General features: G+C 42.7%; 2 protein-coding genes across 2 annotated transcripts; one reads left to right on the forward strand and one right to left on the reverse strand.

Moving 5' to 3' along the window:
* Positions 1–1,991: 1,991 nt before the first annotated feature.
* PLEKHA8 (pleckstrin homology domain containing A8) lies at positions 1,992–30,351 on the reverse strand (the record flags this gene model as incomplete). The annotated part of the gene is made up of 14 exons (XM_081996911.1): positions 1,992–2,736; positions 3,644–3,705; positions 5,989–6,059; positions 6,541–6,671; positions 7,962–8,020; positions 8,675–8,760; positions 9,168–9,327; positions 13,048–13,205; positions 13,933–13,973; positions 14,880–15,038; positions 16,520–16,644; positions 18,608–18,763; positions 19,438–19,554; positions 30,312–30,351. 14 exons carry the CDS (start codon positions 30,349–30,351, stop codon positions 2,539–2,541), a joined length of 1,563 nt encoding a protein of 520 aa, XP_081853037.1. The 3' UTR covers positions 1,992–2,538.
* An 812-nt stretch (positions 30,352–31,163) lies between these two features.
* On the forward strand, positions 31,164–37,413 carry FKBP14 (FKBP prolyl isomerase 14; the record flags this gene model as incomplete). Its single annotated transcript, XM_082014705.1, has 4 exons — positions 31,164–31,360; positions 33,211–33,362; positions 35,760–35,887; positions 37,255–37,413. 4 exons carry the CDS (start codon positions 31,164–31,166, stop codon positions 37,411–37,413), a joined length of 636 nt encoding a protein of 211 aa, XP_081870831.1.
* Positions 37,414–55,185: the final 17,772 nt, after the last annotated feature.

Raw genomic sequence — 55,185 nt, forward strand, 5'->3', positions numbered from 1 at the left:
AAGCCCTGTATTTAACAACAAGCATGCAGTGGTCTCCTAAGAACGTTCTCAGAAAGACCAATCTGAGGCAGGATGCCACGCTGATTAGAGGATACACAGTGTGGACCACTCTCTATTTGTTAGAAGAAAGAAGAATGGTAGAAGTTAGTAATTGCTGAAGGTAATGGCCTATGAAGCTGTTCTCTGCCTATAAAATAAAGCCTCTTTACTTTTTGCATCAAACATTGTGTCTGATGAGTTACTAACTAGTGGGGTTCTCCCACTAGTTAAAAAACAAAATACAACAAACAGAAAAACAAAAAACCTCCAAGACTAAGTGCTGAATAAGCTTTCCTGCTACTGGAAAAGCTTAGAGCAAAATAGAAGCCAGTTTTCATCATGATCCCAGTTAATTTCTAAAGAAAAGGGATCTCTTCCTGCTCTCCCCATACCCCAGCTGAGATTTTGTGGAAATGTGGTCTCCATTACCTTCCCAGAGCATTCAGCTAAGAACTATTACAGCAAAGTTTCCCACGTAATAGCCGAAAACCCTGAGGAAACCATGCAGGGTGGAGAGTTGGTTATTTTGCTGCAGGGGTCGTTTCTTTGCATTCATGCTTAGAAGCAGCAGACAGCTGAATCCCAAAGGCTCTCTGCTTCATTTTTTGCACTGTGACTAGTGAAATAATTGAATGGAGCTTTGGTCAAAAGTTTTGACTTTGTATTCAAACATAAATATATACTACTTAAATTAAGAAAACCCCAAAAACTAGAACACCCACACCCTTCTGATTCCTCCTGGTGTATGTAGGAACTACAGATAGGCACAACTCAGCAAAGATGACAGGAACAAGACAGACACACTGTTTAAATGCCTAATTACAGTTCTGGTATCTTGCTTTATACACCAAGTGTGATGCTTGGTCTTTTCTTCAAGCATCATATGCTCTTCTTAAAGCTCACATCGCTAAGCTCTTTAGAAAGGATCAAGTATTTGGTGTGCAGAGAGGCTCCCGTCACAGAGCGATGCAAGGCAACAGGCCTGCAGTACATTCATTTTACCGACAATGTGGTTTTCAGCCTAGCAAAAGCCAGTACTTCTCCTATGAGTATGGTGACACTGAAACCTATCCTGTATTTACGAACATTTACTAAATCTAAGTACCTCACTAGCACAGTCTTCTCTCCTCCTGCACATGAGTTAAACTCAGCTCTTTGCACAAAGCCATCTGAAGCCCTAGGTCTTCACTGAAAGACCCATTTATGCCTTGAATTGTCAGTCAGTAATTCACAGACAGCATTCTGTGTCATCAACACAACTAGGAATTTTGTCCTTAACCATATCACTAGCTGAAGGGGCTTCTTTATTATTTTTAATAGCAGCAGTGTTAAGGAGCACATTTTTATCTGCATCAGCAAAATGGGAAAAAGGGGAAATCTTATTTTCTTAATTTGCAGTCACTTCTACGTTGTTTCAGATTTTCAGGTTTGTAATTGGCCCAATGTGTAACGGTTCCGTGACAAAGTCTAGCTTCTCCTACACTTTACTCATTTCATGTCCACTTCCATGAAGTCTCTGCCCATAATGGCAGCCTAGGACAGATTTTAATGAAATCTGCTTTTTAAACTGCTATCTCTAATCAATTTAAAAGCAAATACTACATTTTGTGTAGTGTGAATGTAAATCAAATGTGTGAATTTGATTTAAGAAAACCCTAAACCCAAAGTAGAAAAACCCACCAAAACCTTAATAAACCAGGATGACGGACATGATCTTCAATTGCTTGTGTAAAGCACTGTTGCAATTAGCTGGGCTCTGCCAGTCTGTGCCAGCAAATTTCTTGTGGCCCACTGGCAGGAGCTGACAAGGAGAATGTGGCACATACTGGGAGCTGGTGAGGGAACACAACCCCCAGTTTCAAAGGCTGGCTCCTAAGGAAGCTCAGACCACCACCCACATACGCTTGTGGTGAAGATCTCTGTAATATTTGGGGAGATGCTGCATTAAAAAGCTTCAACCCAAATTAAAGGACAAATGCACTGCGTACCTTATAAGGTGGCATTTAACTGACCTTCTCTTCTGCTACCAAAGTAACAATAACTCTCACTACCTCCGTCCTCCTACACCATCGCAGGCAGTGGGCACGGGGCATGGCAGAGCCAGAGCCAGCAGCACCTGCCTGGGCTCCATCTTGACATCCCAACTGCTCCGCTGCACATGCTGCTCTCTCTTAAGGTACGGGAGCAAAGGCCAAATTCTGCTCTTTTATGAGGTGGAGAGAAGAGGGGATGCACAGGCAGGAGAGAAACAGTCAAAAACATTCATCATGGACATAGTTATGACCCGAAGAGAAACAGTACCTCTGCATTTAAACACAAAACAAGTGTTAACAAAAAAATAAAAATCATACATACCCTTCCCCAAAACCACTCACAACACCCTTCCCACCTGAAAAGATACAATGAACAAAAACAATGTCCCAAAAAAAACCCAAAACGAAAAGACATCTTTGTTAACAGACACAGTCCCTGAAGTTTTAAGACACGATCTTCCTGTAGTCATACTACCTCATCTGACTCCAAACCATGTACTTCATAGAGAGTGTCCAAGATATTTAGCTGCTTTTCCATGGCTGGTAAGTAAATGTTGAGGTCCCTCTGCATTCCTTTGTAAAATGTTTCTTCCTGAGGATCACACTCCTCTACAGACAGAGCTGCCACAAAGTCTTCGTACGTTGGAGCTGCCCTTAAAGCTAACTGGGAGAGGAACCAAAGCTTTTAGATTTACGAAACAGGAAAAGAAACCAAACTAAAGCCACAAAAAACTTCTAAGACATCCCTCTTTGCACTTAGACTGCATAGCTTTAATTTATTTATGTGTATGTGTATATTTTAAGACTTTTAACTGACAGGGAGGATAATATATGGAGTTATTATTTTGTATTTATTCTCTCTATGTAGATCCCCAGTTTAAGATGTCTTCAGAGAGGTTTGATTTTTAGGAATTGAATTAAATACAAACCCTAAATAAAGTACAGTGTGTTAGAGGAGCTCCCAACCTAGTGTCACACACTTCAACATTGAAGTCTCATTCTCAAAACACTCTTTAGAAAGCTTTCCCCGACATTTCTGTTTCTCCCAGTCAAAGTCTCTCTCATAATTGCCTGGATGAGGCTCCTCTTCTTCCTTTTATAATTTCAGTGATAATTTCCAGTGACAGGCACGAGGGGGAGCTGCCAGACTGGCCAAAAAACACACCATTTCCTCTAGTCAATATATTGTACTTCAACTCCCCAACACATTCAACACTAACCCTTCTTGAATGCTCACATCCAAAGACAGACCAATCCTCAAAAAAGCAACCTCAAACGCTCATTTCTTTGTTTAGTAGCCCTGAAAGACTGTGCTGAAAAACACATAATGAAAAAAAAATGCGCATGTGCAAGCATGATCTGTCTGGTTTAGCTCTAGAAAGCAGGTTCCACCCTGAAAGCCCAATACTGAACGTAGTGATAGCCACAATCCTCACCCAGAAACTAAGGTCTGACAAGGGAATCTATTCATTTTAATGCTTATAATTTTAACATGGTTTATTAATTACACACAACATAAGATCACATTAACAAAAGTCCCAGCTCTATCAGCAACCAAGATAAATACTTACCGCAAAAACCCCGCGGACAACCCAACCATGGTGCTGCCGTAATGTCTTTCCATAAGCATTGTCTTAAAGGAAGGAAAAAAAAACCGAACGAAAAAAATCAAAACAATCAAGAGCTAGATGTACGACAGTTTTAAGTTTGCATCACAAAGAGAACTTAGAGCTTAGAAACAGCTATTTAAGGATATATTCTTGCCACTGGATGCAGATAAGGCCGTTTCTGAGGACCAAAGTTATGACTGAAAGAAGATGACAGATTCGGGATCTCTGCATTGGGGTCTCAGCTCTGCTGTCAAATCTCCTTCAACTCATCCACAGCAAGTAAGCATTCTAACAGACAGGAAGGCAAATGTAGTTTTTATTTGACTAGCTGTGCTTCACGACTAACACTTCTTCTACTATCTAGTTTTCAGTTCAGTGCAAGTCTGAAAAAATAATACACAGGTGAAACAATCATGCAGCCTCATGGTTAGCCAGCCTCAATCGAGGTGGTTAGCTCAGGCATTAACCACAAACTCTCTCTTTACATCTGAGGGTCAAGTTTTGAGGGTCATTGGAACAGAAAGCACCAGGCCCTTATTATGTTCCTAGACAGCTCCACTTTCATATACAAAGCTTTCCGTATACAAACATCTTTGAGCCATATTTTCCCAGTCTTAGTTTGTCACTGTTGTCATTTCATATCCTTGTCCTTCAGGTGAATTTTTAAGTATCTGACTTTGTACTATACTTTCCTTACTGTTCACCTTGAAGAAAGAGACCCTCTATGTTTTACTGCTTTAGGATATTTGCTCAAAGACTGCAGACAGTTATTATTTGGCAGAGTGTAAGAAGTCAGTAAAACACAGCCACAAGTTTTGCTGTAATATGAAGTACTCTTCATCTATCAGTTTTATAACTGGGGAATGTGGGTTTTCTATCTTTACAGTAGGAGGGAGAATCTATGAGAAAAGCATATGGTAATAAGAGCAATGAAATAGGAGAAAAAGAGTATTGTGTAGCAAACTGGACTGAGAAGTCTATTCTCTGCCTTACGAGCAAATATAGGGGACATTAAAAACACCACAAGTTGAAAAGTTTCCTTGGGATTTAAATCTAAGCAAAGACAAATAACTTTAGAAAGCTGTTTGTTCCTCAGAAGATCCTAAGAGCTGGTGGGTATTCCATTTTTTATTTTAATTTCATTAGCTTGATATTTGAGGTTGTAGAAAGAGAACATATACCCCATCTTTACTTGAGATTCAAATAGCACAGTAACTCCTAAATAAGAAACTGTAACACTACACCAAAGCTGCACTGACGATACAGATATGGAAGAGCTTTTTAGGGGAAGAAAGGGAAGGAAAAGGTGAGGAAAAAACCAGCAGCATGGCTCTGCTGTGGACCCAGAGCAATTCAAGAAGTAATTTGGTGCTGAAGCCTTCAGACTCAGAAGGTCAAATAAGTGCCTTGACTTTCTGTGGTGTTTAACATCCACATCTGGTAGCAGTGTATTTACAGTCCCACTTCCAAGAGCTGCTTACATACTTCAGTGTAGTAGCTGTTTTTACTAACCCTATAGGAAGACTGCTTAGCTGTTTAAAAGAAGCTTAAAAAAAAAAACCCACAACACTTTAAAAAAAGCTGGTTTAAAGCTGTTTTAAAGGATTATCATAACATTAGGCTGCATGTATATAGAGAGGGTCTTACTCAGGAGTAACCAAGTCACGTCTTAAGAGCGGTTTGTGTTTTATTTTATACATGCTGTGGGCACTAGCCTGACTACGTGTCAGAAACTGTTTACTTGAAAAAAATTCCTTTTCTGCTACAAACTTCTTTCTAACTGATACAGGCAATTCACAGCCATACTGGCAAAGAATCACAGAATTACAGAATCATTAAGGTTGGAAAAGACCTTTAAGATCAAGTCCAACCTTCAACCCAACACCACCAAGCCCACTAAACCATGTCCTGAGAGGTGATTTCAAAGAGTCACAGCTAATCTCACAAGGAACTAAAAAAAAAAAAAAAAACAACAGCAACTATAAATTTGGGAGCACTCTTGCTGCAAACCAGTAGAGAAAATGGAATGAGACAAAGCACTTTCTTCCCTAAGATATGACTGTCTCCCCTGCCAAAAGTATGCTAATTAAAGCAATCTTCATCTGCTATTAAATCAACATTGACCAGTTATCTAGTGATTTGCCTGAAAACTGCCATTTTCAGAAACTGCGATTTTCAAAAAAGTTATGTCTTGGAGATTACTTGCATCATTAGTCACTGAAGAAAACAGGGGTTCTAAATGAGGAGGAAAATAGTCAAATACGTAAATTCAGAAGCACATGAAGAATAAAGCAATTGGCACTTACTCAGAGCTATTTGGATATTCTTTTCCCCATTCTTCACTTCTGTCAAAAACCCTTTCAAGAACTTCAAGCCTCTGTCAGGACAAATCCACGAAATAAAAAGAAACCACGTTTAAAACAAAGCCCCCAAAGTTGCAATACAACTCAGAAGTGCAATAAACTCAGAATTAAGGCACCATTTTCAATCTGAATTAAAAAAAAAATGCAGCCACCTCCTCCAGCCTCTCTCCTAACCCAAGGAAAAACAACTTCACTAAAACGTTTCTGCTGCAGCCTGAAATCATCTGCCTGATGTTCTGGCCCAACAGGATCAGTCACTCACTGTAACTTCACTTTTATGGGAAAAAAGGTTGCCTGCGATCACTTTTTCAGGCTGTTTGGCAAAGTTACAGTGATGCAACCACAGACAACACATTATTTTTGAACCTAGCCAATTCTGCTTGATGGAGCCTGTGGAAAGTAACCAGTTTGCTCCATGTACAGAAGCTTGCACTGGTGAAAGGCCCCTCACTCCACCTTAGCAGTTCGCAGTGTAAGTAGATACGAGGCCGTTACCTTTTTAGCCACAGGAGAGCCTCCGTAGCAGAGTTTCTAACTTGTGCTACACCGGCATTCACTTCATGGAGCACTATCTTCTGAAGGGTATCAAACTCTTCTTTGTTGGTTATAAATTTCTGGTTTATTTTCTGGAGAAAAAACAAGAGGCAAAGCTTTAGGCTTTTAAGACCAAACAGTGGCCTGTCCTATAAATACCACCCATCTACCAGGACTCTTCCCTGCAAAGGGATATCACAGATCCCCAACCACATCACACTCCCCATGGCATGGCTGGCCTGCCACGCTGGGCACACCTTCCCAGGGCACAACCCCAGGCAGATATCTGGCTAACGCAACCAAAAAAAAGCATCTCAGTCAAAGCTCTACATGAAACCTACCATTTCCGTCTGACAAAATGCTTTAGGTTCACATGGCATCCTTGACACCAGTGGAATGGAGTTAAACCAACCTGCTCTCCAAGCAAAGTCCCATTTGCCCCAACCTTCAAGTACAAGCAAGATTACCTTCTGACAACTGCGAAGCTGCAAATTCTCAATTACACTTAGCAGTCATTGGCATGCTTAAGTTTTTTAATTTATTCCAAAATTTGTTATACACAACTATTCACAAAAATAAAGGGGAAAATCTACGAGGCAGTTAAACAGAGTCATCTTCTACATTAAAGGAGCAGCTGCCTATCACTTAACATACATACTCAATTTTTTAAATTTAAATAATAGTCTTCACCCTTGCTATTTTCAGTCTTTCAATGGCTACCTTCAGCAAGATAAGTACATATCTGCCTTACTTTGCACGAAACAAATCTGAACGTATGCAATGTTCCTTATCATATACTCAGGAGATATGTCTTGCTTTTCTTCTTTTTCCTTGAAAGAAAAGCTATGAAAAGTTTCACTATGAATACATCTCGTCTCACAAGTAGCACTTCAAACTTTTTCAGACTTGGAGCTGGAAGGACTGTCGGAACAAGAACTGAAGCTGCAGGGTCTGTCCCAACCTGCTGTGAAGCTCCTTCTTAACACACTAATTTGCCCCTAGTTCTTTGAGGAAAGTGTCTTGTGTGTGTCCCCAGTTTATTTTACAGTCTAAAGTCAATATTGGTACCGCCGCATCATGACTTACAACCTATTCAGCTCAGAATCAAAGTCATATTCATTAGATATAAAATACTTGATTGACTGCCACGTGAAACAGCTGTTACAAGTTTATGCACAACGGTTGGATCTATTAAACACAGCATGTACTGTAAGAACAGAATTAGGGGCATTTCGGCATTCTGATCTGACAGATGGTAACATTATCAAATATTAAATAGCCTTCCAGTATTGACTCCTACAACAAGGATTCTTGAGCTTTAGTACCTAAAATAGATTAAAAATAAAAAAATAATTAAATCGGTGTTTGAAATAAGCCATTACCTTGATGTTACCTACAAAATCCATTTTAACAGGAGCAAAAACAGTTGGTCCCAGCTTGTCTAGGAAAAAAAAAAAAGCAGCCATATTTTAAAATTGTGTCTTTTTCCAGTCTTTATATCTTAGTAACAATTAATTTCATTTACTCTGTTAACCAACCTTCTAAATGACAGAAGAATACTAAATGAATGACATAAACCAAAGTCTGCCTTTGGTGTAGAACTTGTACCATTCCAGTTGGTACAAGTGTTAAAATACAGCGACCTACAATTTGGAAGTCTTCAAATGGGTGCATGCTTACAGGGTCTTCACATCTACTGTTAGATTCAGGGACCAAGCAGGCTGGAGACAGAAGTCTTTGGAAAAAAACAAGTATTAGCAATAGCCAGTACAGCTGATGGTGTACTGTCTGATACAGCTGACATGCAAGGCATTCCACGCTGTTCTTTTGAGGGCAAGAAGCTGCTGTTCCAGATATACCCATAGATTTCCAGACAGCTTATACATGGGTCCCACCTAAACAAGAGTGGATCCTCTACAAAGCAAAAGAGTAAGAAACATCTTCTGGTACCAATCAAATTGATTCTGCTGATAGGAACTATTTCTATACCACTTTAGCAAAGAAACGAGTTCTCCAAACCAACTGCTCCACCTTTTTTCACAGCTTGGCAGCAGTCAAAAAGAGTTAGACGCACCCACAAGAGCGAGCTGCTTACCCAGAACGGGCACAATTGCATAACATGACTCCAGAAATTCTTCTGTTGGTATGCCCTCCTCCTCCCGAAGTTCAATATCACTGAACCTAGCGTGCAGGACAAGCAGAAAAGATTGTTACCTTAACAACTCATTTTGTGCAACTTCTGAAAGACAAAATTACATTTCACACCCACTCCACTTGCATAGAGGTAAAATTTATAGACATGGAACCACCAACATGGCTTTTGTTTCACTAGGTTAAAGTAAATGACTGCAGAAAATACACATTTGGTGGTGTGCAAGCAAGTAATTATAACCAAGGAAAAAACCTCCCACTCCACTCTGTACAGCCAATTCTACAAAGGGTATCTTCTTCAATTACTGTACTGTATGCAGTCTTGTTAAATAATCTCAGCAAATACAGCTTTACAGACAGAACAGACTTAGAAATGAGTCAATTAAGGGCTAAAAATTTCAATAATCCTTCTAATTTACATCTGCAACATATACTACCTATTGCTCATGACACTGAAGAAGGTAGGAGAATCATTTTCATTCCTGTCCTCCTCACACAGAGTCAATCCACTTAAAGAATTTGTTTCCGACTGCAGCAGCTTGTGGGCACCAAAGCTTTCTACAGCTTGCAGCTTGTTCTCTCCATCTTCTTTAATGCCTTACATTTATAGGAAACACAAGAAAAACACAAATAGAAAAAGAAAACAGCCACGCACCCATATTGTTATTCCTGTTCCTTAAGACAGGTCCTATTTGAAGGAAGGCACTTGGACATCTGGATCATACAGATTTAAAAGCTTTCCCTGCCAATACCATGACTCTCACCACAATTCCACCAGTCCCCTCCCCATTTCTTTTAATCAGACCGACCAAGCACCAGGCTCCACTGCAGGTGAACCCACACATCCTCAGCGAGGACAGCGATATGAGAGAAGAGCGTTGAAGAAGTGATTGGGTACAGCAGGGAGCAGACTCATCTCCTTGAAAGAAAGATTACTTCTCACATGCTGTAACTTCACCAGTGCTGATAAAAGTGGCACAGCGCATCTTCAAACACAAAAGAATAACAGTAACTTGTTTGCTCCTTCTGCTAAGTAAACTGGCTTCTTAGATGCGTACTGCTATGTATACATGGCAGTGGAACTGCTGGGGAGCTACAGGCCTGTCAGCCTGACCTCAGTACTGGGGAAGATCATGGAGCAGTTCATCTTGAAGGTGCTCACAAGGCACGTGCAGGACAACCAGGGGATGGCCGAGCCCAGAGAGTTGTGGTGAACAGAGTTAAATCCAGTTGGCGTCCGGTCACAAGCGGTGTTCCCCAGGGCTCGGTTTTGGGGCTGGTCTTGTTTAACATCTTTATCAATGATCTGGATGAAGGGATCGAGTGCTCCCTCAGTTAAGTTTGCAGATGACACCAAGTTGGGTGGGAGTGTTGATCTGCTGAAGGGCAGGAAGGCTCTACAGAGGGATCTGGACAGGCTGGATCATTGGGCCGAGGTCAACTGCATGAGGTTTAACAAGGCCAAGTGCTGGGTCCTGCACTTCAGCCACAACAACCCCATGCAACGCTACAGGCTGGAGAGCTGCTCGACAGAAAAGGACCTGGGGGTGCTGGCTGACAGCCAGGTGAATATGAGCCAGCAGTGTGCCCAGGTGGCCAAGAAAACCAACAGCATCCTGGCCTGTATCAGAAATAGTGTGGCCAGCAGGAGTAGGGAAGTGATTGTGCCCCTGTACTTGGCACTGGTGAGGCCACACTTCAAACATGGTGTTCAGTTTTGGGCCCCTCACTACAAGAAGGACGTTGAGGTGCTGGAGCGTATCCAGAGAAGGGCAAGGAAGCTGGTGAGGGGTCTGGAGAACAAGTCTTACGAGGAGCGGCTGAGGGAACTGGGGTTGTTGAGTCTGGAGAAGAAGAGGCTGAGGGGAGACCTTATCACTCTCTACAACTACCTGAAAGGAGGTTGTAGTGAGGTGAGTGTTGGTCTCTTCTCCCAAGTAACTGGTGATAGGACAAGAGGAAACGGCCTCAGGTGGCACCAGGGGAGGTTTAGATTGGATATTGGGAAAAATTTCTTTACTGAGGGAGTGGTCAAGCATTGGAACAGGCTGCCCAGGGAAGTGGTAAAGTTTAAAATTTTAAACATCATTGGAGATGTTTAAAAAACGTGTACATGTGGCACTTTGGGACATGGTTTAGTGGGCATGGTGGTGTTGGATTGACAGGTGGACTTCATCTTGGAGGTGTTTTCCAACCTTAATTATTCTATGATTCTACGACATCAAAGGCTGCTATGTTGTCCCCGATTTGTATGAGTATCTTTAAAGTTTCCCAGAAGAAGATTCAGTTGCCTCTTCCTCACTGTGGTCTGTTTTATTTCAGCTTTGGGGTCAAATTTGTTTCAAATAAACAGAGCACTACACGAGCACCTCTGGAAGAAGATAAAGTCCCAAAGAAAGGTCACATCCCATGCATGGTAAGACCTTCTGACCTCCTGGAGAAGTGCAGAGAACAAGTCAAGATGCAAAGGTGATACATTCACAGCATCTGCAGCACACAGGCCACGGCCACAGCATGTTTTGCTGCCACATCGTCACACTGACATCCAAAATTCCTCAGGGAACAGGTCTCCAGGATCAGGTCTCTCAAGGCCAGTGAGGATACACAGACCTGAAGTGGAACCGAACTTCTGGCTGAAGGGATCCAACTGCAAGGAACTATCTTCCTCTGAGCAAAGCCTGAAAACAAACTTGCAGCTTTCCCTATTACTTGCAGAACCACTAAATAAGCCTGGTGCTGGGTGAAAAAAAATCACTTGCACCTGGTAACAACAACGAGACTTTAACCGTGCTCCTCAGGGCAGAAAAAAATGGCTTCAGCCATCACTGACCATGCCTTACTCACAAGCAAAGTGACTCTGCTAAGGAACTAGAGTTTGAGGGATGTCGCTGATCTGTCCTTCATCAAAACACATGGGCTGGTGAGTAGATAAACAGCCCGAGTCCACAGTGACTCCACAGGAGTGCCATGCATAAAGCCTGGGGTCCTCTGAAACTTCAAACTCAAAAACTGTAAGCACTAAATGACAAAGAGAAATTTCTTACAGGACTTAAATGCTTGAGTGTTTTTAAAGATTGACTGCTTTAATAGAGGGGAGAGGGAGGGAAGAGTACCTGAGACAGGGCAGAGCTCCTGGGCTCACAGGAAGCACCCAAATACAGCCATCAGCGAGATGGAGCCCCAGGCTGGCTGGGTCAGCCCATCCCAGACGGATGGCACTGCACATCCTGGCCCACCCCATATTGCCAGCAAAACTCTGCAACTCAGATGTGTGTACCCAAGAGGGGGTAGGCTTTTCTCTTTTTTTGTACAGGAACAACGTCAGTAGCTAAATGATACCAACAACCTGACTGGAATTAGTTTCATGTCCTTGTTTTAGCACTGTATTCTTGAGGTACTACACTAAATGGTGACTCATGCATGTTATTCTGCAGTGACTTACCACACTACACAACACCAGTTACAGAAATGGGAAAAATTCCAAAGAGAACCCATGTAAGAGTAAAATCACGATGTTCATTAATTTGGGCTTAAAAATTTCAGCTGATTCACTGACTGCATACGTATGTTTTGGAATAATGGCCAGGCAGAGAAACCTACTGTTCAAGAACGATACAGTCCGTTCAACAGAACAAACAGAAATCTTCAGTTACTTGTATAGACTTACACTAAATTTAAGTTCAGCAGCCCTTAACAATATAGCTATGTTGGATGGAATTTTATACTGAATTAGTTCAACAGTGTTTTACTGAAGTCACACACAAATCTAAGTTTCATGCTATTACTAAGGCAGTGGAAGAAATAAGGTGCTTTCTAGTATACTCTTAGTTGCAGAAAAAGGGTTAATTTTCTGTAAAGATTTGTCAGAGCAATCAAAAGCAACTACAAGGTCAATCCCTCAGAGACAGGCACACAAAGCTTCAATGCCCCCTTTCTGACAGTGCAGCCCTACATACTAGCAGAGGTGCCGGCATTCCCAGTGGAGGGCCTCTGGGAATAACACGTCTGTCCACAGCGCAAGAAAAGCCCAAGCTCTGCCAGGCTGTATTGTTACGCATGTCAATCAACATCTAGAGGCACCTCCACATGTCCAAAAAAGAATTTTTAATTTCCTTCCCCTTCAGTTCCAAGTTATCTATCAACAAGGGCAGGAGCTACGCTGGGAAGACTTGACAGCAGGCAGATATCAGACTAAAATACGCTGACATTCCCTCTCCTGGGAAGCGAGGTATCAGCACTCTCACAGGCAGTCTACAACTCCCTCCATTTACACTTAGAGAGTAACGATTCTGGATAAAAAACAGTGCATGTATTTACCTGCCAAATGCTCTGCTATGTGATCTTCAACAGAAACATCGCTGCTCCCCTCATTTGTTTCCAGGTTTAAACATTCCAGACTTTTAATGAGGCTTTGCTCTTGATGGTTAATTTCTGCTTTTACAGAGCCATTTTCACAGGGGTTCAATTCCATCTGCCTGAAGAAAGGGAAAGAATAATGGTTAGTGGATAAAACATTGCTTGGTAAGCTTCTTCCTGTGAAAACACACAAATAGCAGTAACAGAAAAATAGCTGACAGAAATTATAGGCTGTCACAGGCTGCTCTGAGCAAAAGAACTTCTCTAAAGTGGTAAAAAGGAACCAGGCAGCTCTTGGCAACAAGTAGGATTAATGATTCAACGTCAGTTTACAGAGTTTGAATATATTTACAATGACCTTTACTAAAAAGAGACATGATCAAAAAAATACAATCAACTACAAAAAAGAAAATCACAGACAGGTATCGTAGCTAAAAGAATATCCCCTCATTAGTATTTCAAAATGTATACCCTGCCACCTACTCCACAAATCATAGCCTGCTCTCCATCAACGATTTTATGAGCTTATGGAGTGGAACCTAAGATGCAGGAAAGAGCACTGAAGTGGGAGAGAGCTGGCTGGTGACTAACCAGTAAGTCATCAAGTGGATGGCTGAGAAAAATAAAAGGGAAAAGGCTGATAAAGAAGAGACATAGATAGAAGTCACACACAAGAAGTGGGGTGAGCCAGCTCCCTTTTGTTGCGTCTGCTTCCAAGTATGCAGCTCAGAGATGTAAAATTCTGCCTCCATCCAGTACTAGTAATATTAGAGTAAAAATACGGAAAGAACAGACACTACCAAAAACAGAGTAGAAAGAGATTGACAGTAAAGACTTTTATTTTACCTTTCTGTTGAGGTGTGACTGGACAAGACAGAGTGCTTGATCTGTAAGATAAGTGGGGAGGGAGAATATTCTTTAAAGCAACAAGACTGTATCATGCTTCTCAAACTTCATATTTTATTAAACACAGGTTGGAGTCAGCAAAAAAGCTGAAAAGCTAAGCATATGCTCACTAATTCTTTGTCCTGGAGGCAGTTAACAGACAAACATGAAAAAGATGCTACATTATTACATCATTAAAATATTGAAAAGAAAAAAAACGAAAACCAGGTGACTTCTTTCAGAAGCTAGCTAGCAAGTGCCAAGTGAGACACCATACAGCATATGGAAAAGAAACAAGGCAGTGAGTTTTCTTTGCAATGATGTTTTCTTCACTTAAGAAAAAAATTATGGAAAAACAGAAGAAACATGAGGTCAGATACCAGGTATAATGAAGTAATCTCACTTCCCAGATGCAGTGACACATCTACCTTCCTACATACACCTTCATCTGCTGTTTGCGAGAGATGCTCCAGTTTCACTTATGTAGTTGTGGATCCAGGATTCAAGAAAGTGCCCTTGTCATTAAAAAGATAAGCTCATCACTCCTGCTGGTGTATTACCATAGGTCCAACGCTGCAGTAGCTTAGAAGAGTAATAATTGCTAGGAGCTCCCACAATGGACCAACTTGCCATACAGCCGAAGTTATTTTGTCTGCGGCTGGAGCAGGCCCTGAAAGTTAATACTAATAACTTTCACTTATCATTAGAAGTTAAGAGATTAGTCGCTGCTTATGAAAAAATGGCCCTACCTCACTTGCAAACCACAAGAAATAGCAGAGTATGTCCAGTGGAAGACTATTAGCTATAATATGGGTAAAAATGTATTCCCTACTCCTACAAATGCTGCTTTACAAAAAGGCTCCTTAGCATCCACGCCAAGACTGAGAGAAGAGGATAGTGGCCACTACCTTGCTCGTCCTGAGAACTGCTAAGTGTGGGGATCCTGGCGGGGTCTGATGCAGTAACTCAGAAGTGAAGGCAGTATTTGCAATCTGCATACATTCTTCAAGCGTCTTCAGGAAGGTGTCACAGGTTGATTTCAACAGAGCTCCCATATCAATCTCGCTCTGTGGGAAGAAACCAGTTCAGAAGAAATGGACTCACCACAGATCAATTCAGAGTAACTAATGCCTACAAAGCCCACAGCTGCTACAGTCATGATTTCTGTTTAACATGAATTAAAACGCAATGCGTTAACTGCTCAGAGAACTGGCATCACATATTACTGGGGCTATGTTCCCTCACAGCATTACCACTCTTGTGAGCATCTCACTACAACAAGCTCAGTATGCTTGCATTTTAAAAGCAATGCCTCTTAGTTACTTATCTCTGTTAGTAGTTAAAAGTTAGTTAGTAGTGTTAACAAGTAGTTAGTAGTGTTAAAAGTGTATTAAATACTAAGCCATCATGTGTTCAACAATGGCATTCCAGAATACACCACTGACAGGAGAAATTAAAAGTAAGCAAATTAAATAGATACAGCATGTTCTGTAGACAATAATTTCAAAAATCTCATGAACAAATAATGACTGCAATTGAAAAACAGGCAGAATGAAGTATCACATTGCCACAATACACTTCATCTCTGCAAAGTGCAGTTATTGATGCTGAAATGCTTTTAGCAATGTATCTTCCCAGTTAAATACCATTGAGATGAGGGAAAGCCAGTTTTCCCCCAGAAACGAGAACTACAAGCTGGAAAAACACCACATTACTTTTTTGTTGTCAACACCTGTGAGCTGCACATTCTAACAGTGCCTTTCAGTCATTTATACACCACATCATGCTTCTGCACTGCCAGTTAATTCACCATAAACAGTTTATCAGGTATCTTTACAGAGATAGTTTGGACATGCAAATGATTAACCTTCAGGTGTTTTCCCTGCCTGTCCTGCACCTGAGGACCCATCTCTCCAGCGGGAGGCATCCTGGAACTCCACACCAGCTTCTCTAGCAAGGTGACATCACATGTTTTTCTCTCAAAGCAAGAGGCGGATCACTGTCATTACGAGACCCCTCTTAAATGAGGCTTCTTTGGTCAGGAAGATTTGCAAAGTTTGAAACTTAAACTGAAGTGAGGCTAATCAGGTAGTTCTTTCTAGCAATTTTGCTTTTTTTGTGGTCTGCATTGCCTCTTGACCTTTTAAGGGTTTTGGTTGAGAACAGAAGTGTTTTGCTGAGCAGGATATTAATGACTCGGGGACAGACAAATATGTGCTTCTTGCAAGTTATCTTTTTATTAAAAAAATTTTACTTTTTTGATCCACTATACACACAAGATCATCTACAGAGATGTTATTATCTAGATCGTAGATATCATCTCATCTCACTGCTTTCTACCCCAACATAGGGAAAGTTATTTGCAACAATACTGTATTACTCCTTTTGAACAAGAACTGTTGTGTGGGTACATTATTTCCCACAGGTTCTCTGCAGAAAGAGGGTGCAATATAAAGTAACTGTAAGTGAATACCACATTGGCTAACCAGAACAGTTCACAATGCTCAAGACTTTACAGATGTAGTCTACATGAAAAATAGAGCCGTACCTCTGGTTCTGATACACCAGAAATGCTGGCTTCCTTCGTCTTATGCACTTGCTGAACAAGGAGGTTACAGTACAGTCTAAGTTCAGACATTTTAGTCTTCAAGGCTTCTGTGTTTTCAGTGAACTCTAAAAGCGAAGAAAAAGAAGAGTTAAATTTATTGTACCCATCTTGCAGTATATGATTTTGGAAAGTTGCTGAAATAGTATTACACAATCTAATTCAATCAATACTTCCTTATTTCAAAACATTTTCCATCAGCTCAAAAAGATGAGCTGGACTGGCCATAAATTATGCTCCTGACAGGTAAACTACCGTTTCATTATTTGCCATCATAGACAGGAACAGTATGTTCCTAGACTTACGACACAGAGAAAAAGCAAGCACACAACATCTGATCTTAATGGGCCTTTTAAATAGCATGAAACCCCTACATACCATATTTTTTGTTTTCACTAAGTAGTTTAAGGTACAAACAACTACACTCAATTAAAAGATCAGGGTTCTGGATAGAAAACACTGGAGAGAAAAGACATATCCTGTCCAACACGAAGGGATTAATTTAATATATATCCTTGAATCATAGAATGGTTGAGGTTGGAAGGGACCTCTGGAGACCAGCTAGTCCTACTCCCTTGTTCAAAGCAGGGTCATCCAGAGCTCATTGCTCAGGGCCATGTCTAGTCAGGTTTTGAACATGGCCAAGGATGGAGACTCTGCAGCCTCTCTGTGCAACCTTTTTCAATGCTCCCTCATCCTCACAATATAAACATTTTTGCTTCTGTCTCAATGGATTTGCTTGTATTTAAATTGATGCCCATTTCCTCTTGTCCGTTCACTGAGAAGAGTCTGGCTCCATCTCTTTTATGCTCTGCCATCAGATATTCCCTTTCATCACCTTAGTGGCCCTTTGCTGGACTCACTCCAGTATGTCCATATGTTTCTTGTACTGGAGAGTGCGGAACTGAGCAGACTAATCCAGATATGACTAACAGTCAATCTGAGATTTTTCAGACGTAATTTTTTGACATTAGAGTCCCAGAATAACAACATAAATTAATTTGTCTGTTTATAAGACTAACATGGTTTAATCCTGCAAATACATCAGTAGCTTTTCACCCTGTGCTACTTTATGTTAGTTTATAGATATAACTTTGTTCTGATTCTAGGCACTGCACATCAGATCCCCACTTTGTGTAGGACGCTACAATAGCTGCTTCTGCTCAGTTCTGACTCCATTTGAACCGGTAGATGCAAAGCCTGGTGAAGATGCACATAAGGCTAAGAGGAGAAGCAATTCCTCACCTCAGGGAAAAGAAGTACCCACACCCCCTGCATTTGCTCAGGATCACTGATATATTAACAATAATTTGCTTTTTTCCTGTCTTCTGCATAGTAATTGTGCTGACGTTACACAAGATTAAAGCATGAGGTCTCACACTGACTCATGACTAACACCACACTTGTAAGCAAGAGGGGTTTTCACTGAGGTGAAAGTGAGATTGTTGGTGAAAGCAAAGAGGTAAATGAATTAATTTTCATAGCCTGACCGTGATCATATTTCAGTGTCCAAATATCAGCACATTTAAAATCAATTGCAAACCTTTATTTTAATTGCCAAGGGATTCTTGAAGTGCACAAGACAGCCCAGTTAGAACATGGAAGGAAAGGGTCTGAGGAACAACAAAGCTCAGGAGACACTTGTATGAGAGGCTGGGTCATCATAGCAAGACAGCTGCACAACGTGGGGGTCTTACCTTCATGCACAGTCTGTAACGCAGTGACCCACAGCCAGGAGCTACTCACTCCTTGTACTTACAGAACCCATCAGCACATGGTCTTCAAATGTTTTATATGTAATATATTTTAAGGAAAAGCCAAAGTTTTCAAATCCCTGCACTGAGAGTTAACATCTGAGATTTCTAGCTAGAGTTCCCACATGGCTTGGCTTTTAGCACCACCAGAGACCTGAAGTACAGGTTGCACACAGAGTTCAGGTATGGATTTTGTCATCTTTGTGTATACATCTACCAGGGCAAGGATAAGGAAATAAAAAGCAAATATTATGTGTGAGCAAAAGGGTGTTCTTGCCTTTTTCCTTCTGTGTCCTGCTGTCAGTTAGACAGGCTTTGGCAGTTCCTAGCGCAACCAGCCACTTTTGCCTTTCAACTGCGTTTCTTGCCTTCAGATAGAAGTATTGCTCCCCTGGGATGATCAGGTCCATTCGTGTGTTATCTGCAGGATGAACTGGAAGCAACATAGATTTCAGATCACTCCTCAGCTCCTCCCAGCCCAAGTGAATATCCCAACAGATATGTTAGGTGGCAGGTCAAACAGTAATGAAAGAGGAGGAATCTACAGCCCCAAACTTCCCCAGTTGCCATTTTATTACTTCTGAGTTAGGGAATAGACAGGACACCATGTGTACAGCTGTGGGACAAAAAGCTATGAAAGGCAGTTTTCTGATCAATACAATATCATCTGGGAGTCTTCATGGAAAGGACATCCTCTTATGGCAAGCTGCTCTTTCAGGTTTTAGTCCATAACTGAACCTCAAAGATGCGGCAAATAATCCCGTATGAGTGAGCAGACCTAGCACTGAAGTTCATATTCATATTTCTAGCTTCAGCTTTGTGCTTATCAAGAGTCACTTGAAGCTGTGTGATGTTCCACCACGGCTCATGAAAAACAGTGACCCACCTGCATGTAGAATACCCATTATATTAGAGGCTTGCAGCTCTCTTACCATTTTCAAAATACTATAGAATAAAAACTGGCATATAGATCAAGTTACTGAGTTACTACAAATACATGCCAAAGAAATCAAGCCACCAAATAGCTCTTGTGAGCTGAAATTTCATCTTGAATGCAACATTATTGGACAAACTTCGTGCAGCTGCGTGTTACTGTATCTTAGTTACCTTGAATTTCACACACGGCCATTTGGATGCTTCCCTTACAACCCTTCCAGGCATCTTCCTGGGAGTCATAATAGGACAGGATGCCACCACAGAGAAGAAACCATCGAGGCTGCCAGCCTGGAAAACAAAACTGCATTTCTCAGTTACTTCTCTCCCTGCAATTCCACCACCTCTCTCATTCGGGACTCGCTGCAAATAAGGTCCCGAAGACTCTCAGTTCCCCCTGGAAAATTAAACCTTTTGAAGTAGTAATATTTGTGGACAGACCTGGATGTTGTACACCAAATCCCCTGCTTGCAGACAGCTACATGTCCTTTCTGCAGACAGCTGGACCATGGCAGTATATTCCTGAGATGCCATATGTAATTTTCAGTAGTTTTGCTAACACGGCGTCACTGACTCACTCTTTCTCCCAAAACCACCTTTTCAGTTGACCACCTTACAATTCCTTCCACCACTCTTCACCCCACCTCTTCACTCTTTCCAAAAGCCAGCTGTCTTGCCTTACATGCCTTCCTCCCTTGCAGGGAGGACTAGCCAAATTGTCTTGAAAAGCAATGGGCAAGAAACTCCTAAAAGTCAAGGGAAGAGGGGGACAGAGGCAGAGTCTTGATTTCTGAACACCATCTTTCAATGAAGCAGTTCTCAATAGCTCTTGAAACTCCCGTGCTGCCTACATAAAAAGTAGTCTTGAATTAATGACTTGGACTTTTGGATACCTTCCCAGCGAATAACCAAAACTCCAGGCTAGACCAAAACCAATAGTTCTGGGTATACTTCTGCCCACCTTGCTGCTGCCCGACTTCAGAAATAAATTACCCCTTTTGGAAGCACTACAGCACTATGAAAAGATACAAACAAACAAGACGTGACGGCCGTCATTTATGTCTAATTAAAAACTACAAGCTCATTAACTTAAGAAGAAATGAGGCAGCAACGTCACTGGAGGAAAGCAGCTTTCATTACTGAGCTGCAACAAGCTTCCCCGGCCAGGACCAAAGGAGTGAGATACCAAAGCCCCCGCACTGTGCCAGCAAACCACCTCTGGGCAAAACACTTTGACAAGACCACGAGGGCCACGCGGCTCCTACGCACTCTTGTGGAGGGGTTTCACTTCTGCTGCGCCCTGCACCGGGGCTCTGCCACCCAGCATGGCGCTGCAGGACCCAGGCTGGGCGTGGACGGGTACCACGTTGGGGGAATGGCTGCTCCTTACCAGCTAGGGACCCATTCCTTAGGCTACTGCTGAAGCCAAGCCCAACTCTGTTTAAAGTTAGAAAGCCCTAAAGCCACAGGCTAATAGTAGGAGTATGGTATGGTTTGTGGGTTTTATTGGTTGGGTTTTTTGTTTGGTTTTGGGGGGGGGGGGGGGTTAAACAAGCAATACCACAGCATCCAGGCCAACATGGTCTATAGATTGCTGAACATTGGGGGTAGATGGAAAACAAATTAAACATAAATCCTTTTTAACATTCTTCAAGAGTTCTTCCGTTATTTTCTAGAAGAATATAAAAGCATTATAAATGCCAAAGTTTTCTCAATACTTCCTTATTTTATATAAAGGGAAAAAAAAATCACAAGAATGAGAATTAAAAAAAAAGAAAACAGCAAGACTGATTTTTATTTGTCTGGCCACCAAAATAAAGAAACTATCCTAAAAGTCACTATTGATACAGAAAAACTCACAAAAAAAGGAGATGATTGTTCAGCAGAGAGCAGCAGTTAATTGCTTCAGACACTCAATGGCACAGAACCAATCCTTTAAATAATGCACAGCACCACAGTCAATACAAGCCTCTAATTCAGTCTGGAGATCCTGCTGCTACACGTGAATCATTTCAGCCACGGTCCTACAGCTTACAATTGCAGTTGATGCTCAGCCAAATTGCATCCCATCAATCAAAGACTGTGCAATCAATTAGCCAACATACAAAGCACTCTGCCTCCATCACTTTGGAGGCTGGTTAAAAATATGTTATGAGTCAATATATTTTATTGAGGTTTTTGTTTGGTTGGGTTTTTCAGTTCTGGGTCTTTATTTCGATGGGGAAGCAGCAGTCATCTGTCTTCCTTTGCAGAATGTAACTCTTCTTTATTAGATATGTATAAAAAAAGTCTGTGATAGGCAATTGTTAACTAGGAGAGCATATATTTTCAGAACAGAATTGTTACACTAATAAAAATACATTTTTGTAAAAGGAAACCAATTTAAAAAAAAAAAAATCACAGCAAGGTTCTGTCAGAAGATGCACTAACCACCTGGTACTCACTGATGCTGAGTCAGCAGCCATGGGAAGGTTATCCTAAACAACCAGCTAAAAATAGCAGGTGGCTGACAAATCATGGGCAGTGCAACAGGGATACAATCTTCAATTACAGGAGCTTCACATTTGCAGACAAGCAAAGAGTGGAGGGGAAAAAAAAAACAAATCACAACAATAAACAAAGCAGCAAAATGACAGACGCTTCCATGAGCACAAGTCTTGGGTTTATTCAGTTTTATTCTCTGCCCATAAACTGTCCTAGGAATATTGCAATTTTGGGAACTGAGCATTCAGACTTCACCTGATATATAAAGTTAAAGCTAAACCATTTGAGGTCTTACTGCTGCAAGCAGTAACACAACTTTGAAGAAGATACTAAGCCCTTCTACACTGGTGGTGTACAGGCAGGACAAAATATAGCTCATACTTCCACAGCTCATTTGAGAAGCCCAGAGCTATTAACAGTAGAAATTGACCTCGCTGGGGAAAGACACATATAAAAAAAAAGACAATAAAATGCAAAGCACAAGAAAAAGGAGTAGTAGCTTAAGGTCTCAGCCATAGAAGAAAACGAAGAGATTCCAGACAACTTCACAGACACTGGTTAAGGTCCTAACATGTATTGTGAAACTTAAAGTTAGTACCTGCAGTACCTGGAAGATCAGACATTGTCCACTACAGAAACAGACATTTAGGCAGTCTGCGCCTGCTAGGTATTCAGTATTTCTCCAGAAGTTTCCACAGCCTGAAAGATCTGCCTACTTCCACCGATACACTTCAGGAAGTCTGGATGCAGCTATCACCGAGCAAACTTGACATTTCTTGATAACACAATTGAAATTTGGACATAATTCAAACTTTAATGTTACACAACTCAGACTCCAGACAGCATTCGTTCTAAAATGCCAAGCCTGAAGAAAAAAAAACATCTGAAGACATGTAGATCATGTCAGACATCCACAAAGCCAAACCATCTGGGAGAATTACACACTCAAGGAATCAAACTGATGACCCGGAAAACAAGCTGCAATTAAGAGATGCTAATTCCAGTTGCACTTCTAAAAGGCACAAAGGCCAGACCCCCAGGTTTTTATTATTGCTTGCTTTCCAGTAGAATTATGTAATACTTTGTATTAATTTCTTGAGCTTCAACATAAGTCTTTATAAAAACTTATGCAATAGATCGTCCTTGGACTTCTTTGACCTTAATTCAGATTTTAAGTACAGACAGGAGATAATTTTGAAATTTCCACGTTACGGCAACATCTGGCTAACAGGAATTAAAGCCTCCATCACATCCCTGCTGTTAATATCACGTGCAAGACCCAAGCCGCAGGTGGCAGAGCAGAGGCAGATCCCTGCTTTTCTGTGCAGGGGCGCGAGACGGTCCCAGAGCGGCTGCTCTGACAGTCAGAGACATCTCACCGCAAGAACAAGCAATAGCCATCTTTTTCACCCCACCCCGAGCAAAGTAAGCTCTGCCATGTGTTCAACGTACCATCACCTGCCACTATCTCCCAGCACCCAAGGGCAGAAGAACAACAGCTTCTGCCCAGCTCTGTGTCAACGACTGATACCTGGAGAAGAGCTGCTGAAAATTCGGCTCAAACAGGACCAAGACAGTGCTGGTGTCTTGCAAAAAGCAGGAGAAAATCCAGTAGATGTCTTTCCCCAGTTGCCAGTGCTGATGTAGGTCTATGAATGCCATCAGGTTCACACCTTCGCTAAAACCCAGCCTGCTCCCAGTTCTTCACGAAGCAGCTGTTGGCCAGAACACAGCACCTTCTCCTCGCGCAACTGCGGCCACAAAACACCTGACTTCCAGTTATGAGCCATGTCGTATTTTCCAGTCAGAGGGTGCATCCAACAGCCAAAACGCAGGACCGAGCCAAGAGATCGTATTTCCAGCTTAGAAAGAAGACTGCTGAGCTGCCATGGGCCGTGCCGAAAAAAAACCCTGACTTCTGCACCGAGCTCCCTGTGTCTCCTCACCTACTCAACACAAGCGTTTCATACTGGCCCAGAAGGATCCCTGCTGGTCTTAATGCACTAATGCCCAACAGAGGAGGATTTCCCTGGGGAATTAAGGCTATGGAAATCTCCGTGTCACAAGCGGACAAAACACTCATTTTCAAGATCCCAGGGCGCTTGCAATCTCAACTATTGGGCACCCACACTAAATCTTACAAGCCAGTTCTTAACAACTGATCGCATGACCAAGTTCAGCTCACGCGGCCGCGTGTTTCATGCCGCCCGTCACCACAAGGATTCCAGGCAGGAAAAGCATTTAGCAAAAGAGTACCTTACACAGACCAAACCTGAAACTTCCCCCCTTTTTTCTCGTACAACGAGCAGAAGTAATACGGTTAAAGGGTTATCTTGACATAAGCAATTTACACCCAAAACTGCTGCCTGCTTTTTCCATACAGCCTCCTAAGGCTACCCAGTATTTTGGGAAGGGCAATCCCAGGCACTAGAACACATTCTTCAGCCTTAATTCTGTAGTGAAACAGTTGACAGGATAAAAGTCCCGCTGGTATCCATGAGGGACAGCAGAAGGGCAGACAAGAGTGTGTGACAATTCATGCCACTGCTCTGAGCTATTATCCTCTCACCTAGACAGCAGCTTCTAGAAATGCCCGTATTGCAATCTTACTCTGATTATGTGCATATTAACAGCAGGAATCAATACCAAAACCCCCTAAAGGTAATGAAGTTAGCAGATTTATCACTTCCAACAATGGTATCACTTTTTAAAGCGCTGGTTTGAGGGACACCAGAGGTGCAAATGAAGCAAGCAGCAGCTGAAACTGGCTTTAACACAGCAACTTGCTCCCAACGATTTTTCTTGCAGGGGTCCCACAAAATCCACCCTCATTTCAATCACAACTGTTAGGGCAGTGCTAGCAGCATTGAAAAAGCATCCTGCCATCACAGGGCAACTGGGTTTGTTTGCAGATGCAATTTTATGCCAGTGACCAGCCAAGGCACAGAGAGCACAATGTACCAGCAGTCAGGCACTTTTGAAGGGGGGGACAGCGAAAGGATGAAGGGCAGAGAGTGGATCATGGCGAGCGATGGAAGCAAAAGTTCAATAATTCCAGCCACAGCTCAGACACACTAATTCAAGCCATTCAAAGCTCCCGGGAGTTTCCCTCCTCTGTTTATACTTCCCAGCCCCAGCAAACCAGCAGCTCCTCTTTCTGACCCCTGGGGTGGTTATCAGGCCAGTCTGAGCTGACGCAATGAATTTATGTAAACACATATCGATACCACATGGTGGTATCTCTTCATCATCATTCTGCCACACCTTTCGCTTCCGTCCTACCCAGCCATTCCCCATGATCACTTATTTATTTCAGCGCAGGAGGAGTGAATGCAGAGGCACCGGTACTGCCGCATACCTGGCAGGGAACGCTGCACCATGTAGGCTCTGCAGCATTGCTCTGACACCTACAGAGGAGAGAGGGGACACCGATTTCCATTCCCGAAGCCTCAACAAACTTTGCTGCTGCGAGCACATTACTCAATTCCAAAAAGGTATGACAAAAGCAAGATTGCCACGTGAAGAAAAACAGGGAGGAAGGGAAGAGAGACGTGAGAAAGAAGGTCAAACCACACAAACATAATTATGCAAAATCCTAGGAGTTCAACAAACTAACTAGTCCCTGAAGCATCCTGAGTGAAAAGTGTAGCCAGAACTGGGTGAGACTCGGTCATCCATCTAAACCAACACCTGATCTCTAAGAGCAGCTACAGTCAGTTATACTGGGCAGACCACTGCCCTAAAGGCAACAGAAACCCCAGCTGTCTAGGTCCACCTCCACAAAAGTCAGACTTCTAATTTTATACAATCAGAACTTGGACTATACCCAGAGGCTAAAAAGAAGGGGAAAAATGATAAACAAAAGCTTTTTAGAACGAAATGTTTATTTAAGAGTGAAGTTTTCCATTAATTCCTCCATCTCTGGAAACAGAGGATGTTATTTCCAGAGTTGATATCAGCTGGACATGTATGTGTCCCCCATCCTAAAAGGTCAGATTTCTTAAACTCCCAGAACAAAGACTCACTTTAAGCAGCATTGCATGCACCCGGATTCAAGCTATAAAAACTAATGTTCTTTCACATTTTCTTGAGCTCTCCCCCAAAGTTTGTTAACGAATTCCAAATCATTAGAGACAAGAGTAACAAAGTTTTACGTGAAAGCTGAAATTTACTGCTTGGTGCTGGCTCTTGGCGTTGCAGGATAAACTGAAAAGAATTCAGAGTGTGACAATAAAATGAGAGTGGATGATTACAGACAGAAAGGTGGGGAGAGTGAACTATGGTATGTGGTATGATGCAACGTCACTAGTGATGGCGTGAATGTGAGGGTGTCATGCCTTGAGGAAGATGAATTAGTTAGGGTTAGAGTTACTCAGTACAATTAAGGAAGTGGATATTTAAAGACCAGGAAAAGCTTAGCTTTCTGAAGAAAAGCGATCAAAGCCGTTTCACGGAGCATACAGAGAATACCAGGAAAGTCGGTGGAGGCCGTCAGCGTTTTTCTTTCTAATGACGAAGCTGCCTTTGATTCCCAAGCCAAGAGCGGATACATACCACCTTTTCCAGAGTCAGCAGCAATCCTGCCTGTGGCCAGTGATCCCAGGTAAGGCGTGCCTTACGCTGAAGATCGGAACCGAATTGAACTTCAGCCGAAAAATCAACTGCAAGTGCCGTGCTTTTACACACACCAGCGAAGGAAGGTATTCCCCAACTCCACGCTCTCTTTCCCTGTGGGTAAGCGATAGTTTACTCATTCTGTAAGTCTGGTGAGAAATCAAAATCACAGATTATTTTTACAAGGTAATCTCCAAGGACTAAAGAAATTTCTTTTATTAATCAGAAGGTATGCTTAACAAAGCGCATGAATTGCAGCTGGAGTTCAGCCACAGAGTCCTGCGGGAGACAGCTTCCAAACGGCAAAGAGCAGCCTTCACGCGCAGCTCACCTCCGCTCTCTCCTCTCCCTCCCGGGCAAGCGGCATCCCTGCGTTTGACATCAGCCCTGCTACGACGCTGCAGCCAGCTGTGATGCTGTCCACACCAGAACGCTTCATGCTCAGCCAGGACCACAGGCAGCAGCAGCAGCGTAACAGACAGAGGAGCTATAGGGAAGGTTTAGGGTGACACTTTTGTCACCCCAATTGCTGCCTACAATAAGTAGTACCGGCATAAGAGTTATACTCCCTTTATCCTTGCTATAAGCCCGTCCCTAGCCTCCACAACCTTTAACATGCAATGCTAACAGTAGATGGAGATTTTTGGCAAAGGATGAAACCTAAATTTAAGATCAAGTTACACGCTTTGTGAATGTAGGCTCAGCTGAGGCCGGTTTACATGTCTGCATGATTTAAGTCGCCCAGTTCTGGGTTTTGAGGATTAATGACTTGAAGTTTGCAGAAGCGTCATATATTTGCCCAAGTGAAAAAGCGTTACCACACTTCATATGTCAGTGATAATTCTGCTTGCAAAGTGCCCTGCTCCCTTAAGGTTTTAACCAACTTAGTGGGGGAAGTATAGACAAGAGCAATGTCAGGACATGTTTTTTGCAAACACGAGATCCCAAGTGGATTTTCATAGGCTAGACCTGAGTGCATACCTATCTGATCCAAAGTTGGCACACTTCATTTGAACTTAAACAAAAATATCAGATTGAGAAATCACTATCTGGTGGCCACTGCATTAGGGGAGAGAAAAACTCTTAAAATCTCAGTTCTCTGAACTCAGAGATTTCAGAGGCAGCGCTGGAACCACAGCATATAGAAACCACAACATGAGTGCAGGATCAACACCAGAGGAAAAACCCTATCTCCAAGCAGAAGCCAAGTAACACTGATTCAATTTATCCCAATCTATATAAAGCAAACAAGTGAATTTATTATAAAACAAGATAACTTGTTTGAGCAGTAAGGCAAGCTAATCTGTCTTCCAGCTGCTGGCAATCATGCTGTGCTTTCTTTGCCCTTTGCCCACGGAAATCCAAGCTTGTTTCCTACTTCTGAAATGTTCTTGCTGTCAGTAACTATGCAATTTGCAATAGAGATCTATCTCCCTGCCCAAGAGCCAGGCTGATGTGCACTTGACCTCACACAATGGCGATGGCAGAAGACGTTGTAAATGCAAAACTCCCAGAAGAGACTCAATTACCAACAAACTCCACCAACTCGTCTTTCACAGCAAGAAGGGAAAGCAGATCTCCTTTTCTATAGTTTTAAGCTTATTCTTTGGTGAATGTCGTATCTCTGTGTGAAACAAAGGTGTGTTCCTTATTATGAGGAGGAAAGGGTGTAAGATACCTACTGTGTATGTTTACATCAGCACTGTGTTACTAACACAGGCGTACACCGATACACAAAAGATGACACACATTTTCCCGACTTTTTGCGTGTATCATTTACACAATGCAGCACCAGAGTAGTTAACCTGGAGCAAGAGGAAAAGCAGAATACTGACAGAAATACTGTTCTGGATGACCTGTTGAACCCTCTTGCTTCCCATAATCCCCAAAAGGAGGCTCCCCTGTCTCTCACTCCCCAGCTCTCTGCTACTGATACGATAAATGCCACATTCCAGCACAATAGTTTTTTTGCATCATTGCATAATTTTATAACTTAATGGCTTCAGGGCAGGAAGTCTTCATTCTACGCCAAAAGAAAGCACATGCAAGCCTAATTAGCTTGCAGAACAGCAAATGTACAGTTCTCAAACACACACCAGACAGGCTTTTCTGCAACCTAAGAAAAGGCATGGAGTGACCTTGACCACCACTTACTAACAGAGTCAAGTTTCATCAACGAAACCAGAAAGATGCTTCAACCCTCCATCACTGTTTGAGAACAAAAACTCATCTAGTTTTCAGATGGGGCAACTAAAAAAGAAAAGAGGTTTCTTCAGTCTGCATTCGCTTAGATTGAGGTCTGAAAAGTGTCACCCTTCTTCATGAAGATCAAGGGTCATTTGGTTGAAAGTGTGTCTCAAAGTGGCTAGAAAAAAAAAATATTCATTTTGATGGAACTGGAATATTTCTGGTTCTTAGTCTTCATCCTACCACCAAAACAGAAGATAAGTCCAGCTGATCCTACAACATCCACGCTCAGGCACAAATGCTACAATGCCGAACACCAGTCAGTCATGTACACATGCACTGGTTCCCATAGACACTCACTCCCCAAATTTCACGGCACGAAAGCAAGCACAAGGGTTCCAAATACACCCCAGCACCTAAGCAATGCAAAGAGAAACAAACACATAAAACTTCAGATCGATTGAACCATGGACATTTTTATTATGGGGAAAGGACTAATAACACTGCTTGAGCTCTGCAATCCAAATGGAAAAGCCAAGCACGGCTCCTATTACTGCCACACACTCCATAATTCAAGAGCATTCACAAATAATTAAAAAAAATAATCCATGCCTATTCACTGAGACCTGACAATTTTTGATTCCCCTTTCAGAACACGTATTGCCTAAAGGGGAAAAGCCGCAGCAATCTTCCAGCACACCAATAAATCCAGCCTCAGTCACCGTTCCCCCGCCATCCCCCTGCCACATGAAATCCATCACTTGCTTGCCCTTCAGCTTTTTCTTTGTTTAATTTTGTTTTCCTACAATGCCCGAGTAACCAGAGAGGTGCAGCTGTTCCAGCCTCTCTGAAAAAAATTCAAGCCGGACGGCAGCCCCCCTGCCCACACTCCCCAGCAAAACCTGCACCTGGCAATGTCAAGGTCGTGGTTATTTTGCTCTGACCATCAAGTTTCCAAACTGTTTCAACAAACCACAGAGACGTTTGCACCAGGCAAGACGCCATCCACGCACCCCGAATTACAAGCCACCCCTGACCCCAAGGTGTCGGGCAGTGGATATCCCACAGGAGCACGGGTGGCACCGGACCCTCCCGGCCTCTGCGGCGCTTCTGACCCCACCACCTTTAACCTCCGCTGAGCAAACCCTGGCCGCGCACGGCTGCTTCCAGTCTGCTATGAAAGTCAAGCCTCCCATGGCACAGCAACACCCAAAAAAATTAAAATCTGGGCCTAGCGCTAGCAGGACATCCCCCCGATTTTTTTTTCTTTTTTTTTTTTTGCATATATTTTCGTCCAAAACCCCGAAGAGTGATTTAATGCCCACACCTTTTCCTCACAGATCTGGGATTTCCCAGACTCCCCGATGCAACTCAATAAAAGCAATGAAAGTTTCACGGGGAAGTACAGAACGGGGAAGTTCAGGGGCGAGTATGACCTAACGCATCGGAAATAACCCCAAACCCCAACCCACAACCCCAGGGAGGGCAAGGGAGGCCCCAGACAAGCGCTGGCACCCATAAGGGAGTTAAACGCCTCCTCCAGCGCTGGACGGCGACAATGTGGCAGCACAGCTGGAAAACCAGGGTGCACGGCCGGGTCGGGGCGGGGGAGGGGGAAGGCAGCGCTGAGCCAGACTCAGCAAAAACATATATATACCTGTATAAAAATGTGTATATATATATATATGTAAAAGAAGATGACGGTACCCGTCCCGCTAGGGAAGCCCGCCCCGCGCAGAGGCTGAGGTCTGGCAGCAACTCACCACTCAGGTAGTTGGTCCACTTGTACAGCACCCCCTCCATGGCGGTCGGCCCCGGCCCCGGCCCCCGCCCCCATGCAGCGCGGCCGCCCCCACGGCGGAGTTAACGCCGCCCGCCGCCGCCGCCACCACCACCCCTCGCGCCCGGCCGCGCCGCCGGCACCCAGGGCGGGCACCGCCCGCCCCGCCCGCCCGGCCGCCCCGCCCGGCCCGGCCCAGCCCAGCCCAGCCCGGCCCCCGCCGCTACGCTCCTAGCGCCGAACGCGCCGCTGCTGCGCACCCAAAGTACGACCCGCAGCGCTACGGAAGCGCAACCAGTTCTAGGAATAGCAACCCACGTGATCGACAGGAGAAAGGGGGGTGGAGCAGGCGCAGAACGCCCAAAGCAGGTGGCCTTCCGCAGCCAATCGAAATGCGCCTTCGGTGAGAGCACCGCCCAATCGGCAGCCAGCAGGAGCCGGCTCTATTGTGTGAGCTCTCCGCCGGGCTACCCCGCTTGCCAACGTTCGCTTCCTGGAGCGCCGAGGCCCGCCCACTCCCTTCACTCAGCGCCCCTTCCGCGGAGCTCGATTGGACAAACTGAGGGACGGGCAGGGGCAAGCCCCAATGGCCGGCTGCTTCTTCTGGGCTCCTTCTGAGGTGAACCAATCAGGGGGCGTGCCCCCGGTCCCGGTCCGTCGGAAGCTGGGGGCTGCCAGCTGCGAGGGCTGTTGCCACGTCTGCTGGGCGGGCGAGAGGCGCCGCGCACGGGGCTCTGGCCTGGCCGCTGCCGTGGGGCTTGTAGGGGAGGGGGTGCGGGATGGCGACCTGGCGGCGGTGAGGTGGCTGCCGCGGGGCCCTGGCTGTGGGGCGGCGATGGCGGCGGCGCTGCGGGCCGCCCTGCTGGGCGCGGCGCTGGGCTGGGCGGCAGCGGCACTGATCCCCGCGGCTGACGTGAAGGTAGAGGTGCTGCAGAAGCCGTTCCTCTGCCACAGGAGGACCAAGTGGGGGGACATGATGCTTGTTCACTACGAGGGCTACTTGGAGAGGGATGGCTCCATGTTTCACTCCACGTAAGTAGCTTGCTCCGAGCGGCTCGCCTTGGAGCTTGCACGGGGAAAAACACACATACGCGCATATCTATCTATCTATCTATCTACACACGCGTGTGTGTATGTATTTTAATGTAGGTGATCTGTTCTGGTAGTGCTTTCCTGAATCAGGACCCCTCACAGGTGCCCGCAGTCCGTACGCGAAATAGCTCTGTGAGTGTTTGGTTGAGAGTTGATGACTTTATTTTATTTTTACAATTACTCCGCCTTCCCAAAACGCACAAAACTTGTGTTCACCCGTGTGCAAGGAAACAAAAGCAATACATGCATGTTCATAGCATGGCCTAGGTTTAATTTGTCATTGAATTAAAACAAATAACTCTGCACAAGCTTGTCTGTGGGACCCTTTCCACTGCCATCTATTTTGAGGAAAGTTTGAGTTGCCCTTACACTTCGACAGGCTAGGAAGCACTCAGTGCTGTTTAAGATTAACACCGACAGTAAAGCATATCTGCTTTCCATTTGCCAGACCGAGGCTATAAAATAAATCTTACTCAGCTTTTGTTTCTGGTTAGTCTGTAGAAAGTAGAGCTGTAGGGCATTTGTTAAAAGATGGAGATGTTAGGCATCCTCTTCTGCAATTTAGACACAGGTTTTGGTGTATGATCTCAGTGATTCAGTTGTTCTTCTGCTACACACGAATTTCTCTCTGGTGTCTAAAGCAAACTTCTAGGGGAGAAGTCTGCCTCTACCTAAAAAAAAAAAAAAGAAAAAAAAAAGTTGCATATATCCTTGCACTACTGGCAGCACAATGACATCTTTTCATTACTGAAATGGCGTATTCTTCACCTGCCCCCGACCAGACAAATCAACATAGCAGAGCCACAGTAATACAAGTAGGAGGAAGAGCCAGAAATTCGAGGGAATCTGTAAGAGCCTGCAACGACTTGCTAATGTTGCTTTTCCTGTAAAACATGAATGAAATGTTAATAGTGGGTGACGGCAAAATGCTCAAGTAGGCTATGTCTGAAGTCTACTTTTGTGGAACATATAAAAAAACCCAAACCAACGTTTTGCATGTTTAGGCTCTTGTAGATGATTTAAACTAAAATTTCACTAATTTTTCTCTTGTAGTTAACCTGCCTCTCTGAAAGGAGTTCTAGTGACACTCTTAAGTTTTTGCTGCTGACTAACTTCTGTGAGTGTTCTTTTCTTGTTAAGCGCCTTTCCAGCATGACTAGTAAAGCGAGCTTTTAAAATTCTGTGTCTGTCAGTAGAGTGAAAGTAGCCCTGGTGTAGCACTTAGTTAAATTGGAAAAGGGGCTTGTCTGCCTGTTTTGAACTTGATTGTTTTGCATGCTTCTGTTTTTCTAGACTCTCTGTTGTGTAGTTGTTTTGGGGTTTTTTTCTTAACGGCTTTTTTGGATGAGGTGTGACTGATTCTTCTAAGCATGTTATAAGGTATATTGTAATCATGACCAAGCTGGTTTTCGATTTGCAATTTACCAAAGAATGTGCATGGTGTTGAATGTAGATTTTAAATAGAAATGCCTTTCTAGTCTGATCAGTTTCGAAGTTGATAATAGGTGATCAGGGCAGTGAAGGTGGGAACCCAAGTTGCCCAGTGTTGTCATAAACGCATCAGGTAGATGTGGTTTTATTTCTTTCCACTTCTTAAGGAAACTTGTCATGCAAGGGACAAGCTTTAAAGACTTTAAAAGTCTAGGTTTTTAACTGAAGAAATGCCAAGGTGCCAATTACTGGTGTGTTTTTTTACATATCTGTGCTGTGAGCATCTTCCATCTGCTCCACATGCCTTTTATGGAACTTGCTGTCTAAAGACTTAAGTGTTTTATTGCGTTCTTTTCCAGTCACAAGCATAACAATGGTCAACCTATGTGGTTTACACTTGGCATAAGGGAAGCTATCAAAGGCTGGGACAAAGGTTTGAAGGACATGTGTGTGGGAGAGAAGCGGAAGCTAACTATTCCACCAGCCCTTGCTTATGGAAAAGAAGGGAAAGGTAAAACACCTGAAGACTGTCCCTTACTGTAATTGTTTTTCTGTATTTTACTGTTCTTCGTGGCCTAAGAGGTTAGGAAGCTTTCCAGGCTGATTTCGTTAAATAAGAAAAATTGATGGAGTCGGGTGCTCTTTCCCACAAATCTGTTTTTTTCAGAAATAACCATTAAGTGGTTATGTGGTAAATGCAGGAAGAAAACTAGGAATGGATGGTAGCTGCTGTGCTATATGCTCTGAGTGTCTTTTCTGTTAGTGCTGTGCTCTGCTTTTTTTTTTAGTTTCTTTTCACAGACAAGCTAGAAGTGGTTGCTTGGGTTACAGTTGGCTTTTTGGCAGATGCATCTGTGTTTGTGGTAATAATTCGTGAATGTGCATGTGCAAGCCTCATTCTTGTTTGCAGGTTTCTTTTAGAACTTGAAGAATCTCCCTGTACTGCTGCCCAACCAGTTCTTAGTTGATACAGTGAAAAGTCACTGTTTATTTCTCCATACAGGGACACTTAATTCTTTCCCTCTTCTAGCTATTTTCAGTTTGGGCAGTGGTCCCTGTTATCCACAGTGAGATACACAGGTACGTGGGCAGTTGTGCTGGCATCTGCTGAAAACTTATTGAATGATGTACTGTCAGATAAAGTATTGTTTGAGTGTTTTTTCAGCCTGTCTACTACTGACGGTGTTGTGGGTTTTTCCTTTCAAACATTTCCAGATTCCTATTTTAGTGGGAGGTCCAGATGTGCAGTTTGCAGTTAAATGAGTGACAGTTTGAAAGATGCAGGAAGGTTACTCTTTCTGCTTTATGGGGTCTGTTTTAGTTAACTTTTTTTGAGCAACTATTAGAATATTTTGTCATGACAACAGTTATCACAAATGACCTAAGGTAATGCAAGGCTTCAAAGCAGAAAGGAGAAATCTCTTGGAACATAAAATAAAAAAAAGGAACATAAAATGCTACTGCTGTCCTCTCCCATTACTCTGAGACTGTTTTAGGAATGAGGAGTGTTTGCACATCTGTATCTTCTGACAAGTAGGGCTGAGCATAGGCTAAGTATTACTCCATGCTAAGTAGTACTCCATACGTACAGCATACTCCATATCCTCCTTTCTTTAAAGTATCCTTTTAAAACCTCTTTTACTAGAGGTTTGGGGTTCAAGACATAGTATTAGAAGTAATCCTGTTTCTAGCAGAGAACAGGAAACTTGTGGTCAGTCAACTGTATGCAGGGCACAACTGTAAATTCTTCCACAAAAAAATATTAAATGCTGCCATGCTCACGTAGTCATCACAGGGCTAATTGCCTTGATTAGTATGTAAAGCACTACAGTTGTTCTTCAAAGACTTGCAAGCCTCACCTCTGTATTTAGTGCAGGGTTGAACAAGTAAACACTGCTAGCTGTTGTAAGAAATTACTTGCTTTAGGAAAATTTTGAAGTATTTGAACATAATTATGTTGCTGGTTTCAAATTATGCCCTTGAAGACAGAATTATTCCACATTCTTCATGCTTTCCTGTGAACACACATAATTTCACTAGCCTCCCACCTGGTGCTTTGCTTGCTGTCTGACTTGAATGATGAGTCAGATGCCTTTTTCTGTAACACTCAGAAAAATTACCTATGTTCCAAACTCGAAGCAGGCCACTCTGCCCTGTATTTCCAGAAGTTTCTGCACATTGATTCATGCCAGTAATCTACAAGCCCATTTGTTGCTGCAGCTAACACCATAGCTCCAAAATAGTAGATGTGGATTAGGTTTTTTCCTTATCTTCTTAAGGCATAGGAATATTTTTTTTTTGGGGGGTGCTGATGTCCAATATAGAAATCTATTTGGTCCTATTCAACCTCTGTCTATATAAGGAGTGGAGTGCTAAAAGGTCTTTGACAGTAGCTTTAGCCATCAGTGTGACGGCATATCACACACCTGTAGTTGAATTTGGAGACTGGCAGAGTTATGGTGTATCAGGAAGACTGAACTCTACCGTCTTGCTACCCTGTCTGTTGGTCTTGGCTGTATGTTGTGGTAGTGGCCACCTGGCTGGCTGTACAGTCTCCTTCACTGTTTTCTACTCGCATTTTGTCTGGCTCTGTCCATGAAAAAGACTCAAGAACGTTGTCTCAAACCTGTGGTGATGATTGCTGGATATGAGCTCACATCAACATGTACTAGACACTAACAAAACTAGTTGCATCTAAAGTTGTGCTGTAAGGGCTGCTTAGGGTCCAGGCTACATTCTGAAATAGTTGCACTTATCACTGTTACAGATACTTATCCCTGTTAGTTCAGGTTGCTGGATGCTTTGAAAGTAGGATTACTGGAGCATTGCTCTGATGCATATGGCTTTTGTATGGCACTGAATGTTGTAGTTGTTTGTAACTTTTCTCCATGTTTACCATTTTGAGCAGGAAAAATTCCACCTGAGAGCACACTGATTTTCAACATTGATCTTCTAGAAATTAGGAATGGACCAAGGTCTCATGAGTCATTCCAAGAGATGGATCTTAACGATGACTGGAAACTGTCCAAGCAAGAGGTGAGTGGGTTACCCTTGTTGTGAGCAAAGCTAACAGGATGAGATAGTGGAAAGGGAAGGATAAGCTTAACTTCATCCAGTTAGGGAAGTATTGAAACACAAGTTGTATTTTAGCTACTACTGTGCACAGAGCAACTCTGAAAGCAGAATACACGTATTTAAGAGTGTTTAAGGCAGTTATTTTTTGGGCGGTGCACTGGACAGGTAAGTAGGACTAATGAGTTGTTAGCATGGATATGCTCATCATGAATCGTAAGACATCCAAAAAGTTACTGCTAGCCAGGTGCTCATTAGTCATTTAGGGAAGGGTGAGTCTCTGTTCTTCCTTGGAGATGACTTTCAATGTTGCTGCCTTGCAGTACTCTGCTTTTTTGACCTTTGGAGTTTTATGCCTCTTTGTGTTGGTATCTTTGCTGCTGAATGCTCTTCAACTACTATTCCTGGCTGAACAATTAAGCTACTTATTCTGTGCTTTGCCTTTCTTGCATGGCTTCAGCTCACATACTTTCTGACATCTTAATAGTAGATTTTTTCAGTAAAACTAAGCCAAGGATGCACATCTATGCTAAACCACGCTGAGCCTTGGATCCCAGCGGACCTGCTGGACTTGGGGTTCAAGAGTGTGTGCCCCATGCTTATGGGAGACTTGGATAAAGTAAAACATCTTAAATAAAACCAGGCTTCAGTGCTTTTTAGAGTTAGTTGCTGATTTACTAACAAAACTGGAATTAGAAATTCTTCTGCTGCAGGGCAGTCCTGTTACATAGCATTCACTGTCTGAAGGACATGTGTTCAGCATTATTCACCTTCTGTTTGCCTGTTATTTTCAGTCTTCTGCTTTTCTGATGTGCAAAAGTCATCCGTGAGAAGTTACGATAAACCACTGTGTTCTTTTTTTATCCGGGGCTGGTACAGTTTACTAGTCCCAAAAGACTAATCTGTTGTACTGTGCATCAGACAGACAGTGTCAGTGTGTCCAGTGCCTGTGTATTAGAAATGTAAGCAATGACCTTAAAAGATACCAGAATATGAAGTGAATAAAACAGACCTGAAACACGGCCCATTTATCTTGCTGTTAACGGTCCACTGTTACAGTTCTTGTTAAACAAGTGGTATCTGTTTAACAGGTGAGTATGTTGGTATTGATACTCTTGTAGAAGGCTCTGCAATTTAGAACACTTGGCATCTCAATAAACTCAGTAAAAATAATCTGATGTTCAAAACACTGCTCACCATTAGTAACTAGCTTAGTGTAAATAACTGTTCCAGCAGTCTGTTTAAAAGTTACCTTGAATCTTTGTCATATGCTACAGTAATCAATTCATTCATAAGCTTAAAAACATTATCTCTTGCCTTTTTTCTAATAGGTGAAAATTTACTTGAAGAAAGAATTTGAAAAGCATGGAGCAGTGGTAAATGACACCCAGCATGATGCTTTAGTTGAAGACATATTTGATAAAGAAGATGAAGACAGTGATGGGTTTATATCTGCAAGGGAATTTACGTACAAGCATGATGAGCTGTAGAAAAAGGTGGCATAATTTTTTTGACGCAAATGGCAGTGACTTAGACTGGTTCCCTTAATTTTGTGTTTTGGAGTTGACAGCTGCTGTTGGCTAAGAAACACTCTTTGTTTATATAAGAATTCCCGTTCATTATGTACAAGTGTGTTAAACTATTTTAAAGTATGAAAATGTACCTCTTTTTATGCAGCAAAGACTTGCACATCAGTGTTTTTTTGAATTTTATATTAACTTATTTTTCAGAAATGAAACAAACTTTCTGGTTATCAAACATTGTGAAAATCAAAATACAGGTCAGTGCCTTTCTGTGACTTGTTTTTGTGTTAAAGGAGTCACTGAAAGTGATCTTATGTATAACTTCTAGTCTGTGGCTTATTTACTTGACCTTCCTTCTTGTGTGTCACTGCTTGAAAAGAAGTATGCTGACCTTGCTTTTTTCCTGTGGACTTTTGAAAGATGTGCTAGAAAGCATCAGCATCTCTTCATACAGCTGAGAAACTGATACAAAGCTGAATGAGAAGAATGACTGTTCTGTGCTGATTTTGCTCTTCTAAAGGGAGAGTGTTACCAACCTTGCCAATAATTACCTGCGTTTGTCTTTAAATTATATGAACAAAGTAGGAGTTAAATGCCAGACTTTCACTTTTAATGTCAGCAACATCCTAGGAAATGTCTGTAATTTGGAAAAGAGCAATTTATGCTGCAGTGCAGAGGTGGTACCCTTTACATATACACGCACATGTTTGTTTTGAAACTCAGAGCTTGCATTCATGAAGAAAGATCATAGCTTTCTTCCCCTCAACTTTTGAGGGAGATCTTGAGCACAATGTTACAGGTCTGAATGAAGTTTTTCCAATTTGCAGAAGGGAACGAGCATACTGACAGAAGGATCAGTATAGCCTGAAGAAGAATTTGCATTGGCCTGCCTGCTTTGCTACTGCCCGAGTTGCGGAACTTTTCATCGTTGACCCCTTGCACTATTTTTACAAGTGATGTGAATTTTAAATAAAGTGACTTGTTTAGAAAAAGGGACATGAGGTAAATGTTATGGTGCTGTGCCTTCACAGAGGTGGAGACCATGAGGATTTCAACTCTCTTTTGTGTTTGTTTGAACTGTTTCCGGAGAGGAGGAAACATTTACCAATTGTTCCTGGGTCCTTTAATGAAAGGGCAGGGTATCTTAGGGAAGGAATTAACCTGTATTCTGGCACTATTAGCATATAGGGCTCTGAACACAGTATTTTACTTGAAAAATGTCACTGGAGGCTATGTAGGGACACAAAGCAAATCCAATTGTATGAAATTGAGGTTGCTGCATTGCACTAATCCCTCACTATTGCCAAGTGAGACTCTATGTTCAAGGTTCTCAATGCTGTAGATGAGCTAGTTGTTTTCCCTGCCACCTAGTGTTGCAAGTAAGTCTTAGAAGATTGCTTTATTAAACAGAGTTCAGCTGCATATGGACATTACAGATTGCTGCCAACAGTGACTGTTTGGGGGGAAAAAAGGTTAAGTGAAGGTACACAGTGGTGGGGTTTTTTTCTTCCAGCATCTGGCATTCTGTAGCTGATGGCCTATGTGATATGGAATTGTGGCCACATGTTTTGGTTTCAGGAACCTTTAGGTCTTTTTCCTCAATGATGCTAACTAATTTTTTTGAACCCATTTATACTTTTGCTTCCATAATGTTCTGTGGCAGTGAGTTTCACAGTAGAATAATGTAGGAAAACATTTCCTTTTGTTTTTCGGCTTATAGCCTGTCCTGACTCTTGTATTTTGAGGAAATAATGAACAATTCCCTATTTAGCTCTTCTTACTGGTCATGATTTTGCATATCAATTACTTTTTACTCATCACTTGGGGAAAATTCAGCTTGCCTGACTTCAGCTCTCAAGGTTGTCTATTTGTTCTGTGCTGGGAGTCTTGATTTCTTCTACAGTCACCAGAGCGCTAGGCACTTGAAGGTAACTCATGACATGTATATTGTTCATGTTGTATCGGGATAGGTGCCTTATCAAACTGAGGTATCTGTCTCTCTTCATTGACTATATGGGGAGCCTAGGCAATTATCACAGCCTAGGCTGAGGAGGGCTAATAGGATATGAAGTTGGCCCATAAAGCAATCTTGCCTCCTTTGTAATAAATGAGTTGGTAGTCAGGGAATGCTGGGGAATGTACATATGCATTATCTTCTACTTAGTTTTTTTTCTTTTAAAGCATTTCATAAAAATAAATTTCAGTGAACATTTATTGTACTTAATTTGTTAATGCCAGCAGAGTGTTAAAGCTGCAGGACCAAGATGCTTAATTTGGTGCGTTGTGTGTAGGTTTGTGCCAGATGAGTGGATGGTTTTTGTTCTTACTGCTTTTCCTGGTTAGCTGTTATATTTCTGAAATGGAAGTAAAAAATTTTTCAAAAATGCAGAATCAGCAGCAGATTCAAGAAGCCACTTCAACTTTATTTACCGTTTGGTATTGTTAAAGTCCTTTTGTGAAGATGAAGGGATTTCTTGGGTAGAAATAGCACTGCCTGTCTTAACCTCAGTTGCCTCTGCTTGTTAAGCCACAGGACATACTGCTGCAGTGCCAGCAGGAGCCAGCTAGCTACCTGCAGGAGAGCAGGGGCAGGCAGCTGCCTGTCCTCTGAGGGGAGAAGGAATATTGGAACTTCAGTGGCACTCGGCAACATTTTGGCTGGATTGTGTGTGAAGTGCAAGGTGTATTTCCCCTGAAGAAAGAAACCCTCACTGCGTGTTTGTAAAACACAGCACTTCAAAAAGTAGAGAGGGCTCAAAACAGAGCACCCTCCTCCTGCAGCTTACAGCCACCTTCATGTATTTCTTGTTGTTTTGTGGTTATATAGGAAAATACATACTGATGGTTTTTAAAATGGCAGCCTGTCATTCAGAGCCACTACCCAGTAATTACAGTGGGAGTTGCTGCCTTCTGTAGGTACAGAAGCAGCCTTCAGAGCTCGCTTTATTTGAAAATTTTTGATATGCAATGCAGTGACACAAAAAAGCTTTTTGGCAAAGCTTCAGGAATTGTGCTTATAGTCTGAAAGGTTTTTTAAAGCTTTCTTCTTTGAGATCAACCAACAACCAACAGGGTTGAAAATGAAGGAATCGCCTTAGTGGGTCTTAAATCTTTGCTTTTCAGTACCTCATGACCTTGTGCTGCCAGCAACATCACCAGTATAGAGGTGTTTTGGTGAGTACTGTATGTGACTAATAAAATTGCAGTGTTAAGTACATATTGAACAAACTACTAGCATAATTTCTTCTTCATGACATTTAGAATTAAAATGATCCATAGTGTGTTTCCTGACTACTTCAGTGTAAAACTAGGTGGTACAGGTCAGCCTTTAAATTACAATCGTCTTTGTCATACTTGCTCCCTACATCCCATCGTTTCTGCTGTTAGATATGAGGTGGTCTATCCCTTGATCCAGAAATCCCAGTTTCAAATGGCAGGTGAGTATCAGCAGGATGGGGAGAGCTCATTGCTTTGGGGCATTCCAGGGAAAAGGAGCAAAGCTAGGGGAAATATGGTGAGAGTGGAAGTACACAGAGCAATGTGAGAAGTGGAAAAGACTGTTTCCTACATCCTTTGGCATCTGCTTACTTGGCAGAAAGAACATTGGCAGCCACTAATGTAGGTACTGCAAATTAGTAAGGCTGGTTCCTAATCTGATTTTGACTAGACATTGCTGCTTCAGCCAGTTTCTATATGGATTTTTACTCTTATGACAAAGTTTAAATTCACACTCCCGAGGTCCATTAAAAAATATTCAGATAGGTTTGTTGCATTTCACTGCTGCTTAAAAATACATCAGCCTCATCATAGACCTCTTGCAAAAGACACGGAAAAAACCACAAAAAACCCCAAAACCCACTACGCCAAAACCCTTCATGTATCTTCAACACTGAATTGTTTTTGGTAACGGGAAATAACAACAAAACCTGCTTGTATTTGTATAATCCTGGATAATTTTAGCTTCTCTTGAAAGTTAATCATAATGCTTACATTATGTGCCCTAGTTTTCTCCTGGTATATAGGAAAAACAACTCTGACAAAATAAGGGTCTTCCTTTAGCTATCCTGCTTGTGTTTTCATGCTTGTGCTTGATTATGTCAACAGTTTCACACATGAAATGTAATTGAAAAGCTCCGTAAGAAGCTATATATGTGTTACAGGGTCAAGGACCTTCACTATCGGCTCTCCCAGGTTGGAGGGGATTCAGACAGAGCCTCCTCCTGCATAATATTTCTTCCTTCTAGGAGGTTCTCTTCTAAAAGCAGGCTGTTTTAGCTAGGGGTTGCACCCGGTTAGGGGCCGTGTGGTATTTTTGTTCTCTTGAATGATGTAAAAAAAGTAGGAGTTTGGTTTAGCTGAGAAATTTGCCATGAAGATAGATGATAGTTTGAAACATATCAGGTAAGTAAATTTGTGTAAGGTTTCTGAAGGCCATGTCCCTGATGGAGGGCTGGAGTTTGTCTACAGGAATAGTTGAGGGTTTTTTTTCCTTTTCTTGGGGTTTTTTTCAGCTTGTAACTGCTCTGCATCTCCATTAGGTAAACAATGAACAAACCCGCTTTTAAAATGTTAGGATCTGACTGCAGAAATCTATTGTAGCACACTCTTCAGAGCTCCCCAAATCCCAGTTATGTTTTCCTCTAAAAACTCTTGATACTGATGCTAACTACCATTAAGAGCTGTTCTTCATATCAGTAAAACCCTTCTAATTTCTAGTTTGTGTCATGACCTGCTTAAGGAGATTAAATGATGCAGGATAATTGATTCCTCATCTGGGAGTCAGACTGAAAGCATTAAATCAATCCTGTCTTCTTACATTTTATTGCCATTGAAATTTCTTTAAAGCAGCTGATGTTTCCTCTTCTGCCTCTTCCCCTGAACAGTGAACTAGGTAATACCGATTTCTTTTGTGTGGTTGGGCTGCTGTCTGTCTGGGAGTAAATAGCACAGCTTAGCTCTGGTCTCTAATCTGCTGGGATATGTCTTTAGAGAAAAGGTTTTCATTCCATAAATACGATGCAAATGTTCTTGCTGACCTTGTGTCCATGTCAGGGTATGGAATCTATAGGGCTATAGCTAACGGATTAATCGTAGCTTAAAGGAAGTTATGACCTGCTGGATTTTACTCTTGGCAACACTGGCCACCGTACTTACGAGAGGTAAGACTGGCAATGTTCCTTCCTTTTAACAGAAGGTAAGAATTTACGTCTGCATCCAGTATTTCAGCCCTTATGTACCATCATGTCCTCATCGCTATTGTCAGTATCATTAGTTGAGTTAAAACCTGGGCTTAACATAGTCACATGGACATCGTGATGTAGATTTGCACTCTGAAATCATTCATCACTTCCCCTCTGCAAAACTCAGTCTGAAGCAAAGTTCCCAGACCTGTGGTGCTCATCTTGCAGCTGCCTCATGAGCACAAACTGCAGTGGGAGCACATATGGAGCAGAAATGGCCAACGCTCCTATTAATTTTGTCCAGATCCTGTTATTGCTCTTTTTTCACCTTTATTGCTCTTTTATTTGACCTTATTGCTCTCTACAACTACCTGAAAGGGGGTTGTGGCAACGTGGGTGTTGGTCTCTTCTCCCAAGTAACTAGTGATAGGACGAGAGGATATGGCCTCAAGTTGCGCCAGGGGAGGTTTAAATTGGATATTGGGAAAAATTTCTTCACTGAGAGAGTGGTCAGGCATTGGAACAGGCTGCCCAGGGAGGTGGTGGAGTCGCCATCCCTGGAAGTGTTCAAAAAACGTGTGGATGTGGTGCTTCAGGACATGGTTTAGGGGACATGGTGGTGTTGGGTTAATGGTTGAACTTGATGATCTTGAAGGTCCTTTCCAACCTTCTGCTAACCCAAGTCAAGCCCAGCACACCTCGGCACCCTTTCGAAACAGCCACCGCCAGCCATTCACGCAGTGGCTGTGTGAAGGCAGTCTGGTGAGGTGGGCTCTAGGACACCAGTGAATAAGCTTTGCCAGTCCTCTGCTGGCTTTGAACCTTCACACCTTGCCTCTTGAGCAGGCAGCTGCGGGCGGGCAGCAGAGGGATGTGTCGGTGTCTCTGGACAAGAGTGGAGCGGCACCAGCCAGGCTCGCACTGGGGGGAAGTGGCAGGGAAAATAGGCAGGGGAGTAGCTCTCTGAACCATCCAGTTTTTCTTGGCTGATATCCACAGCCAAGATAAGGAAGTTTAAAAACTCCTGAGTAATTTTACTGTTAATGTTTCTTTATTAAAATATGTACATAAGGAATAACATGCAACCAGCATGAAACGTACAATACAGTTTGAGCTTTGTTATTTTTCCCCATCTCCTATTAACTACTATTTTCCAGTTGTACATTGTGGACAAGGCCATTTATGTAAATGTGGGCTCTTTTATGACCGAGATACTCCGTTGTGGACATTTTAAAAAATGTATTTTTCCTGTCCTTTTGGAAGTACAGGAGCCAAAAGGACTGTTTTCTTTCAGTATTTCTGTTATCAGAGGTCCCTTCCCACCTGCAGCTATCTACCCCTTTCATGAGTAAGGAAAATAACTTAATCATTGAGGGGTTTTTCTGGAGTCAGGACTCCTTAAAGTCATATTAAAAAAAAAAACAAACACAAAACTGCCCAAGTTTAAGTCTCCTGAAAAGCAGAATAACAGAAAATGCTGCAGCAAAAACATCCATAGCCTAGGAAGGACATGCCACTGCCCCCAGCCCCCACTGTATGATGTGTATGGGAGGAGAAAAAAAGGGTTGCTGACACAAGCAGAACTTTTTAAGGGTACTCGGCAGACCTGTTGCTGTGGTAACTAACCAGAAGACTGTAACCTCCCCTGAAAGAGTCCTATTTGCACTGCACCAGGTGGCTGATAAATCATGTAGTAGTACTTTCTGTCCCTCGTATTACTGTCCCATCTTCTCCCTAAGTGCTGTGATTTAATTTGCAGCAATTTACCCAGAGATTATTCAGACATGACACACTAAAATAAAACATAAAGCTGCTTCAGGTATGCAGTTACTTTAATGAACTCCTGTATCACCTGTGTAACACCGGAACTGTTTTTTACCATACTGATTTATTTTCAAGCAGTTTCAATTTTATGAGGCTGAGAAAAACCTCTGTGCTTGACTTTTAATATAATTTTAATGTTACATAGTACAGAGGTTACTATAGCTCACTTCTTACAGAAGGAAGTGAGACGCTTTTTCCAGTTCATTGGTCTGGTACAGGCATTTCTGTACAGGCAGCATCGTAACAATGGAAGAATACATGAAGCTTAAACAGGATTACTGCATAAGAAAGTAATGCTGTTGTCTCTGTATTTTCTTCTTCTTTGTTGTCGTTACTGGCTTATCTTCTCAGGATGATGTATTTCCGTCTTCTACCTGCCTTGACTATTTATTATTATGAGTCTTAAGCTATTGTCAAGTGTGTTAGCCTCATTGTTACAGGTGCTGTTCTAACATGCTAAAAAAGCTCCAGGCTCATGGACTTTATAAGCCAATAATAAGAATTGTGTCTTGTGATACCTTTAGAGCTATGAAAATAAGCATGCTGTTACAATTTATTATAAATTAAAACAAGGAGAATTATAAAATTTATGAAAACAAAGCAACAGACTGATGCTTTTTTGACAAATCCAACCATTACTCCAGAAAAAGGCAACCTTTTTGAACGTGCATTGGAGCAGCTTGGTTGTGTGATTCAGTGCTGTGCCTGATAGGTTTCTAGACTGAGGGTAACTGCAGCATGGCCAGAGTCCTTGTAGCATGCCGTCTTCTGTCCCTGTGACACAGGCTAAGCAGTTGTGTTCTGTTATGTCACTTGTGCAATGGAGAAATGAATGACCTTCTGCGGTGCATGAGTAAGAGCTCGGCATCTAAGCCTGCATTGTGCCTACAATGACATCTTACGAACAGCTGTAGTCATTTCCATAGATTAATATTCAGTGGTGTAATTGGATAAAGGGGCTGGTAGCCTATGGTGTAACTTATCTTAGGGGCTCACAGGGTTTTTCAATGTTACTAACTCTTCTGTGTATAAGAAGTTTTTTGTTCCTGTAACTTACTGTAAGAGGAATCCTTTTAAGTTTAGTGGGATACCTTTATATGTATAGGCTTAGAATTCTGACTTAACAGCCACCGGGTACGTTTGTTCTGTACAACCCCAGTTCATCTGATTTTTAGGTACTCCAAATCAGTGCTCCACCAGCAAGAACAAGACTAAGATGGTGGCTTGAAATATCAAATACCAACAAAAGGCCTTTCTTGGCTGCACTACCCTTTCACCAAAAGTTATCATGGTAATTTTTTTAATATAATTTCAACCCTTAGATGGTCCTTTTACCACCTGCATTTGGCCAACTTCTCTCATTGTCAATACTGTTTGCTGAGAAAACTAGTTCCATTGGTTGTATGCCTGCGTGGCTGCTGTCTTGAACTTGCAGAGGAAAGTATTTTGGAAATGATGAATCAAAGATTAGTGCTGTAGTGTCCTGAGGATTTGGGGTACTAGTTCTGCTGAATATGCTTTGATCTCCAACTAAGGAGGTGTTTAAAGAAGAACAAAAATGAACTGTAACTTAAGCTGTATGTTGCTGTGTTTTGCCTTTTGGTCTCTTCCATTCACAGATAAAACATGGAACAAAGGTTCTTTGAAATTCTCTTTTCTAAATATGTGTCCTTCCTGCTCTTCTTCTTTGATGTTGCATCCAATTGGAAACTCATCTGTTACAGGAGAAAAAACAATTTTTTTAATATCCATAAATTCTGCTGATATGTTATTAAAGACAAAGAGCATATAAATCAATAGATAAGCATTGTGGCTTTGTCCTAATTATTATAATTTCATATTTTCTGTTTACACAGCAATCTCCAAAGGTTTCAAAGATGCAGCTGTGAGGAAATGCTCTCCCCATTTCATGTATGAGGTAATTTAATTGCTGTGAGGTTATCAGATTTATCCAAAGCCAAGCAGCAAGCTTATGGTAGAATGCTATACACACCAGGCTCTCTTGATTCCCAAGACCATGGCCTAACCACTCATCCTTGCTGCTTTACACAGTTCGTGACAGCTTACATAGAAAGGCAGCATCAAACATTTCTGTGTCACCAGTATGTAATCATTCTGTAGACAGTCTAATAATTCTTAGGTAGATTATACTCAGCCATAATCATCTCCAGTGTAATTAGAGAATAGACTTAGTCATCTAAGTGAGCATAATATGGGTAATGTAAGTGGCGTGTTATAGGGTATAATTTAAACCTCCTTTTAAATTGCACCTGCTCTTTTCATCGGCTATCTTTCCGATTCTAAGAAGCAAGCTGCCTATGACACAGTTCATCCTTGATGTAACTCCAGAACAAGGAATTTGGGTTGTTATGTTCAGCTGAAGTTGTTACAATTAAGTTGGTATAAACTCCTCAGCTTTTCAGTGATTTGAATCACCTTTCAGTTAGATATTTTAAGCAGGAGATATCTAGCCTTTTTCCTATTGCAAAACACATTGAACTGTAATTCTGGTGACAGCAAACTGATAGCAGAGGAAAACAAAGGTCTTGCTTAAAATACATAATGGAAGATCTTAGACTATGAAGGGCTCCATGTTGCCAACGATCAGCCCTGCTTTTTAATCAAAACCATTGAGCCTAAGTAATGACTTCTAAATTCAGGTTACTGATATACCCCCAAAAGGTGCAGATGCCATAATATTTCACACTCACTGAAATTTAGGCTGGGAACAGAAAATTATTTTCTCCTTTGGTTATATAATGAAGTTGCAACTTCTGGTCTGCTATTAAATTTGACGGCAACAGTGTCCAAAGCTTACCCATAATTTCCACACGTGCAGACCCATGGATCTTCCTGCTGCTTGTGGTGGTGAGAGGAAATTCTTTTTGCCTCATACGGTTCCAGGATTTTTCCTTCTAAATTTTCCTTTCATGCAGGGTTCCATATGCAGATTCTGTCTGGCTTTTTGTTTTTCTTTTGCCAGATTACTAAATTAGATCTACTGATCTGAAAAGCAGTGCGATATTTAAGTGTCTTGATTCCTACCTTGTAGGAATGCATGACCACTAGTACTAACTGAAATTTGGAGTGACTACCAGTCCTGTGCTTTTTGTGACAATTGATTCTGCAGACATGTTAGGCTCCTGAAAAGAAATAGGAAAAACAGCAATTATCTTGAGGAACCAACTCTGACGACCAAGTTGTGCAGCGCTGTGGAGGACATGCTGACAGGGTACTTTCAGGTAATTAGTTCTGCTGGCAAAAGGCATTAAAACCTGTGAAATGAGGTAATAGCTGAGAATAAACCTCTTGGACTTAGGTACAAAGCTCTTTGATAGATTTCTGTATTTTCTGTACCTTCCTCAAGTTCCACACTGCTGCACCAACCTAACCTACTTGCTTCTTCCTGCTCTTACGCTGTAATGCTCCAGTTTTTAATGCTTTTTGTTCTGTCTACTGGCTCATCCTTGCCTTTCTGACCTCCTCCCCAGCTTCCTTTTAACCTTCCCATCTTCCCATCAAACACCCTGGGCAATCTCTTCTCCATGCTTAAGTGTCTGGTCTGAGGCAGGCATTTGTGGAGCGTGCAGCAACGTTCCTCTCCTTGAAGACAGACACCAACAAAGCACGTTTGTTTTTCTAAACCAGAGCAGTTTAACTGGGTAGCGAAGGACTACTCCATGATTACATCTAGGGGTGAAACTATTTTCACCTCTGTATGGAGGCACAGGTTGTGTGCTGACAGAGCCACCCAGCCCCATTTGGGTGGGTTTGGCAAACAGAGCAGGCCACCTGCCCCACGTGCCGTGGCCAAGGCATGCCATGCTCTGCATGGGGACTCAGAGGGATGGTCAGTGCTGCCCTCCTCTGGGCCTGGCACTGCTGGGGCTGTTGCACCCAAAGAGCTGAGAGGGTCCCCTGCAGTTCGGCCGCCAGAGGGGCAGGAGCCTGCCATGATGCTTCACAAGCAGCCAGCAGAGAAGTCCCCAATCACGAGGTCATCCCCTCAGGTTTGCAAAGTCTGGTGGACTCCTTATCTGTTGATTTGACTGGTTGATGAGGTAGCAGCCACACTTTAAATGACCTGGTTTACTTTCTAGACTTACACTGTGTGTGTAAGAGAGGAACACAAGTTACCCACGCAATTACATCACTAAAACGGAATAAACAAGCCCCTTCTCTTCCAACACCTAACGTGAAGCAAGTACGTGTGCCCCATCTTGGTCTCCGAGAGGGTGGGGAGGGCACACGAAGCGCTCTCCACCCACGCATACGAAACGTGGACACTTCTCGGTGCCATTTTCATGTCCTTGCGCTTTGGTAGCCTTTGCCTCGGTGTGGCACTTGGGGGCACACCCTGCCACGCGAGGCACCGGCGGCCACCACCTCTCGCCTTGAGGGCGGCAGGCGGCCGCCTGGAGCCAGGACCGGCGCCCTCTCTCACGGGGGGCATCGGGAAGACCCCAGGCAAGGGCAGGACAGGCTCTGAGGGAAAGGCCGGTGCCAACAGGGCAGCCGGCTAGCTCCGCGGTGAAACGCCAGAGACGGGCGGTCCCCGAGGCCCGCGGTGGCCGTGGGGCACCCCCGCCCAGCCTGCGCCGGAGGAGGACGCGCTGCGACGCCCGAGCGGCGCTGACCCTCGCGGGGACGGATCCCAGCTCGGCCGCGCCCTCCGCCGCCGCTGCCGCCGCACAGGCCGGGACTCGCCGCGGCGGAGCGGTTCGGCGGCGGCTGCGCGCGCAGGGGGGAGGGGGTCGCGCGCCGCGCCTGCTCCCACCGGCAGGGGCCGCCGCCAGGCTGAGGGGAGCAGAGCGGAGCGTGAGGCGCACTGAGGTACGGTGGCGGTGCCGGTACCGCTGTGGGGCAGGGCGGCATTTCCACGTTCCCTTCCTCCTCTGAGCGGCGGGACCGGACCGGTGCCTTACAGCTCGGCGGGGGCAGGGATGGTGGGTGCGGGGTCTGCAAGCAGCGACCTGTCCGGCGGGGCTCGCCCCGTCAGCGGCGGCTGCGGTAGCGGTGAAGGAGGGAGATGGCGGGGGAGGATGTCGCAGAGCCGGTTTCCCGGAGTAGGCGCGGGCGCCGTTCCACGGCGGCGATGTCCCCCGGCGCCTCCGCGGACCTGCTCCCGCGGCGGCGGGAGGCACCGCGCCGCCCTGGGTGGGGGCTGCGGGCGCCACGTAACATGGCTGCCCCGCAGGCCTCCCCCGGCCCGTGGGAGCGACCGGCCCGGCGGGGGCTGGGCCCCGGTGGCGCGGATGGGGGTCCCTTGGCGGGGGCAGGACTTGATGTTTGGGGCTGGCATCGTCAAACGTTGTCCCCGGCTGTGCCTTGCTTTCCAGCTGGGAGCAAGGATCTCCGGTCGCCGTTTTCCCTAGCTGTCCTCTATACTAGCTGCTTTCCCTTCAGCTCTTTAAGGACGCGGAGTGGGTTGTGTCGCGTCCCCCCCGCCTTTTTTTTTTTTTGAAGGTGCCTTTTCATATAGTCACCTTGAAATCTAGATGGCTTCATGTGCGTTTCTAAGCACACTGTTACACTCAGGTAGGTATGTGATGGTTTCATTCACTCGAGCAGGCTGATGAGCAGACATACCTTCCTGCAGGAGTCTACACAACTGAGATCTGTATTTGTGCTACTATAATAATACCAGAGGCTATGATTAAGCTGCCTTAAAAAAAACCCCAAATCAAAAAAAGACATGTTCTCCAGTACTGATAATTAGAGGGGAAAAAATAATATTAAACCAGCATCTCAAGCAGAAGACAGCTTTGTTAGGGCCCTGATCCTACAAGTGCACATATGCATAAATCGGTCCCTGTGAAAAATGTCCTTAGAACTGAGTAAAGCCATCTGTACCTGTACGATATGAAATAATAATCCTACAGAAGTGATTGTGCTGTGGTACGCTTGGTAAATTCTGTGATGCAAGCTATCTGTGTGTGCTAAATTTACTTGGTAGTTTAGAAGACAATAAATAAATGAACTTGGGCGAAGTGGAGTGCTGACTTACTTGGTTATAGACATTATAGTTTCAACCATTGGTCTAAACACTGCTTTAGAATTAGGGATTTAAGGCACCTCTAAACATGCTGTTTTGTTCATAACATGCAACTCAAAACCTCCAGCCAAGCAAAAAGAAAACGCAGACCCTCAATCACATATATTTAGGAAGTTAATCTCTGTGAACACAGGACTTCCACTGATTTGAGGTGAATCAAGACTGAAGTTAACTTAAACCACTCATAGTGCTCTGAACTTTTCCTAGCAGTTTAGATCCCAGAGCTTACGTAGTCTGAAAGGACAGGTGTTACACTGAGGCAAATGTGGTGGATGTAAATCCTTTATTGATATGAGTAGGTTTATGTCCTCCCCAGAAAAGTATTTCTGATGCTTAGAGTTTGAGATTTTTGTGGTAACTTCCTTTTTTGGAAGACAGTTGTAACATTTCCCCCCCCCCAGTAAAATATGGCATGCTTAAGCTCTATTTGTTTACTTTTGCTGAGTGTGGTATTTTTGATAAAGGGCACTGAATTTGGCTATCCACCCTCCCCTTCAGAAGTCATCCACTGTGGATGCTTTATGCACCTTGCGTGTGGGAAAGTGTACTAGTTTATGCTAGAAGCTTCTAGTAAGAATTTATTTATTACAGACTTGAAGAGTTGAGAAGCTCGACATTGTCACTGTAGTCTATTGGCTTTCTCTTTCTGCAGATTCAGCAGATTGAGAAATTACACAAAATTGCTATCTATGCCTGTCTCTGTGTTAGGTACCCAAACGGCTGGTTTCTGCCACAATGTATTGCATTACATGCTAACATTTACAAACTCTGTTGCTAGCATTGCAACATTTGCTCTTGTTTTAGGTTATACTTTAAATTAAACTGAGACTTCCAACAAGGTACTTGGATGCTTTTTATTTTACCCCTTGTTAACATAACGATGTTGCTGATTTGAAATGACTACCAGTCAGCATGCATTAGCCAGTTGTGTGTGGAGGAGGACAGTCTCTCCTGTGCAGTGATCAAGACCTAACTGAACCACAAAACTGGATTTTGCGGGCTCTGTACACAGAGGGAAAGCTACATGGCTAAGTATTATGCAGCAGTTAGTGACTTCTCATTATGAAGTTGTGTATTGTACAAAGATGCTTTAGATGCCAGCAGCTCCTGACAAGGGTCTCTGCCCCAGTGACAGAAGCAGGAAAACAGGTGCTTCTCTACGAAATGGAGAATGTTATAAATATGACCTTAGACTGCGGAGTGGAAAAGCAGCTACAAAAGGAATAGAGTTCTGTGACTGCTTGGAGACTTAATTAAGTACATTGACATCTACTCAGTGAAAAGTCTGTATAAATAATGAATTTTCTCTGTATGCACAGCCTGTGATGGAAATGAGACTGAAATCTCTTGTCTTCTGGATGACTGACCCTAATTTGTTTTTAAATAGAACTATGTTTTCATTAACATAATTTGGGTTACTTGAGGCATAAAATAAGATCCTGTCTTCTTTTGAAAGATGCCTACTTTGAAAGGTTTGATGAGGGTGTTGACCAACCAGTTCTATTTTGTCTAAGGGACTGAAAACTTTTATAACAGCTGAAACCTTATCACGTGTTAGGACCTGAAATGCTGAAGAGTTTTATCATGCTCATTTGATGGCCAGTATCTAATTTGCTAGACAGTCTTAAGAAAACTGTCAGCTGTTGCCAGCAATGTTCCAAATTTTCCCACATAGAGCAAGCAAAATATTTTCAATTCCTTTCAGGCCAATTATGCATTTGCTCAGTTAAATGACCAAAGGGGCTGTACTGCTTATGAAACCTTTGAAACACAACTAGATTTTTTGCCTGTGTAGGGAATTGCTAGTTCTTTTGATTAAAAAATAAAAGGAGACTTACTGGAGAAAATGGCCATTCCAAATCTCTGACTAGAAGTTTGAGATGTTGCTCATTTTGAAGAAATTATTGAGAAATGTTCAGCATGTGAACATTTCTGTAATGTGCCAAAAAAAAAGGGGGGGAGAGGGAAGAGAAAAGTTGAGCATGCTTGGTGAGTTTCAGTTGCTGTTAACTCCGCTTAGATATCTTCTCAGACACAACTTAGAGGGACAATCAAGGTTGAGTGTGGCACCTGCAAGTAGTAAATTGGTATCATCATCCATTGGCGATAAGGAGTCAAACAGTTTGACTAAGGTCTAATAATGAAATGTTGAAACCATAGGGACACACAGATCTGGCATGGTTTTGTGCTTTATATTCAGGAACAGTCTTTGCTTTCTAATTTCTTAATAAATGCAACCTTCCTCTCGCCTGGTAAGTCATGCATTAAAACTGTCCAAATTGTCAATTAAAAAAATAACCTTTCAGTGTTTCCTAAGATGGGAACAATATTATTATTGTGCCTTTCAGTTTGCTGTCTTTGTCCTGTGCCTGCAGCTGAATGAATTTTGCTTTTCATTTCTGTTTTTGGAAACATTGCTTTTCTGCAGGATGCAGAGATCACATGTCTCTATGTGCATAAGACACTAGGCTTGATTTGTAAATGGAGAATACAAGCTTGTCTCAGGCACAGGAAGCATCTTAATTTGAAGGTTAAAATAGAGGTTCAAAACCAACAACTAAATCCTGAACAAAGTTTTCACAGTTGTAACTGACCTTTCTTCTGCTCCTCCATTAAAAATATGGAAGAGTTGAGAATAGATAATGTGTGGCCTATTCGATATATTCTTCCCTTTCTGATGAGACAGCCTTGATCCAAATCTGAGGACCCTTGCTCAGATGCTGCCTCTCATTTTTTCATTGTAAATGTTTCTTGCCAGTTAGGTCACTTACCCTTTCTGGTAGCAGTGAAAACAGATTTCTTGAAATCTTTAAACATTACTGAAATAGTTCAGAACTATTAGCACAGCTGGGTTTCTGTTTTATAAAAGCCCAAAATACAGTGAGGAAAACTCGTCTGTTAATACACAGGAAAAAGTTGTGTGCCTTTGTAAAAGGTTTAATATGCTCTCTGGACTTTAAAAGCAGCTCAAATCTCTTTCGTAATATAAATGTTAAAGAAAATGCTGCCACTACCAGGATGCACTCAGAACTTGTCAGCGAGGAGTTTAGCAGCCTCTGTATTTCTGGTACCTAAAGCACCTGTTCCAGACCAGCTTTAATTTGAAGAAACTGTAGAAGTGAGGGTGGAAAAATTAGGCTATATCATCAGTAAAACCAGTGTTTTGACCAAACTGCTGTGGAGCTCTGAGATTAAACCCCTGTGTTAACCCTCCCACCTTTGTTCTTGTGGATACACACAGTGTTTTGAAAACATAATGTTGCTTATCACCAACATTAACAATGGGTTATCTAGGACAATCGCAGGTGTGCTTGAAAAACTGGGGGTTAGGATAGGTTTAGACTTCACCTGGTACAACACTTTGGTTATGTCTGCTTCAGAAAGCTTGACAGTTATGCCAACAAAACTCTTGAAGACAAACTTAGAAAATGTTTGAAAGACGAGTTTGTGTGGAGTATCTGTGCAGCCTCACTAAGCTGAATGAAAGCAAAGTGTGGTGGTCATGATTCCATCCATGCTGGAAGACTTGCTAGCATAGCTATGCTGAGTAATGAATGCAGCAATTATGCTCCTAGGTGCAGGTTTGTCTTGATCAAGCTGAAGTTTTGCAAGCTTGTGGGTCAAATCACATCAATGCAAGGCAAATTTTACAGTTAAATTCTACTCATAGTAACATGAGGTGAATGCTTTTCTGTTGTCAGTGCTGACTGCATGGTCTCACTGAACTTTTCTTCCTTAATATCTACTTGAGCATTGCTTTGACTTTTTGTGAAGAAGAGTTGTAATGGCGGTAGCTGATTTCTCATGTAGTATCTTTTACTGATCTGGTGGTGACTGGGTATTATTAACTTTTTAGGCAAGAGCCTATATCGGTGTAGAAAACAAAAAATTTGTGTAGTGTATTAAGGGCAGAACTGTTTCTACATGTGCATCACTTAACATGTCCTAAACGGTGTCTTGTTAGGGAAGGAGTAACTCTACACATAGGAATAGCTACTTCAGAATTTTTTCATTTGGTGTAACCCTTAATTAACATTAACAATAAATTTTAATTAACGTTTCAGACACCCCAGTTAACCTAACTTGTATTAAAAGTAAAGGATTTTTATATGTGACTTTAGGGGCATATTTAGCTTTTCTTGAGGAAAAGTTGCAGGGTGTTAAGTTAGCAGCAGTTAAGAAAGTATGAAAGTAAAGAAAGTATTAAGAAAGTATTGGTTCAATTCAATAAGCATGAGTTAAATTTCAAGACAGACCCTTTTTTTGACCCTGTTTTCTCACAGTAATCCTTTTTATTGCCCACTGCTTCCTAGTGAGTGCTGCACTTTCATTATAAGCCTATTGTTTTGTTTTCCAGTTGAAAGAAAAGACAGAGAAAAGAACTTGCTGTTGGCAAAAGCAGTTTTACTGTTTTAGAAATCAGCTTTGGAATTGCTTGAGCAATAAGTTATTAGAAGAGCTTCAAAACCTAATAGTTCATAATATTGAATTTTTATTTCTGGTAATTTTTAATAAATAAGACATAGCCACTGTGAAAGCTACTTTTGGCAAGCCAGTTTTCACATAATTTGTAACTTTGTAAAACTAGTAATTACTTTGTGCTTAACGTCTTCAGGCTATTTTGTCAAACAACGAAAATTAGTTGGCTTGACAACAGTTAATGCCTATTTGATATGGGAG

Source organism: Phaethon aethereus, assembly GCF_964289735.1.
Source record: "Phaethon aethereus genome assembly, chromosome: 2".
NCBI lineage: Eukaryota > Metazoa > Chordata > Aves > Phaethontiformes > Phaethontidae > Phaethon > Phaethon aethereus.